Here is a 72,089-nt window from a genome sequence, read left to right as displayed (position 1 = left end):
TATCCCGTCTTTCAAAACAACATGACCTTGAACAATTTCTTTGGTAACTATAAAATGACACTTCTCCCAATTAAGTACCAGATTTTTCTCTTCACAACACGTTAACACTTTAGAAAAGTTGGATAGGTAGTCGTCAAAGGAGTTTCCATAAATGGAAAAATCGTCCATGAAGACTTCCATATAATGTTCCACCATATCACTGAAAATGTGAAGCATGCAGCGTTGGAAAGTACCTGGGGCTTTGCAAAGACCAAAAGGCATTCGTTTGCATGCAAAGGTTCCAAAAGGACATGTGAAAGTTGTCTTCTCTTGATCAGCTAGATCGATGACAATTTGGAAGTAGCTGGAATAGTCGTCAAGAAAAACAAGAGTAAGCATGATGATCGGCTAAACGTTCTAGCATCCGTCAACGAATGGAAGAGGGAAGTGATCTTTTCGTGTTCTCTTGCATTAAGTTTGCGATAGTCAATGCAAATTCTCCATTTCATCGGGGATGTGAGTGGGGATGCATTCATCATTTTCATTTTGCACAACTGTAATGCCGGACTTCTTTGGAACAACGTGGACAAGACTAACCCAAACACTATCAGAGATACGGTATATGATACCTGCATCAAGTAAGCGTAAAACTTCCTCCCTCACCACCTCCTTCATGGCGGGGTTAAGGAAACGTTGTGGTTCCCGCGATGTCTTTATTCCATCATCTAGATGTATGTCATGTGTGCATACACTAGGGTGTATTCCTTTGATATCATCTAAGGACCAACCGATAGCGGAGCAGTGTTCACGAACGACATGAATCAAATGTGCTTCTTCGTCGGTAGACAAATGGGAAGAAATTCTTATAGGGTGACTATAATCGGGATTGAGATGCACATACTTCAAATCATAGGGTAAAGGTTTTAAAACCAGAGTTGGAGGATTGGGGTTCAAGGATTCATGAGGGGCCGCCTATTCAATGTAAAAGAGTGACTCAGGTACTTCTAAATCGGTTGGTAACGTAGTAGTAGGGTCAAATAGTGGTACTGACTCTAATACTGTGTGGACATTCTTAATGTACGAGTCATCATCAAACTCGGGAGTATCAAAAGAAAGAAATTGGTGTACCTCATTTTGGGAAAAGAGTTTGCAAAATATTCACCCGCGGACTATCAACTATGCTAATCTCACCCCTCATGTCGGGATCGGAAGTTGTTTGATTAAGTTGAACACATTTACTTCTATAGTAATGGTGCGGTTAGTCGACACAGGTCCTTGTATTTAACCAAACCATTGGTAGCAATAATAGAGGGAAATTGCTTTCGATGAGGAACGCTTGTTGAGGAACATTCGTTCGTCGTTTGTTGGTGCACATGTCCTTCAAAAACTTGGCATGCTTGGGCAAATGCTTAAGTGCATCGAGAAAAGGTAGGTTTATGGTCAAATTTTTGAAGGTTTCTAGGATCTCATCGAAATGCTCGTTAGGTTTATTCTTTGCCAAACGGGTAGGGAATGGAGCTTTTGGGTGGAATCGCACATATGGATCACTGGCATCTTTCCCCAGGGATGTGGTTATAGATTTAGAAGGAACAACTTCTTCTGATATAGGTTGCGAGGTAGGAGTTGGATGGACATCAGTCGTGGCTTTTGTCGGTTGAATGTCTAGCATTCGTATGTGATTGTTGACGGTTCGGCCAGAATGAAGAGTGGTGATGGCATTCACCTCACCCTGGCTGGGATTACTAGATCCTGGTGCATTAGAGAGTTCAAAGGCAGTGTTTATGGGCTTTGAATTGGGAACTGCTTGGCCAGGAAATGATAAGAACCCTAAATAAGAGCTAATGCTGATTACGTGCTTTTATGTATTTCAGACATTGGAGTCAATTATGTGAAGAAATGTGTCACTTTGGTGAGATAAAGGAGCAAGAGTTGGTTGCTAATAAGTTCTGTGATTAAAAGCCAAGATTCAAAGAGAAAAAAAGCCTTTTTAAAGCCCGGTCAAAGTTGAAAAGTCAAAGTCAACGCGGGCAGAAACAACGCATAAAAGTCAGCAGAACTTCCAAAGACCGTATCTTTGGACTCAGACCTCAGAATTGGGCCTACCTTATGTCAAAACGACCAGCTCGGAAGGAGATTTCCAATGGTCTAAGCCTTGACCAAATCAGAGGAGCAGAAGTGGACGAAAAGTCTATGGAAGTCAAATCTAGCTGAAAATGCCTCTGTGGGCTGAAGGAATTGGGCTTTGGGCTTGATTTTCCGGCCCAAAATATGGCTCCTCAGCCCATGCACGAAAATTTGGATCTTGTCTCCTCCATTTCAAGGCACAAGACTTAACTCTTAAGCATTCTAGTTTGGAGGGAGCCATTAGCATAGAATTCTAGATCTAGTTTTACATTCCATAAATTAGTTTTCAATTATTGTCTTTAGATCTAGTTTTTACTTTGCAATAGATTAGTTAGAACAAGTAAATTATTAATTGAGAATCATATTTAGTTTTATAATAAAGTATTAGTTTTTAATTCCAATTTAGTTTAGTGATTAAATTCTTATTTAGTTTTAGTATTGTTAAACTCATATCTTAGTTGTTAATCATTTCTTAGTGTTAATTTAGTTTTGAATTATTGATTAGAAACTTTATATTAGTAAAGTTAGAATCTTTATATTATGTCTTGTTCAAATTCAAATGGAAATGATAGTTTGATGAATCAAAGCTAAACCTCCATTAGAAAGGTTTGATGAAGCCTTAATGAAAACTTGATTGTGTAGTGTAGAACTAGTTGTAAGAGTTTATTCCACTCTAGAAGGTAGTTGATTAAATCATGAGAATGGGTTGGGCTTCATCACATGTTAGTCATTATTTGGTAGAGATTGCCATGATTGATTAGGGATTAGAACGACCAATTATTATCGTAAGAACGTAAGAATTGGATTACAACAATCTATACTAGTTTATTAAGTTGGATTCAAATTCCCCTAATTCTTTATCTAGATTCAAACCTTAGTATTATTTGTTAAATTATCGTATCTTGTTAGTATAATTTGCATCGTAGTATAATTCCATCATTACTCTCATTAACTTTGGCTAGGACCGATAATCTTAGAAAACATTGAATACTAAAGAACTAGGAGTGGAACGAATCTTTTACTCCAACTCTATTTCGATAGAATCGAGAGTAAGAAAACTTTGATAAATTAGACACAAAAATAGTTTTAGTTTTACTTGCGTTTGAGTTTTATCGTTACTTATTCGTAGGTAAAACTATTTATTTTACTTATATCAAATGGCGTCGCTGCCATCTTAGTTCCCTTTAGTATTGTTTTCTTTAGTATTGTTACTCTTCCAAAGTCCCATAACCCATCCACCCTTGTTTGATTCTAACTGTGGTTGTTTGTTTCAGAATTGAATTTTCCTCGTAGAAATACACAAAGCGTGACCCGCGCCCTACCAAGGCAAAACTCGAGCGCCCCCCACGCCTAAGCTCCTGGAACTTGAATTTTACCTGAGCACGACCCGCGCCTTGCCAAGGCAAAGTTCGAAATTTCACGCTGAAGTGCGGAGGAGCTCGAAGTTGACCCGAAGGCCACCGCGTCTCTACCTAGGCTGATTCTGAGCGCGACCTGCGCCTTATACTTTGAACTGCCCAATTTCCACAGGTTAGTTCAAACTTCCATTACTTCAAGTTATTCAGTGTTTCTAACTCGTTATACACACTGAGCACGTGTATACAAGACGCTATTCATAAGCGAAGCAAGGAGGCATTCAGGTACTTCTTTCTTCCACACCTCACATCTCCTGTTAGAGGTTCATACTAGCATATCAGGATTGTTTAGAGTGTTGTCATGTTTAGTTAAGATTGGTCTTAGCCTTGCATGAGATTAAGGTCAGGCCGAAGAAAAATACCTAACGTAATCAACCGGTAACGTCAACAAATACGCCTTTCTAGTATACCACTCACTACACCTCTATCTAATATACCACACACCACACCTGAAATAATGGCTGAAGAAAGAGAGTCTCCTCTCTCTGATTTTTACAAAGCCTTGAACGATAACCCAAAATCTTGTATCGTTCTATCAAACCCATTGGGGGATTTCCGAATCCCCCCAAATATATTTAATTTGTTACCCATTTTTCATGGGTTAGACCATGAAAAGCCTTATCAGTACATGTGTTGGATTGACCAAGTCCTTACTACATTCCACCATTCTACGGTTGGTCTTGAACAAATTAAACCGAGGGTGTTTCCTTCACTTTAGCCGATAAGGCGCCTTGGTTAACTCGCCCAAGCGCTAATCCCTATGAACTTCGTGGGCCAAACTTGTTCAACTATTTATGGAACATTTTTACCCACCATCAAGACCCGATGAAATGCTTTCCAAGATTCATTTCTTTCGGCCGAATCCTCATGAATCATTTTCGAGGCTTGGAATTGTTTCACCGATCTTCTTATAGAGTGTTCACATCATAACCTCCACGAAAGACACGCTAGTTCGTGCCTTTTCAAGGGACTGTTACACCACTACAAAGAGGTGCTTGACATAATGAATAGGGCTAGTTTCCTCAATAAGGGAGCCTCAGAGGCTTATAAAATTTTAGAAGATCAAACAAAGCGTAATAATAACTGGGGGGGTAGTGACGATATCTCTCGCAACGCTAGTTCTTCTTCAACAGTTAAGGCTACTAGTATGTTTGAGATGAAACCCAATCTTGAACTAAAAAATTTAATCGAATCTCTCACTAAAAAGGTATAGGCAATTTCTGTTCAACAAAAGCCTATCCCCGTCATGAATGTCAACTCTAATCCATGTACTTTCTGTTTGAGTCCAGAGCATCCCGACTCCTATTGTCCTCTCGCCTATGAACAACAACAATCACAACAAGATAATGTTTGTTCCATTAATAGCAAACCTAACACAGCTTGGTGACAAAACCCAAACTTTGGTTGGAGAAATAATCAACAACCTCCAAGGTTTAATAACCAAAATGTTAGGCCAACAAACAATTACAACCAAGCTCCACCGAGGCAACGACAAGGACAAGGGAATTATAATTATTATGACAATAATAATTATAATGCTAATAGAGATACATTCCGGTAAATAATAACTATCAAAATCCACCCATTAATAATTAACGTGACATAGTTCCTGTCACACAACGTATAGCTAACACTCCTCCACAACAGGATCGTTTTGATGCCTTTATGCAAACCCAACAACAGATTTTACAAGCCATCCAACTTTCCTTACAGCAGTTAGCACAAGAGAAAGTAAAACCCAAAGGTGTGTTTCCAGGTCAAGCGATACATAATCCTAAAACAACAAACACAGCCTTTGACGTAAACGGTAATACTAGTACTGAAAATGCAAACGTAAGTGAGCTAAATGCCATCACCACTCTCCGTTTTGGCAGAGTGGTTGATAACGCCATAACTATGCCTATAGTTACCCCACCAGTAGTCCCTACACCAGATATCGAACTATATACCGAAATGATAACTGAAGATCCTACCCCTGTAGAGGTACCAATTAAACCACAACCTAAGAAACAAAAAGCCAAGGTTAAACATCATGTTGATCCATATGCTAAATATAGAGAGAAACCACAATTTCCTCAAAGATTAGCTATGTTAAACAGGGATACAAATTTTGACGAGATTAGGGAAGTTTTTAAAAATCTAACGATAAACTTACCTTTTCTTGAAGCAATTAAAAAGTTACCTCGCCATGCTAAGTTTCTGAAAGAGTTGTCTACTACTAGGCGTAAGACAAAGATTCCTAAAGACGCCTTTTTAACTGAACAGTTTCCAACTTTAACCGAACACAATGGAATCGTTAAGTACAAGGACCCCGGTTGTCCCATCATTGAATGCACCTTAGGGGATACTCACCGCGACCACTACTTTATTAGACTTCGGGAGAGTGTTAACTTACTCCCTTATTATTTATATAAACAAATAGGTCTACGAGGAGATGCAACCTACAACAAGAACGCGTTGCAATTAGGCGATAGGTCTATCAAGTATCCCAAGAGTGTAGTTGAAAACATACAGGGTTAAGGTTCGGGATTTCTACTATCCTGCTGGATTTTGTTATCCTCAATACAAAAGTCGCTAACGACTCATCCACCGATCATTTTAGGGCCCTTTCTTGGCAACTGCCAACGCGCTTATAAACTGCCGCGATGGTTCGATGTCCTTGTCCTTTGGCCATCTTTCTATTAAGGTCAATGTTTTTAAAATGAGGAAACAGTTTCCTGACACAAATATCGATGGAGAGGTTAGCATGATCGAGAGCTTAGCTCATGATTATTTCAAAACCACATTTCCGGATGATCAGATGCACAAATTCCTTTCCTTTGGAAGTTCCAACTTTGATGAGAACTCCCTGGAAGTCGAGGAAGATTTCCTTCATCTATTTTGCAACTCTTCCTTGCCACCTCGCGAGTCCCACCCTGCCAACACTCCTTCATCCCTTGACACTATAACGGAAGATGAATTTTTCACCCTCTATCCCAGTGATTCTTTTGACCCACCTATCGAGGAATGTCTTGCATATCTCAAGGCTTCTAATGATCTAGACCTGAGAGCTCTAGCTGACACTCATTCATCTTTTATCACAATTTTCCCCACTTTCCAACTTTTCAAAGGAACCTGGAGTTTGCGCTTGACCCTCTTTCTTCTTCTATGCTGAATGATTTTCTAAATCCTCTTAATACAAAAATAATTCCCAAGGGAAAGGCACTTGACACCTTCATTTTCAGAATTGAGACAGTTCCCACCTACACCATGAATGAGTTTTGTGCTAAACCCACATTCTCATTTTTTCTATTCCTTACTTCTAAAACTTATCCATATCCAACATATCTTCCACAAACATCCATTTTCTCATGATCACTCACTTGGACACCCTCTCGTTCAAAGATGAAGAAGAAGGTGCATGCTTGATTACGTTCTAGATCTATCAGACTTCACTTTCATTTCAATAAGTTGCGTCGTAGAAAATCTTGGTGCTTGATTCTGTTTGGGGGTGCATTCCATGTTATTTATTTATGAAAAGACCCACAACTCTTTAGGTTGTTCATATATGGAAAACTGCAGAGTATATATATATCCAGTTATTTGTTAAAGTCTCGAGTATCTGACTATAAACGTACTTCATTTTGTTGTTTGGTGTACTTTCTTACAATTCCATATATTGGTAAGTGCACCATTCAGGTAACCGGGCCCTCCCTATGGAATGTGTGGTTGTACCGGATCCTAAGTCCATGTTTAACATAATTCACGTTATCCACTCTTGCATGTTTTCTCGGTTTTTGAGTCATGTTCTTCTATGGTGTGAATTATGTCTTTATTGTTTTTCATTTTTCTTATATTAAATCTTATTCATAAAAAGTAAAAAAAATATCAAAACCATAAAAATAGTAATCTAGGAAGTCTCGGGAATCTGACTTTAAAAGACCCACATTATAACAAATTTTCAAACTTCGTTGCCAAAAATTTGTTTGGGGGTGGGGTGTTGGATTTCCATCCTTGTTTGTTCAACTTTCCATTTGTGTTGCTTGGGCCATTTAATCGTATTTCGATTCAGGTTGATATTATCTATGAATTTAGATTTCATTCGTTCAATTGGATTAGAGTGTCATGCACGCACTTTGAGGCATTTTCTATCTTATTATATGTCACCCACGATTGGATTAGAGTGTTTTATGGATCATGGGATTGGAAATTCTCTCCTGATTATTTCCATAGCTCATTTGCAAAAATCGGACCGGTAACGAAGCGACAATTGTAGTTTGAAGTTGCGCGAAAAATCGACAAATTTTGATAAATAGAATTGGGCTTAGGCCCAATCTACGATCTATATGTGCCACACACATCGTCTCTTTCATCCAAATCAAAAATAGAATCGAGAATTTTTTTCACTTCCGCCATTAACAAAGCTTTAAACCCTAACTAAAAAGAAAACCTAAATACACCCACGCCCAAAGTTCAAATCAACTTCAAATCTTCTCCAAAACATTCCCCCACCAATTCCGACCTTTTTCAATACCGAAAACATACAAAAATTCACAAATTTCGAACTGCCACCGCCACCTCTGCGCCTCCTCCCATTATTTTTAGTGAGTTTGATTTTAACTCCATCCCCACATTGCATTTAAACCTTCAAATAGTTTCAAAACTCCAATGGCACAAAGACGGAGAATTTTGCTGGAACAAGCTTTTACGGCTGACCACTTCGCGCCGTTTTACAGTGACGAGATGGTTAGGAGAGATTGGAGGCATTTGTGGTATTCAACGAATGATTTTTACCACGAAGATTTGGTCCGACTATTTTATAGGACGAGGGAGTTGGATGGGAATATAATTTTTGTTAAGGTGGCCTGGACGAGGAGAGAAGTATCTACGAGGTTGCTGGCTGAGATTTTAGGTATTCCGCCTAGACGCCATCTAAACGCCACATTGCAGGAATCCCAATTTGGTGGGATCGAGCCTTTCATGAACGCGGACGGTTTTAGAGGGAACTTCTATCATGCGAAGCTCGCGCATTGTGTTCGCCAAATCGTCTCTAACCAACCAACGGCCGGTTGTAGCTCGATGGATAGGTAGGAATGTCATCGGGAAGGAGAAGGTCAGTGACATCAGTCTGAACTGCCTTCATGTTCTATAGATACTTTAGGAGTAGAAGTATGAATTCTGTATTCTCGAGTTTTTGGTTAATATGGTTAGGAGAGTTGGGAAGAGTATTGCACCTCTCCACATTTTGATAACAAAGATCATGATGAGTTTGAGAGCAACTCCAAAAATTGAGCGTACTATGATTAAGTTGCATACGAATGTCATAAGCGTTATCTGGACTATGCTCAGATGGTTTGGAGGTTGCCTGGAGAGAGGGTAGGGGAAGAGACTGACTCGGATGACGATGAGGAGGACACAGCATGTTTTGATGCAGATGCCTTGGAGAGGTGTACGTCTGATGCAGAACACATGACGGTGCTTCATCGTGGCATGCGTTCTCTTAATACAATTTGTGAAGACCTCCGGACTCTCCGGTCATCATACATACATCGTAACTATGAGACTTCGTGCCCAACGCGAGGATGGCGTTAGGGGAAAAGAGATGAAGGCGAGATGGAAGCACAAAATAAGTTTCGAGAAGATATGCTTGAACGCTTCCCACCCCACAGGGGTTCTTCTTCTAAGGAGGCGTCTGTGAGGCACGATCGTAGTCGCCGAAGGATGGATGGCTTAGGCCCATTCTCATCTCATGCTCTATCCTCTACCAGCAGCGCGTGGTTTAGGGATATTATGAGTTGATGTTGTCTTTTATGTGTTTTTATTAGTTCGGATGATAATTTTTGAATTCCGTAGTTAAATTTGAATTCGGTAGTTAATTGTAATTGAATTTCAATTTTTATTTTAATCTGTTTCTTTTCAAATTGTGCGTTGATTTTATTGTTAATCCCACCTTCCTGAATTGTTTGGGGGTGGTATTATTTATTCTAGCATGATTTTTATATGATCCTTAATTTTAGTAGGTGTTTTGGAGTGATTGTTGGGAATATTGCCGATATTGACAGGCTATGAGTAGATATGGTGATAGGATGAAATCTAAAAGAGTTTAGAAGTTACTATTCTAAATTCAATCTAAAGTATTAGGTTTGTTTTAGAATCAAGAATATGAGTTGTTTCCGTTTTTGGTTTCGGAAATATTTTGTTTCCGGCAATTGCCTTAAAACTTTTTGGCAACTTGCTGATTCGTTTTGGAAACTCACAACCTATACAAACCTCCTTCATTCTACACTCACAACCCACATTATATCCCACTTTCATCTCTCACCTTTCACTCCCAAGTTTCCCTTTTTTCTTCTTCACTTTAGCACTTCCGCAGACGAGATGCCCATGCGCTTCATTTGAAGCCACACCGCTTTGCCCACCAGTAACTTCGGAAAATTCACCCGACCCGCGCCCATCTCAGGCAAAAAGTGAGCGCGCCCTACGCCTAAGTGCCAAGAACTCGAAATTCACCAAGGAGCATCCCACGTCCATCCCAGGCAAACAGTGAGTGCACCCTGCGCCTAAGTGTCTGTCACTCAACTTATACTAGACCACACCCCGTGCCCTACCCAGGCATAGTTTGAGCGCCCCCTGCACTCTGACATCCGTAGGCACGAAAAATTCCAATTTTTGGGGGTTGTTCCAGGATCGTTTGTAGCTGTTCTAGAGAGTAGTTTTTTTATGACATCTCCTATAGTGATACTGGAGCAGTCTTTCGAAGACTTGTTGGGAAGCTAGGCTTATGGAGGTTGGTTCCGCGGACGATCTTGCGCTTAGGATGGAGGCATCTACTGGTAAGTGATGACGACTCGTATTCACCTCAGCTTACTACATATTTTTACAATAATGTTAGTTTCCATTGTAACCAGGATGGAGAACAAGAATTCTCCGTCAGAGTTGTTGATGACACTACTAGGATTCAATAAGTATTTGGTAGCATTAGTTTTAGGGATTACCAATACCTGATCCTATTCACACGTGGGGATATATGACCGATAATGCATACCTCTATGACTATACATATTTCCATGAGTATTATGAGGGAGGGTCTTTCGTGTAATGGACCAAGGGCGATATAACATAGCCCTTAGTAGCCTGTCCCTAAATGTAGGCACCACCATGTTATTCATCCTAATGAATATTTTAGGGGAGTGGCGGTTTATACGCAAATAGTACCACTGGTGACGTTTTCCTTGCTTTAGCTGAGGGACGTCACCGATATAACATTCCTCGAGTATTAGTGGCTAGTCTTAAGAGAGCCCAATGCATAAGGCATAAGTATCTTCTTATGCCTGTTTTGGTTTGCCGCATCATGCGTGGTTGTTTACCTATATTATGTACCCAGTTCACGGATTGGAAAAGGGTTGAAGTCATGAGACCCACCAATTAGGTGGTTCATTCATTACGAGTTATGACTTGGCCGGGATGGCAGGTGCAGTCGCATTTGGTTGCCCCTTACATCCCATCAGACATAGTAACACTCGACAGGTTAGCACAAGTTAATGACACACGGCAACGTGCTTGGCAAGTTATCATGGCATGATAGGACGTGAAGGAACCTCATCTCTTTGAAGATGAGGAGGATGACGCTTAAACTGGAGTTAAGGTAAGTTTTTATTTCAGTTAGTGTCGGCTTATGTCCCAAGCAATTTGATTCTTGTTAACCCCATAATGGGTGGAACTCATATAGAGTTGCGTCTGTTTTTAGTTTTCTATATTAGTATGTTTTAACCTTGTTTTACAGATGTTTCAGAATTTCACGCGTTTCCATGGTATTTCTCTACCCTTTTTATTTAAATACTTTGAGGACAAAGCATGCTTCTTGTTTTGGGGGGGGGTATAGAAACACGGGTAATTAAGACATCTGTTAGGATATAAATATGTACAATATGCACTTGTTTTCTAGTAAAAATTCAAAAATTTCAAAAATATAAATAAAAAGTTATGTTATACACTTAGGAATATTGGTATTGTTTTCTTTCTCTATGCTCTAAATAATCTAGAAGTCTCACGTAGCTTTTGCATTAGAATAATTTTTAGAAACTTACGTTAACATGTAGGTAATAATCTATGCATCTATCTATAAATATATTACTTGAGTATCTATGATTGTTTGGCAGTAAGTTTCTAAAATCTAGGCTAGAGTACGTATTCTACAAATCCTGTGAGAATATAGCCTAAAACCTTATATGAGTGAAACATTTGAGAAATGACACAAGGGAGAAGTAAAATCCGGATAGAGAAATCACACGTCCACTTGCTTGATCATTATACCATATCCTAAGCGAGAATTTAGGCCCTCTTTGGATCGATATAGCCAGAAATTCAAACCTTATGAAATTATTTTTCGCTAGTCGCCCTTCTGAGCCTTTCTTTAGCCTTTCATAAACCACAAATCCTTTACCCTGTTACAAAAAAAAAAAAAAAAAAAAAAAAAAAAAAAAAAAAAAAAAAAAAAAAAAAAAAAATATATATATATATATATATATATATATATATATATATATATATATATATATATATATATATATATATATCACCTACCCATTCTTTGAATGAGTCTGAGAATAGAGATGAAGAATAGAAAAGAGAAAGACCTTTTAAATCAAGAATTTGTTAGTCGCTTCAGATAAAAAAAGAAATTTTCCATCCAAATAAAAAAATAATAATAATAAATAAATAAAAGAAAATAAAGAGTTATAACTCTAAAAAATAGAATCAAAGGAGTCAAAAGCCAAAGAAAAAGAAAAAAAATATGGCTAAGGATGGAAACAAAGTGTAGAAGCAAAAGTAAAGAACAAGGTTTTCTCTAGTTATATAATATGAATACTCTATTATCTCAGACTTGTCCATTTTGAATATCCATTTCCTTCATTCTTAAACCATCTCTTAATCCCCGCAACACCTAATAAAGACCTCTAGCTTAATTAGGAATAGGTTAATGTGATAGTAAGTGGCAGATGTGTTTGATCGACTCCGGCTTCCTTGTGTGTCATTGAGAGTGTAAGGTAAAGTGTTGTAGGAACCGTTATTTTCAAAATGAATATTTCTACAAACCGCGAGAACCCACGCGCAGCGGAATCAATGGGGTTCACGGTTTTGGATATAAAACATACATTTTCGATCCGGTTTAGATAACTCTGAGAATCCAAGTTTTTTCGAATCAATCAACAATCAACCCCTTGATCTTCCATTTGTATTCCTTTAGAATAAATTAGATGTTGTGTGGGCAATGATCTACCAATCCCCTTCTTTCTCACAAAGCTAGATCCTATTTTGGATCTATCTTTCCTTGCCTCTTTTTCTAATATAATGAATAGTAAATTTTGGCCAAGAGAAAGAGTATTCTATTTATAGGCTACAACAGGGACCATGAGGAGAAATTAGGGTTGGGCCTCCTAACGGGCTTGGGCTTCCCATGTTCGCCCAGAACACACGGCCCAAGTCCGTCAACAAATGGCTTATTCCACTAAAGGCCATTGTTGCACTACCGCCCTAATCCCAAATTATGTGTCAGCGTTTATGGGCTCCATATTATATGCTCGTTGATCTCCCCATGTTTAAGATATCGAATGTCCATTGATTAAGTCAAGTTACTGACAACTACATTAATCAACTTCTTATGTCCTTGAGTAGTACCACTCAACCTCATTGTCATGTCGGAATAAATCCACCTGCAGGGTTTACATGAAAATCTTTTTGAGCTCCTCAAGGGGACATCATTAACCTGACTTCTTGCGGGACACGGATTCCTTCTATAATCAACGGAAGACACTTACACATACAATGTCATTACCCAATCCATCGAGTTTGATGATTCACAAATGAATCTCACTCATTGATGATTTAAAGCAATGTACAATGCATGTAAGTGCCTGTTATTATATTCGGATTAGGAGGACAATCATCCATAATAACAGAGGCGTTTGTTCTCTTATATAGTCAGTATAAAGAGAAACAACCTCACTTGGTCCTGTTCAATACACACAAAGTGTACTAGTGTAATCCTATAGTCAAGATAGACTAATATCAGATTATACTACAATCGCATTACAATGGTTTGTCCAAATCCATCTTGGTTGTGAACGATTATTTATACTTTATGAGGTAATCGATGATATGATCTTATTTGTGTTCACACCATATCATCTACAACATAAAGTATTATACACATGCATATAACTAATAACATATATAATATACATAACATTTGCCCATATAATTCTCATTCAAAATATAAAAAATTAAAGTTAATACAAAAGTAATGCTTTTAGTATATAACCCTATCAAGTGTGCCCACTGCACACTGGAGTAGCGAAACTTGAGCAGAAAAATCAGAGTGGTTTTTGTCTTGACATTTATGTGAGGACCTACTTAAGGACTCTATTCCGAGTTTTCAGAAACGGACCTGCTAGTGCATTTCATAGTATTACTCATTGTATGTATGTTTATTCATAGATGATTGATTATTATGCATATATTAGCTTAGGTTTCTACTTGATTATTCTGTATTCATTTCTAGTGAGATGTAAAGATAATTGAGACATAAATAAGGAAACAATAGTTTTATTTCTTAGTCGTTGTAGTATAGATGAAGTTTGTGAGTACCTTCACTGGAAAACTCTCACGAGGCTATAACTCGTCCACTAGGGAATTCCTAATGGTTTAAGTCCTTGTTGCATATGGTCAATGCAATCGCACTCGGCAAAATGAGAGTAGTTAGAACTCTATTTTTGGTCACTTATTCTAATTTCTCATATTTGCTCGAGGACAAGCAAAATGCTGTTCGGGGGTGGTTTGATAAGAGCCCAAAACTGTAGTTTTAACCCCTTAAAAATATTACTTTTAAACCAATTATGTGAGTAATAATTAAGAGTTAATACTGATTACGTGTTTTTATGTATTTCAGGCATTGAAGTCAATTATGTGCAGAAATGTGTCACTTTGGCGATATAAAGGAGCAAGGGTTGGTAGCTAAGAAGTTCTATGATTAAAGGCCAAGATTCAAGGAGAAAAAAAGTCTTTTTAAATCCCGGTCAAAGCCGAAAAGTCAAAATCAACGCGGGTAGAAACAGTGCACAAAAGTCAGCAGAACTTCCAAAGACTGTATCTTTGGACTCAGATCTCAGAATTTTGCCTACCATATGTCAAAACGACCGGCTCGGAAGGAGCTTTCCAATAGTTCAAGCCTTGTCCCAATCAGAGGAGAAAAAATGGATGAAACATCTGTGGAAGTCAAATCAAGCTAAAAATTCCTCTGTGGACTGAAGGAATTGGGCTTTGGGCTCGATTTTTCGGCCCAAAACATGGCTCCTCAGCCCATGCATGAAAATGTGGATCTTGTCTCCTCCATTTCAAGGCACAAGACTTAACTCTTAAGCATTCTAGTTTAGAGGAAGCCATTAGCATAGAATTCTAGATCTTGTTTTATATTCCATAAATTAGTTTTCAATTATTGTTTTTAGATCTAGTTTTTACTTTGCAATAGATTAGTTAGAACAAGTAAATTATTAATTGAAAATCATATTTAGTTTTATAATAAAATATTAGTTTTTAATTCCAATTTAGTTTAGTGATTAAATTCTTATTTAGTTTTAGTATTGTTAAATTCATATCTTAGTTGTTAATCATTTCTTAGTGTTAATTTAGTTTTGAATTATTGATTAGAAACTTTATATTAGTAAAGTTATACTCTTTATATTATGTCTTGTTCAAATTCAAATGGAAATGATAGTTTGATAAATCAAGGCTAAACCTCCATTAGAGGGGTTTGATGAAACCTTGATGAAAACTTGATTGTGTAGTGTAGAACTAGTTGTAAGAGTCTATTCCACTCTAGAAGGTAGTTGATTCGCCATGAGAATGAGTTGGACTTCCTCACATGCTAGTCATTATTTGGTAGAGATTGCCATGATTGATTAGGGATTATAACGACCAATTCTTATCGTAAGAACATAAGAATTGGATTACAGCAATCTATACTAGTTTATTAAGTTGGATTCAAGGTGGAATCAAATTTCCCTAATTCTTTATCTAGATTCAAACCTTAGTATTATTTGTTAAATTATCGTATCTTGTTAGTATAATTTGCATCGTAGTATAATTCCATCATTACTCTCATTAACTTTGGCTAGGACCGATAATCTTAGAAAATATTGAATACTAAAGAACTAGGAGTGGAATGAATCTTTTACTCCAACTCTTTTTCAATAGAATCGAGTAAGAAAACTTTGATAAATTAGACACAAAAATAGTTTTAGTTTTACTTACGTTTGAGTTTCATCGTTACTTATTCATAGGTAAAACTATTCATTTTACTTATATCAAGAAACATGCTCTTTTGACTTTTATTCTGTGCTAACAGCTGAAGAGATTGTTGGATAGATGCTAGGATTTGAGATTGTTGATTCATATAAGCCAGAAACGTTTCAGCTATTTTATCGGCAGTGGATTGTTCCAGTGGAGCAGCAAGAACAAGTTCACGGTTATTGTTTACGGGTATATTTTGGTAGCCATAACCTGGATTAGCGAGAACAAGGCTGCGGTTGTTTTGGTACCCTATATTGGCGGTGTTGGGAAACTGACTTTGCCCTTGCTGAAATTACGGAGGATTCCCTTGATGGTAGGAATTGTAGTTCGTGGATGGCCGTACAGGAGGGTTGTTAAAACCCGGAGGAGCTGTTTGTTGGGCAGGGGTACGCCAAGCCAAATTCAGATGTTGTCGCCAAGATAGATTAGGAATGTTGAAAGCGCAAGCCTTTTCAGATGGTTGTGGAGGGCACTCGTATGCCAAAGGACAATAAGAATCATAGTGCTCAGGACTTAAGCAAAGAAGACATGGGGTAGCGTTGGCGGCCATGACTTGCTTGGGTTTTTGATCATTCACTTGAATAGAAAGAGCAACGACCTTTTTGGTTAGGGACTCGATCAAAGTTTTTAATTCTGGATCGGGTTTGACCTCGAACATAGACGTAACTTTGGTAGGAGTGTCTTTAGAAGATCTGGAAGAATCGGTGTTACCCCAATGGGTGTTTCGTGAAGCCTATTTCTCGAGAAAAGTGTATGCTTCAATAACGCCTTTGTCCATGAAACAGCCGCCGTTCATGATATCTAGTGTTTTATTTTGATGGTCAGAGAGACCATTAAAGAATGACTGGACTAAGATAGTGGTGTCAAGTTGATGATGGGGACATTCGAGAAGCGGATCAGTAAATCTGCTCCATGCTTCTGTAAAGGATTCCTGGGGATGTTGGCGAAAGAATTGAATCTTCTGAAACATCTAAGTAGTTTTCTTCTGAGTATAGAACTTTATCATGAATGCTTATACGAGCTTGGCTTATGTGTCAAGGGATTGCAGCTCTTCGCTCACGAGCCAAACTGAAGCTTTATCAGCTAAGGTGAAGGGAAACAACCTAAGCAAGATTTGTTCGTTAGTAACAGTCGGATGGTGGAAAGTGGTGGCCACTTGCTGGATCTTACGAAGGTGATTGTATGGTTTTTCATGGTCTAGACCATGATAGGCAGGTAACAATTCGAAAACATTGGGCGGAATGCGAAAATCACCTGCAATCTCATTGAGTTTAATGCAGGAAGCAGGTCATTCCTGTAAGGTAGTATAGAAGTCCGAAAGGGGATTTTCTACTATGGGATTTTCCTGGGCCATAACTATGGGAGATAATGGCAACGAAGATACTTGACAGGGTTGAGGTTGGTTTCCGGAGGAAGAACTATGTCTAGGGGATAACTTATGCAGTTGTTTATCCGATTTGCAACGATGATATGTATATTCTAATTCTTTATTAGTATCAGACCGTAGTCTCATGCAAACACAAATTTTAATTCTAGGCTCATAAGGAACGAATTATGACATGAGAATTAGTAATTACAGAAAGAGGGAGGTGAACCACGTCCTCCTGAGCTATTGTTAACGTGAGCAGGTAAGCTAGGATAACGTGTGAATATTCCAGCAACCAGGTAACATGAGAGAATTGAGGGAGGTTATCCGTACTAGCACGTTTCTTAATTAGAGAATCTTAATCTTTCAAGTTTCCTAGACACTGATGGAATATGATGATGGTGTATTATGCGATTATTATTAATTTGATTATGATGAAATTTTATTATTAGGATTTTTTTTTAAAAAATTTACATAATTAATGTATTATGGAGAAAGGGGGAAAACACATGCTATTACTAAACATGCAAATAAAGACGAGAAATGCCAAAATAGATGACTAATCATGTAATTAATATTCTAATCATGCAATAAACACATGCTAGTTATACACAGAAGAGGTACACATGCAACCCTATATTACTCAAACTTGAATAGTACATGTCCTATGCATGCAATAATATATAGCTACGCATACATAAAATAAAACCTACACGTGCAACTATATGTGAGCTAGGAGAATATCGAGAACGAACTCATGCAAGGTAATGTCGCGTACGTGAATGGATGTAACATACACATACAAAAATAATCCAAGCAGGTGGTTTGAAATCACACAGACATCCAAATATATTCGAATTATATTAATTTTGTTAACTTCAATATGTATTGACGAACCACACATACTCAGGAAACATTCTATATATGCAAAGAGTTCTCATGCAAATATGCGATGTAAAACAGGTTATAGCAATCAACCAAATAATTTCCTCAACAAAGATTGAGGAGAGCAAGAATGCGAAATCTGACAACCTGCAACTTCACCTATTAGAATTAAATGACCGAATTAACTCCTAAGCTAGCTTGTGAACGTACTTGAAGTTGGATAAACAAGTCTAGAGAGTCCAAAATAGCACTAAGAAGGAAAGTGACTTTGGCCTGAAAACAAGAGTGTTGTTACTCCAGGTAAGTCGCGCGCGCTACTCTTGAAAGTCTCGTCTGAGACTATTAGATCAATATAGTACTTCAACTTAATTCCTACATAATTCTTAGAATGTGTTAAATGATGATAATCCCGATCTGGTTCACAGATACTTGTAAGAAGAAAAATAAAAATTTGTACAAGCAGGTAAAGAAACATAAGTATCGCAAAACAAATGAAAATCGAAAAGATGATGGGGGTAGGAGAGAGGGGTGTCCTTCAATGATGTATTCTAGTTGTTATTTTAAATGTCTGAAGTCCTTAGGCGTGCAGCGGCGCCATTTGATAAATAGTCCTTTAGGGTTTTTGTCATTTAAGTCCGCAGTCCAAAGTCCAAAGTCTGTAAATATCCGATTAGTCAAGTTACCTTACTCACGTGGGTTGGTAGCATAGGTCGAGTAAAGGATCATCCATACCTTACGACTAGGCAAGGTTCACAACTGGATTTACAACCTTAAAGGATTAATGAGTAGGATTTTAGTTTGATGCTTAATTAAAACTTAGAATGCAAGTAACATAAAATTACGACGATTGATTTCTACATAAACTAAATAGAGAGATACAGGAAAAGGGTTAATAATAATCATGCAAGGTCAGTTTCAATAGTTAGAGTACCATAGCACTACAACTCTAATCCGTCTCGAGTTCATAGACAAACCCAAAATGGCGTCGAGTATCGATCCCTAGTGAGATGCACTCATCTTTGAGTTCACCTCACTAGCATGAGGAGTTGAATTAACATTCCATCTCTGAAATATCACTTCAGCTCCTGGTTTGATTATACACCAGCTGGACAAACCTGAGGCCTAACTGCTACCATAGGGTCTCGCGCGAGACTTGACTAGGTCTCTCACGAGATTGTCATGGAGTATCAACACTTCAAACTTGGTCAGACTCAGTCATTTTGGGACCGGATGTATAATCAAAACCTATTTCCTAAGTAGTGATTCTGGAACACTAAAATGCACCTTGATCCTCACATGAGCATCATTAACCCTCCCCTTGGGAGGATATTAGCTCATGGTCCTTGGATAAATTGATTGTTCTTGCTGTATGCAATGAATAAGTAACAAGAAATGAATGAAGAACATGAATTTAACTTGAAGAAAAATAGATTTTATTGAAGTGAATACTTATTGTACCAAATACACAAGCTTGAAAATAAAAGAAACTACTACTACTGTATGAAATGTAAGTACTGGAATGGAAAATGCAAGAATGAAAGACTCCCTTTTCTCTAGCCTCCCAGCAAATATATATCCCTCCTTTTGAATTGCACGTGAAGCCTTCCATTTTATATTTTGTCCTTTTCCAATTTCTAATAATCCAAACTTTGTATTAACAAAATTTGTCTTTTCTTCATTTGCAACATCAAATCAAGTGGCACAGAAGTGTCTTGCCACTTGTCTATGCATGATGACTCATCATTTCTTGTGGGCCTGCAGAGTGGGTCCACGTGTTATGTCCAGTGGCGACTCAGATTTTTGCAATTTTACAACTTTCTATCTTTACGTTTGGCTCATCACCCTGGTTGTTCTGACAATTCACTTGCCGAAATCGACGTCCAGGTTTGAAAGATGTGAGCTTTGGAAGTTTGCTGCTTCTTTACACGTGGACCAATTCTGCACTGGTTTTGTCCCTTTGGAATCTTTGGCTCTAGTCAGGCTCTGTTAGGCTTCACTGGGGCTGAGTGGGAAAACTTCAAGTATACACAGTATTCCCGTACTTTGATGCAAGTTTTATCATCATTTTCACGTTAACTACTGCAAAAGTACGAAAATATAATTATTTCATGATTATTAAACACATAAATAACCAAAATGCTATGTCTCTACGGGGTTTAGTATTACAGTTTTGGGGGTTTAAAGAACTCATCCATTGTATTAGGATCCAAACCATTTGGTTTGCTTTACTTTCTAGTCTTGTTTTTCAATTCAAGTTTTACTTTATTGTTCTTCATTTCTTACATTTTTAATCTTGTTATTTCAATCAATCAATATTTCCTTGTTGTTCTTGTTTCAATCTTTCATTCAATCCTTTGCTTTCAATGTTTTGAGTCATTTCAATCTTCAACAACTTCCTTTTCAATGTTTTTCATTCATAACTAAACTAGACAAGTCCTAAAGTAAGAGTCTACCTTCTTCCCTAAAACTCTCATCTCTAAACTCTAAACAATCTAGGATGAACCTCAATATTCAATACAACTTTGAAGACTTACTACAATAATACAACTTCATCGACTCTAGAGCAAATCCAATCCAGCCAGACTGTTGCTTAACATTTATGTTTTGGGGACCTAGGGTACAGGACAGTACCATCCTTGACCGTGCGCGCTATGGTCTAATAATATTACCCTTATTACATATGGTTAGCCTCAAACAGCTCCAAAGGGAACTCAAAGTAACCAACATCTAGGGGTTGGCCTGGTGGAATCAATTGCCCGTGTCCCAAGTAGACAACATCTAAGGTTGAACACGAATCTCTTTGTGCACAGCATTAATGCAAGGGGAATTTTAAAAGACATCAATATATACATATATACAAGGTGAGTCTTTTAATGTCAGATCTTCAAGACGAATCCCAACCTGTGGGAGGAACAACCTGGCGAAGTTTATCTCGAGCTACTGGTGTCAAACAAGTGTATACGTTATAATAAGCACCTTCACCAAGCAGCTGAAGACCAGGGCAGTTAGGGGTTTGGCAATGCATACACCACCCCATTCTGCGCACACGTTGTCGATGAGCACAAGTACTGCAACCTTGTCCAAATTGAGAGGGGTGAGACTTTGTCCAAATGATGATTTGAACGTGGGCAGGAAGAGAATAGAAAAGAGTGGAGAAAGAAGAGGGAGACATTTTTGGAACCCATCGTTTACCAGTAGGAATGTTTGCTCGCGTTTCAGAAGACATTTATACTCAGTTCTGAAATAGAATATTTGTGGACTACAGCTCCGGCACTTGCAACCACACACTTCAAAGTAATTTTGAGATCATAAAATAGAAGCTTGCTCGGCTACCAAAATGACATACCTTCTATAAAAAAAACAAGATTGAGTATGCCAAACGAAACATTTAGTCTATGTAGACCGGATCCTGAAGAAGAGTTAGTTCAACAATTGGGGAGCGTAACTCGTGGTAATGTTTGAGACGTTGGTCATTTGCTTGAAATTCGTTGTTATCTTGTGGATTAAGCAAAGAGATTGCTTTATAATGGGTCACAGCTTACACAATGAAAGGACCAAACCATCATGTTCTCAATTTAACAGGAAAAATATGTAATCTGGAGTTGTAAAGTAAAACGTTTTGGCCAATTTTGAAATCTTTACACAAAATGTGTTTGCCGTGCACTGTTTTCATATTAGCTTTGTAGGATTTCGAGAGATCATATGCATCATTCTGAATCACCTCAAGCTCATTTAATTGTAGTTTTCACTTCTCGCCTGCCGCGTTGATATTATAATTGAGGCTTTTGATGGCCCATAGAGCACGATGCTCAAGTTCAACCGGCAGATGACAAGGTTTTCCAAAAATGATGTGGTAAGGAGACATCCCTATAGGTGTCTTAAAGGCAGTTCGGTATGCCCACAAGGCATCCGATAAGCGGAGAAACCAATCTTTCCTTGAGGGATTGACAGTTTTCTTCAAAATGGACTTTATCTCTCTGTTGGAGATTTCCACTTGGCCACTCGTCTGTGGGTGATACGGAGTAGCAACTTTGTAAGTAACTCCATATTTTTTCATTAAAAACCCAAAAAATTTATTACAAAAATGTGTACCCCCATCACTGATGATAGCTTTGGGGACACCAAAATGAGAGAAAATATTTTCTTTTACAAATTTCACGACAGTCTTATGGTAATTTGAATGACATGCAAGTGCCTCAATCCATTTGGACACATAGTCCACAAAGACTAGAATATAAAGAAAACCTTGAGAAATAGGGAAGGGTCCCATAAAATCAATGCAATGGTCAATATATACGATGGCTGAAGATCCGACCAGGTAAGGGCGAAACTTATCCAAAGCATAGACAACGGCTAGGAACTCTTTCTTAGTTGTCATGTAATTACTTTGAGCGTCATTAAGAGTTTTACTAGTGTTATAAATGACAACGGGTTTGTCATCACATCGTTGGCCTAGTACAGTGCCAATAGCAAAGTCGCTAGCATCACACATTAGTTTAAATGGTTGAGACCAATCAAGGGGTTTAATGGTAGGAGCGTTTGTCAGGGCAATTTTTAGAGTTTCAAAAGCTTGTTTGCAATTGAAATTGAAGTTAAAGATTGAATCCTTAAGTAGGAGATTGGTTAAAGATTGAGTAACTTTAGAAAAATCCTGAATGAATTGCCTGTAAACCCGGCGTGGCCTAAACAAGCACGGATATTGCGAACTGTTCGGGGGATAGGTAGAGAAGCAATTTTAATAATTTTAGCCTTATCAACCTCTATCTTGTCTTTAAAAATAACATGACCTAGAACAATTCCTTTGGTAACCATGAAATGGCACTTCTCCCAATTAAGTGCCAGATTTTTTCTTCACAACGCATTAACACCTTAGAAAGATTGGATAGGTAGTCGTCAAAGTAGTTTCCATAAATGGAAAAGTCATCCATGAAGACTTCCTTATAAAGTTCTACCATATCACTGAAAATGTGAAGCATGTAGTGTTGGAAAGTACTAGGGAGATTTTATGTCATTAGGGGTATTTTCGTAACTTTACTCAAAGTTATGGAAAAACAGAAAATAACAAGTGAGAATGAGAGTGGGAATCCTAGAACAGCAAGTCGGGGGGGAACAGAGGATGATGAGGACTCGAAGTGGGTAGAAGCAGAGTTTGAAAGGCTATATGGGGAAGGGTCGCTAGAAAAACTGATTCAAAAAAGAATGATAAGGAATCACAATGATCTACTAGTCCAGCGAGAGGATGAAGAAGATGTCGACCTGACTACTGACACGACACATGAGGGAATAACCACTGGAACACGAGGTATAAACACTGGAACTGGTGCAATAATCCAAGGAAGCATGGTAATGCAAAACCTAAAAGTCAGATCCGAGATTTTAGGATCTGGAGAAAAGAGTGATACAGGCACTGAAACACCAAAGATCATGGATATGGAAACAGAGCAGCATGAAGCAACTCGAATCTTACGAATAGAGGTAGAGAAGAAAACCTCAACAGATGTGAACAAAACACAAGATGATACCATAAAAACCAAGCAAGTTGGTATGGCTGAGTCAGAGATGATCAGTATCGAAAGTGGAATTGTGGAACATGTAAATGGAAATGTGAAAATGAAAAGCACGTGGGCAGAAATGATAGGAAAGAGATCTGTTGGACGAGAAGAACTGAGTTATATACCACCAACAATGGTTGACGGCAAACCAGTTATCCATGTGCAGAGCTCAAACTTCACAGCTTTCAACAAAAAATTCGAGAATCTGGTGGTTGGTTCATTTGTTGGAAAAAGAATGAACTATGCTTATGTTAAGGAGATAGTGAGTAGGACATGGAGGATAAAGAATTTCAAAATGAAGTCGTATGCAGACACAATGTTTACTTTTCAGTTTGAGAAGGAGGATGATCGCAAGGCAGTTTTGGACATTGGATCCTTCCATATTGCGAGTAAGCTGTTTATGATTAGACCTTGGAAGCTATTCGTAGAGGCAGAAACGAGAGAACTAAAAACTATACCTATATGGGTAGTAGTAAAAGGGTTACCTATGGAGATGTGGAATAAGGCTGGATTTAGCTAGGTGGGAAGTGTTGTCGGAGTACCAATGTTTACAGATCGACTCACGGAGAATATTGCTAGAACGTCTTATACAAGAATGTGCATAGAGATCGATGCGAAATGCACTTACCCAGCAAACATTCCAGTGGTTTTAGACCAAAAAAGAGCATATAAAATAGAGTTCGAATACAACTGGAAACCTCCATGTTGCTTGGCATGTCAAGTATTTGGGCACACTAACCAGAGTTGTCCAAAAAAGTCGAAAACAGATGTGGCAATGAAAATAGTATGGCTCAAGAAGAACACTAAGAATGATGGAGAGGAGGAACAGAATAAGGCAAGGAGCAAGCCAACTGAGCCTTCAGTACAAGAAGTTCAGGAGATACAAGATGATGAAGGGTGGCAGACTCCGAGTAAGAAACACACGTGCAAACAAAGACAAGTTTTGAATGGAGAAACAAGTAACAGCACAGCTGAACCAAGGAAAGAGGGTAATGGGAATGGCAAGGAGAGTACAGAGAAAGGGGGACAGGGAGAAAGAAAGAAGGAAGAAGAGCTCAGGGAGGATGAAACGTGTCCAGAAAATAGTCATGAATCGCATCTTGGGAATAACCGAGAGAAATCCACAAATAATGAGAAGGTTGTAGCTGCAGCGAGAGGAAGGTTCAGTACTGTTACTAGGAAGAGTAGCAGGCAAGTTATACACCCCCATTTGTTTAAATGATAAATATAGGCTGTTGGAATATGAGGGGACTGAATAAGAAGTTTAAGCAGGTTGATGTAAGGGAACTGATAAGGAAAAATGATATTAATATGATGGGTTTAGTAGATACGAGAGTTAAGGAGAAGAAAAAGGATTATGTGTTGAGGAATTGCTGCCAAGGATGGAATACATAACAAAACTGTGAATTCAATGAGCTGGGAAGGGTTTAGGTATGCTGGAACCCAAACATGTGTAATGCTACAGTCATGCATAAAGAGGAACAAAGCATAACTATGGAAGTTACTACAGTCACTAATAAGAACTTCATAGTTACCCACTTTGTGTATCTTGCCAAGACCGATATGATAGCGAGAAGAACCTTTATGGAGGAGCATAGTGGACTTGGCAGCTAACATACACAAGCCCCGGATAATTCTAAGGGATTTTAACTTCGGTGTTGGATCCATTAGAAAAAGTGGGAGGAATGAATTGAGACACCCAAACGTTACTGAGTTTGTAAACTGTGTAACCATAGCAGGACTGACTGACATGAGATTCAAAGGTTATGTATTCACTTGGAATAACAGACAAGAGAATAGAATAATAAGCAACAAGTTGGATAGAGTTATGTGCAACTCGAGAGTGGATAGGGAACATTGTGATATGGAAGCAGAATTTTGAACCCGGAGTCACATCTGATCATAGCTCGATGGTGGTATACTCTACTACACAGAGAAATCAAAAGAAATGGTCTTTTAGATTCTTCAATTTCTGGGTAGGAGAAGGTAAATTCATGGAAGTGGTGCAAGAAGCATGGGCAAGTCGAGTGGTTGGGAATCCGATGTACAGGTTCATGAAGAGGCTGAAGCTTACAAAGGCAGCACTCATTGAATGGAATAAAAGCACAATAGGGAATGTAACAAAGAGAGCAGAAGAAACAAGGAAAGAAATGGAGAGGATTCAAATGGAGCTACAAAAGGAACCACTCAGTAGAGAGCTCATCAAAAAGGAAAGAACGATTGTGAGGTAACATGTACATGCAGCAAAGTCTGAGGAGGTATGTTATAGGCAGAAATCGAGAGACCAATCAGTTTGTCTGGGGGATAGCAATACTAAGTATTTCTTTAAATCACTGCAAGCTAGAAGGAATACCAATAAGATAACATGTCTGCTGAATGGAGATGGGTCTATAGTGGAGGATCTGAATGTGATAGGAGAGAGATGTATTGAGTATTACAATGACCTATACAGTCCAAAACAGATGGAGGAAATAGATTTCTCGATGTTTGATGGGTTACCGCTGAAGCAGCATATTAGCCTCGAACAATAAGAGAAGTTACAAGGGGAAGTTTCTAGAGATGAGATAATAGAGGCATTGTCTAAGATTGATAGTGATAAAGCCCCAGGGAAGGATGGATTCACATCGTTGTCTTTCAAAAGCACATGGAGGATCATTGGGGACGACTTTGTTAAAGCAGTGCAGAATTTTTTCAGATCAGGTATGATGCTAGGTGAGGTCAATGACACATGCATCACTTTAGTTCCAAAGATAACAAACCCTATTTCTCTAGGAGATTATAGGCCTATTGCATGTTGTGGAGTTATGTACAAATGTATCACTAAAGTACTAACTGCAAGGATGAAGTATATGATAACCAATGTGGTGGCATCAAATCAATCTTCTTTCATCCCAGGCAGAAGTATACAAGATAACATTCTGTTATCTCATGAGCTACTACACAACTATCATAGAGATGTAGCACCCCCTAGATGTGTTGCAAAAATCGATCTGAGGAAGGCATATGACTCAGTCAGATGGGAAGCGGTGGTGTTTGCGCTCCAAAGGATAGGGGTGCCAGAAAGGTTTATACAATGGGTTCAAATATGCATTCAGACACCAAATTACTTGATTATGATCAATGGGACTCCATATGGCTACTTCAGAGGGAAGAGAGGTACAAGGCAGGGTGACCCCATGTCACCTTACCTGTTTGTGCTAGTCATGGATTTGTTTACTGAACTTATGATGCATTCTGTGACCAGTGGACAGCTTAAACTCCATTATAAATGCAAGGATCGTATTATAACACATCTATCATTTGCGAATGATTTGATTGCTTTTATGTATGGGGATGTCAATACAGCTTCATGTTTGAAAGACAACTTATCATTATTCAAGAGATGCACAGGGCTCGAGGTGAATATGCAAAAGAGTCAAATGTACTATGCTGGTATGGACCCTAATATCATAATAGAAGTGTAGGACATTATCCAGTTCCAAGAAGGTAAGCTTCCAGTCAAGTATCTTGGGTTGCTGCTCATTACAACAAGGTTGAAATCAACTGATTGCACACCACTTATTACGAGGCTTACTAATAGAGTACAAAGTTGGAAAGGATGCTTCTTATCCTATGCAGGAAGGGTACAGCTTATCAAGTCAGTTCTGAACAGTTTGAGTGTATATTGGTTCTCATCATTCATTATACCACTCAAAACTATTGAGGAAGTTAACGAAATATCACGAGGAACTTCTTATGGAATGGTACGGACTGTTCATTATCTCACTCACTTATTGGATGGGAACATATATGCTATCCATATGATGAAGGAGGACTGGCAATCAGAGACTTGGCTAGGGTGAATCAAGCAGCTACAGTGAAGCATCTCTGGAATATTGTAAGTGACAAAGACAGTTTGTGGGTAAAATGGGTGAAGAAAAATCTTATCAGAGGGAGAAACTTCTGGCACATCAAGATTCCAAGTGACTGTTCCTGGGTTTGGTGAAACATTCTAAAGCTTCGGAAGGATGCATCATTCTTTGCTATGCACTTAATCGGAGAAGGACAAGATACAAGCTTCTTGATGGACCCATGGCATCCAGCTGGAATCCTTAGAGAATATTTTCCACAGGAGCTTCTCTACAGCTCAACTTGCAGCATGAACGCAAAGGTGTCAGAACTGATAGAGAATGGGGAGTGGAGGGTACCGAGTCATATCCATCTACCAGGTATCATAACAGAGATGCTAGAAGAAGTTAAAGTGGCAGATGGACATGACAAGATAGTGTGGACACCGACTTTGTCAGGAGACTACAAGATGAAGGAAACTTATGAAAGTGTACGAGACACAAAAGTTTCGGTGGGATGGCATAGTATTGTGTGGTTTACACACCGTATTCCAAAACATTCTTTTATAACATGGATGGCATTGAAGGAAGGAATGAAGACGAGACAAAAGCTAAAGGAATGGAAAACAGTGACAGACGATACATGTGTGCTATGCTGGCGAGAGATGGAGACTGAATGTCACCTATTTTTTTATTGTGTATATGCGCAATATGTATGGGCTGAGCTGCTAACACAAGGTGGCTATGCAAGAAGATGATCAGGTACATGGAGTGAGGAGGTAAAATGGGTTGTTAAAGCTACAGAAGGAAGAGGACTCAAACAAGATGCCATGAGGCTATCGTTTACAGGGTATCACTATTGGGTGTGGAGAGAGAGGAATAATAGAATCTTTAATAATGCGTACCTAATAGCAGCTCAAGTTGTTAAACTGGTTGTGCAGGATGTGAGAACAAAGCTGATATCGCTGAGCTTGCAGATGATGGGAGGACCAGAGAGAGAAAGGTTTGCGGACTTGTGGAATATGGAAGTAACAGAGAAAAGGATCAGATACATTCGATGCAAGTGGGAAAGAGCAATGACCGGAACTTATAACCCGAACTTCGGATAGCGCGCACGCCGAAACGATGAAGGTGGATGGGCAGCAGTGATTAGAAATGAGCAAGGTGAGGTGATAAGTGTTGCACATGGCAAATCAGAGTACAAAAACATAGCATTGATAGAGCTTCAAGGAGTACAGCAAGGCATAAGACTAGCGAGGGAGAAAAGATTATGCAGAGTGAGAGCGCAGACTGACTCACAAAACGTGGTATCTTTTTTTTAACAACAATGAATACCCGTGGGAAGCAACACATATGATGGGAAACATAAGGAAAATGATAGCGGCACTGGAACATTTTTCTATAATACATGTATTCAGGGAATGTAATAGGCTAGCAGATGCAATAGCTGCTAATATTCCAGCTGTTAGATATATTGTTTTAATCCCTAGTTCTTTTGCAGATGATGTAAAAAAAATAGTATATGAGGATGCTATAGGGAAAGAGTATGTGAGAGAATGTAATGGAAACTAAGCTTATGATTTCAGTTATAATAATATAGGGGTAAGGGACCTCTAAAAAAACCCTGCTTCCTGATCAAAAAAAAATACTGAAAGGCATTCGTTTGTATGCAAAGGTGCCAAAGGGACATGTGAAAGTTGTCTTTTCTTAATTAGAAGGATCGATGACAATTTGGAAGAAGCCGGAATAGCCGTCAAGAAAACAATAGTAAGCATGCCCAGCTAAACGTTCTAGTATCTAGTCGTCGAATGGAAGAGGAAAATGATATTTACGTGTTACGGCATTAATTTTGCAACAGTCAATGCAAATTCTTCATTTCACTAGGATGCGAGTGGAGATGCATTCATTTTTATCATTGCGCACAATTGTAATGCCAGACTTCTTGGGAACAACGTGGATAGGACTAACCCAAACACTATCAGAGATAGGGTATATGATACCCGCATCAAGTAAGTGTAAAATTTCTTCCCTTACCACCTACTTCATGGCGGGGTTAAGACGACGTTGGGGTTCCCGTGATGTCTTTCTTCCATCATCTAGATGTATGCGATGAGTGCACACTCTAGGGTATATTCCTTTGATATCATCTAAGGACCAACCGATGGCGAGCAGTGTTCACGAATGACATGAATCAAATGCACTTCTTCGTCAATAGTCAAGTGGGAAGAAATTATTATTGGGTGACTACCATCGAGATTGAGATGCATATATACTTCAAATCAAGGGGTAGAGATTTTAAATCCGGAGTTGGAAGAGTCGATATCAATGATTCGTGAGGGACCGCCTCTTCAATGGAAAAGAGCGAGTCAGGTCTTCTGAATCGATTGATGACGTAGCAGTAGGGTCAAATAGTGGTACTAACTCTAATAATGCATGGACATTCTTAATGTACGAGTCATCGTCAAACTCAGGTTTATCAAAAGAAAGAAATTAGTGTACCTCATGTGCAGGAAAAGAGTTTGTGAAATATTCCTATGCCAGACTATCAATCATGCTAATCTCACCCTCAATGTCAGGATTGGGAAGTTGTTTCATTAAGTTGAACACATTAACTTCTACAGAAAGGTTTCCAAAAGACATTGTCATTGAACTATCCCAACAATTGATGAGAGCATTAGCAGTTGCAAGATATAGACGTCCTAAAATGATAGGAATTGAGTCATAATAAACTTCGGTATATAGAATGACAAAATTAACTGGGTAGTAAAAATCTTGAACCTTAACTAGGACGTTTTCTATTATGCCCTTTGGGTACTTGATGGAGCGATCAGCAAGTTGCAGGGTCATGCTGGTAGGTTTTAATTTATGGAGACCTAACTGCTTGAATAAGTAGTAGGGAAATAAGTTAACACTCACGCCAAGGTCTAAAAGGGCAATAGCGGTATACTTGTCACCCAATGTGCATGGCACAGTTGGTTGACCTGGGTTTTTGTATTTAACCACATCATTGGTAGCAGTAATGGAGGGAAACTGCTCAGTTAGGAACGCTTGTTGAGGAACATCCATTCGTCATTTGGTGGTTCACATGTCCTTCAAAAACTTGGCATGCTTGGGCAAATGCTCAAGTGCATCGAGAAAAGGTAGGTTTATGGTCAAATTTTTGAAGGTTTCTTGGATCTCATCGAAATGCTCGTCAGGTTTGTTCTTTACCAAACGGGCAGGGAACGGAGCTTTTGGGTGGAATCACGCATATGGATTAGCGGCGTCTTTCCCCAGGGACGTGGGTGCAGATTTGGAAGGAACAACTTCTCCTGGTATAGGTTACGAGGCAGGAGTTGGAATGACATCAGCCGCGGCTTCCGTCAGTTGAATGTCTGGCGTACATATGTGATTGTCTATGGTTCGGCCAGAACGAAGGGTGGTGATGGCTGGGATTACTAGATCCTGGTGCATTGGTGAGTTCAAAACCAGTGTTTATGGGCTTAGGGTTGGGAACTGCTTGGCAAGAAACCCGCCCTTTTGACTTTTATCTTGTGCTAATAGCTGAAGAGACTGTTGGATAGATGCTAGGATTTGAAACTGTTGATTCATGTAAGTTAGTAAAGTTTTAGCTGTTTTATCGGTAGTAAATAGCACTAGTGGGGCAGCAGGAATGAGTTCACGGTTATTGTTTACGGGGTGATTTTGGCAGCCATAACTTGGAGTAGCGGGAACAAGGCTGCGGTTGTTTTGGTACCCTATATTAGCGGTGTTGGGAAACTAACTTTGCCCTTGTGGGAACTGCTGAGGATTCCCTTGATGGTAGGAATTGTAGTTCGTGGATGGCCATACAGGAGGGTTGTTGAAACTCAGAGGAGCTGGCTGTTGGGCAGGTGTACGCCAAGCGAAATTCGAATGTTGTCGCCAAGGTGTATTAGGGATGTTGAAAGCACAAGCCTCTTCAGATGGTTGGGGAGGGCACTCATATGCCAAAGGGAAATATGAATCGGAGTGCTCAGGACTTAAGCAAAGAAGACATGGGCAACCTTTGGCAGCCATGACTTGTTTGGGTTTTCATCATTCACTTGACAGAAAGAGCATCGACCTTTTTGGTTAGGGACTCGATTAGAGTTTTTAATTCCGAATCAGGTTTGACCTCGAACATAGACGTAACTTTGGTAGGAGTGTCTTTAGAAGATTTGGAAGAATCAGTGTTACCCCAATAGGTGTTTCCTGAAGCCTATTTCTTGAGAAAAGTGTATGCTTCAATAACGCCTTTGTCCATGACACAACCACCGTTCATGATATCTAGTGTTTTATTTTGATGGTCAGAGAGACCATTAAAGAATGACTGGACTAAGATAGCGGTGTCAAGTTGATGATAGGGACATTCGAGAAGCAAATTAGTAAATCTACTCCATGCTTCCATAAAGGATTCATGGGGATGCTGGCGAAAGAATTGAATCTTCTGAAACATCTAAGTAGTTTTCTTCTGAGTATAGAACTTTATCATGAATGCTTGTACGAGCTTGGCCTATGTGTCAAGGGATTGCAGCGCTTCACTCGCGAGCCAAACTAAAGCTTTATCAGCTAAGGTGAAGGGAAACAACCTAAGCAAGACTTGTTCATTGGTAACGGTCGGATGGTGGAAAGTGGTGGCCACTTGCTGAATCCGACGAAGGTGATTGTACGGTTTTTCATGGTCTAGACTATGGTAAACAGGTAACAATCCGAAAACGTTTGGCGGAATGTGAAAATCACCTGCAATCTCATTGAGTTTAATGCATGAAGCAGGTCCTTCCTGTAAGACAGTATAGAAGTCCGAAAGGGGTTTCGCTACTGTGGGATTTTCCTGGGCCATAACTATTGGAGGTAATGGCAACTGAGATACTTGACGAGGTTGGTTTCCGGAGGAAGAACTATGTCTACGGGATAACTTATGCAGTTGTTTATCGTATTTGCGACGACGATATGTATGTTCTAATTCTTTATTAGTACCAGACCGTAGTCTCATGCAAACACAAATTTTAATTCTAGGCTCATAAGGAACGAATTATGACATGAGGATTAGTAATTACGAAAGGAGGGAGGTGAACCACGTCCTCCTGAGCTATTACTAACGTGAGCAGGTAAGCTAGGATAACGTGTGAATATTCCAGCAACCAAGTCACATGAGATAATTGAGGGAGGTTATCCGTGCTAGCACGTTCCTTAATTAGGGAATCTTAATCTTTCAAGTTTCCTAGACACTGATGGAATATGATGTTGATTGATTATGGTATATTATGCGATTATTATTAATATGATTATGATGAAATTTTATTATTAGGATTTTTTTAAAAAAAGATTACATAATTAATGTATTATGGAGAAGGGGGGAAAACACAGGTAATATATTCGTGCAACCGTATATATAGCCTAAACATGTGATTAGATTATGAAATATACAAATAAATATGAGAAATGCCAAAATAGATGACTAATCATGCAATTAATATTCTAATCATGCAATAAGCACATGCTAGTTATACACAGGAAAGCTACACATGCAATAATATATAGCTACGAATACATAAAATACAACCTAAACCTACACGTGCAACTAGATGCGAGGTAGAGGAATATCAAGAACGAACTCATGCATAGTAATGCCACGTATGTGAATGGATGTAACATACATATACAAAAATAATCTAAGCAAGCAGGTTGAAATCACGCAGACATGTAAATATATTCGAATCATATTAACCGTATTAACCTCAATATGCAATGACGAACTACACATACTCTGGAAAAATTCTATACATGCAAAGAGTTCTTATTGAGCATGTCAGCATATAAATACGCGATGTAAAATAGGTTATAGCAATTAACCAAACAAACTCTTCGACAAAGTTTGACAAGGAGTGGAAAAATGTGAAACCTGGAGCGTCCCACAACTCCACCTATTAGAATTAAGTGACCGAATTAACTCTTGAAACGAGTTGAACTCATGAACGTACTAGAAGTTAGCTAAACAGGTCCAGAGAGTCCAAAACAACATTGAGAAGAGAAGTGATTTGGGCCTGAAAAATAGAGGGCAGATACTCTAGGGCATTCTCGCTCGCAACCCAAGACTTGGAGAAACTTGCAGTACTTCAATTTAATACAACATGCTTAGCAAGTTCTAAGAGTGATGATTCCAATCTGGATCACAGGTTCCTTTAAGCATAGAAACAAAAATCAGTACGAGTAGTAAGAAAAATGGTAGAATCGCAAAATAAATGAAAATTCAAAAAGAGGGAAGTGTAGGAGAGGGGGTTTCCCCGAGTGATGTATTCCAGTTGTTATATTAAGTGTCCGACGTCCTTAGGCGTGCAGCAGCGCCATTTGATAATCAGACTTTTTATAAGTTTGTTATTTTTGAGTCCAAAGTCCTTAAAACGTCCGACTAGTCAAGTTACTTTACTCACGTGGGTCGATATCATAGATCGAGTAAGGGATATTCCAAACCTTAGGACTAGGCTAAAGTTCACAACTGGAATTTACAGCTTCAAGGGAATTAGTGAGTAGGATTTTAGGTTATTTCTTATGTTGCTAAAGATATTCTCAATTAAAACTTGGAATGCAAGTTAACGTAGAACTACAAAAATTAATTTCTTAGTACAGAGAGAGAGATACAGGAAGAGGGTCAATCATAATCATGCAAGATCAATTACAAACTTTTAGAGCACCTTATCACAACATCTCTAATCCGTCTCGAGCTCATAGACTAACTTGAAACGGCATCGAGTATCGATCCTTAGTAAGATGTACTCATCTCTGAGTTCATCTTACTAGCATGAGGAGTTGAATTGACATTCCATCTCTAGAATATCACTTCAACTCCTAGTTTAATTATACACCAGCTGGGCAAACTAGAGGGCTAACGGCTACCATAGGATCTCTCACGAGACTTGACCTAGTGTTAAATGGGTCTCGCACGAGATTGATTTGGAGTATCAGCACTCCAAACTTGATTAGACTCAGTCATTTTGGGACCGGATGTATAACAAAACCTATTTTCCTAAGTAGTGATTCTGGACTACTAAAACGCAGCCTGATCCTCACATGAGCATCATTAACCCTCCCCTTGGGAGGGTTTTAGCTCATAGTCCTTGGATGGATTTGATGTCTTTGATGTATGAAATGAAAAAGTAAAGAAGAAGCAAAGCTAGAACTAGAAATTTACTTGAAGAAAATAAATCTTATTAGAAGTTAAATACTTCCTGTATCAACACTAGTATGAAAGCTTAAAAAAGAAAAATACAATGCATGAAATGTAAAACAGCAAAAATGGAATCCCCCTTTCTCCAACATCCCAAAAGATATATCAAGTCCTCTCATGTGAAGCATTCCCACCTTTACTACAAGCTTGTCTTTTTCTTCACAAATCATCCAAATTTTAGCACACATTTTATAATCTAAAGTATAGTCATGCATTTAATTTCTTGTCTTATCCTATTTTGCAAGGTGTCCAAGAGTGTCCATAACTTGCCACTAATGACTCATCACTTTTTGTGGGTCCACGTCTTTGTGTGTCCAATTGGCGGCCCGGATGTTGGCATTTTACAACTTTTACGTCTTTCGTAGAGCTCGTCGCCCTGGTTATTCTGGCAGTTCACTTTCCGAAACAGGGGTCCAGGTGTGAAAGATATGAGCTTTGAAAGTTTGCTGCTTCTTTGCACGTGATCCCGTTCTGCATTGGTTTTGTCCCGTTGGAATCTTTGGCTTTAGTCAGGCTTTGTTGGGCTTCACTGGGGCTGAGTGGTAAGACTTCAAGTATGCACAGTATTCCCATGCTTTGATGCAAGTTTTATCATCATATTCATGTTAACTACGAAAACCTACAAAAGTACGAAAATATAATTATTTCATGATTATTAAACACATAATTAACCAAAATGCTATGTCTCTACAAGGTTTAGTATTACAGTTTTGGGTGCTTATCAATTATTTGTTTCATTTGGCACTTGTATTCACAGCTTTAACTTATGTCGTCCTATGCTTTGTTTGGATGGAACTTTCGTGAAAACAAAATACAAGGGGTGTGTCTTGTCAACTACTGCCAAAAATGCAAATGGGCGGGTATGTCTTTTTGAGTTTGTGACTTTTCACATAGTAGTTCATAGTAGTTTGTAAAACTGAACAAGCGTGCGAACTAACATAAACTATGGAAATTTATGTTCACATAGTAGTTTAACCTATGCATTTTAGTATTTACATAATAATTTAGCCTATGAAAATTTATTTTTACATATAAGAGTTAAGTTTTCATAGGGAGTATGGTACGTAAAACTAATTCAGTAATTGATGTTTATTTGTGTTCCAGGTTTTTTTCCAATAGCTATGGCAGTTGTACTTTCTGAAACTGATGACAATTGGGATTGGTTCTTGAAGCAACTTAGGTTGGTGGTCTCCAAAGATCTATCATAGGTTAACTTTTATATATGACAGAAACCATGGTCTGCTCGTGGGTGTGTCTCTCGTGTTTTTCCTGATTCCCATCATGGTTATTATTTGTGGTACCTTAAAAATAACCTTAAATCATCTATGCCCAACAACCATATCTTCCGCTTGTATATCCTGAATCTCTTTTCAGACCTTGCCTATGCTGAGATGCACCATGAGTTTGAGAAAGTGATGGCTGATTTTCAAGATGTTTGCGGCAATCAAACGAACAGATTTTTGTCCACGTACCATAGGTTATGAGCATTGGTGTAATGTTTATTTTCAAGGAAATAGATATGACGATATGTGCTCCAATATTGCGGAAAGCTTCAACTCATGGATCCTGCTGGAACGCCACTTCCCTATCACTGCAATGGTGGACAAGATCTGTGGGAAAATTATGAAAATGATGTCTGATCGGCGAGAGTCATCTAGGAGCTGGACTACTATATATCTTATGTCCGTCTATGGAAACTTTATTGGCTGAGAGGATCGAGGTGGAGAGAAGTTGGGTGGTTCTCAAGTCAAGGGAGGGTGTTTTCGAGGTGCATGCTACCCATATTTACTTGGTTGACTTGAATAGAAGTCACTGCTCTAGTAATTGGTGGAGAATCAAAGGATTCCCTTGTGTACACGCACTGCGCTCCATTTTGGCTAATAGATTGAATGTATATACTTACTGTGATAACTGCTTCTATTCTCAGACATTCCGTAATGTGGAGAATAGTACATGTGGAGAATAGTAAAATGCTTGCTAAGATACCAAGTGTGCCTAATTTACTACCTCCGGATCTGAAAAAGAAGATGGGGAGACCAGACAAGAAATGGAAGCACAACACGAGCGCTACAAAAGGTAGGAAGAAGAACAAGGGCCCTTGTTATGGCCACCACAACCCAAGAGTGGGCTATACTCGTACAACATGCTCATCACCAATTCAATGATTCAGTAATCTATATTTTGTTCGTATATAAAAACAAGATGTCGATGAACTTGCATTCTTTTTTTGATGTTGGATTTTATATGGAAAACAATACTTCCATTTATTCTGGATTATATATTTTGATGTTAAGCTTAGTTTGCCTATGTTACATCTTTTAGTTGAAGATTTTTAAAACAACCAGTTAACACAAGTTCTGTATTACTGTGTAAAGATACTTTTACATAGTAACTTTTTTGAAAGAAAATTGCCTGACACCTGACATAATATATGTAAATGTACATAGTCATATATATGTAAATCTATATTTTCGTAGTAACCTTTGAGGAGGAAAATTGCCCGACACCTAACAGAATATATATAAATCTATATTTACATAGTAACTTGACAATATTTGTAAGTAGTGGTGCGAGTGGAATATTTTGGTCCTCGCATAACTATGTAAATATGACAAACTGACAATCATTTCTTGCATTACATATGTAATTTGCAAAGATAGATAAACCAACTGAAAATATAAAGGAGATTCCCATTACATCATTTACCGCCAGCACATTAACCCAAATTAGTTTTTTTACATCCAGAATTCTAACAAATATAATCCACTAACACATGATTAAACAAAAAACCAGCTCATCATTTCTTGCATTCTTCTTTTGGATCCCATTTTTCTTGTTGGCTTGATACAATCTCATATATCAGGTCAACCCTCAATTGTTTCGCGGCTTCTAGCGTAATATCTTGGATAGCTTTTCCACATATTATAGCCTTCACAAACAAAATGATGAAGAATCCACAATCTGAATTGAAAATGCAAAAAAAGAAGTTTCTAAACTTACACGTCAGGTGTTGGGCAGTCTTTTGGTAATTTAAATATGGGTCTTTTTGTAGTACGTCACACTATATTAGCGCGCTTTTGAGTTTAGTCACACAAAGTTCAAAATTTTGATTTTAGTCACACTCCGTCAACAAATATGTCTCAAGTTGTTAGTCAATGTATTTGACTAGGTTTGATCGTACATTGACCGTGTATATATATACGGTCCGGCTAGGTTGACAACCAGATACTTACAGCCATCTTACAGCCCTTTTTAACCGTTAGATCACGTCATTTAATCTTCAAGCAAACGGTTCAAATCAAACACCAAAATATCACAAATATAATCCTACGAAGACCGTGACTCTCTCTCCCTTCTCTCTCCTTCTCTCTCTCTTACCAATGACCGTGACTCTCTCTCCCTTAATTAGCGAGCAATATTAAACAAACAAATTCAACAAATTGGATTGTGTTTTCTCTTCTCAATTTGCTCCAAATCAAACCAAATTCAAACCGACGAATTGGAAGTTTTTGAGACGATGATTGAGAGGCGTTCATGCCTAATGAGGCAACATATACTATTATAGAGGAAGGAATTGCTTATAAAGAAGAATTGGAAATGGCAACAGATGTTCTAAAAGAGTTGTATGTGAGATATACTAACACCCATACAATGCGTAGCCATTCCTCTGATTCTGGTAAGCTTTTCAAGTTTAAACCAAAGATTTTACTTTTCATGTGGGAGTGTGTTTGATTTGTGATTTTAACTTTTTAGGAAGGTAAAGATGTTGTTGCACGAGCAAAGACTGGTTCTGGTAAAACCTATGCATGCCTCCTCTCTTTGCTTCAAAAGCTCTTTTCAGATTCCAGTTCAACCCTGAAGACTGGTGGCATGGAAACAATTCATATAGATTCAAGCTATCTTGAATATGTGTGGACTCAGAGAATTGGTGTCATCTTTTTGCTTTACCTTGTACCAGTATTTTCCATGTTGGATGATACAGTTTGAGTCTTAATACTAGTATTTTCGATTATAGGGTAAGTTTGTATGTGCTATTGGACGATTATAGTGATGATGGATTGGTTCATTTCTAAAATAAATATATATATATATATATATATATATATATATATATATATATATATCCGGTCATTGTACGGTCAAACCTAGTCAAATACGTTGACTAACAGCTTGAGACAGACTTGTTGACAGAGTATGACTAAAATCAAAATTTTGAACTTCGTGTGACTAAACTTAAAAGCGCACTAATATAATGTGACGTCCTACAAAAAGACCTTTTAAATATTGTTCATTTTTTGTGGATTCTAATTCAATTTAATGTAGCAAGAGAGGGTGGTGGATGCTATTAGATGTAGGCGTCAGGAGCAAAGGTTGCCATATGTGGATTTGATGAAATATATCAAAGCTGGAGCAAGCCCACAACAAGGAGCATCGTAAGAACTAAACTTTCCGAACATAAATGTCTTTTTAATCTCTTATCTCTTATCTGAAACTTCTTTTTTTTTTCATTTTCAGTTCAGATTGTGGATTCTTCGTCATTTTGTTTATGAATGCTATAATATATGGAAAAGATATCCAAAATATTACCCTAGAAGCGCAACTGCGAAACAATTGAGGGTTAACCTGATATATGAGATTGTATCAAGCCAACAAGAAAAATGGGATCCAAAAAAGGAATGCAATAAATGATGAGCTGGTTTTTTGTTTAATTATGTGTTAGTGGTTTATATTTGTTAGAATTCTGGATGTAAAAAGACTAATTTGGGTTAATATGCTGGCGGTAAATGATGTAATGGGAATCTCCTTTATATTTTCAGTTGGTTTATCTATCTTTGCAACTTACATATGTAATGCAAGAAATGATTGTCAATTTGTCATATTTACATAGTTATGCGAGGACCAAAATATTCCACTCGCACCACTACTTACAAATATTGTCAAGTTACTATGTAAATATAGATTTACATATATTATGTCTATGCAAATTCATATTCATATTTGTATGTGTAAATTGTATTTGCATATATCGATTTACTAATATTCTGTCAGGTGTCAGGCAATTTTACTTGTCAAAGGTTACTATGTAAATATAGATTTGCATATATATATATATATATGATTATGTAAAAATACATTTACATATATTATGTTAGGTGTTGGGCAATTTTCCTTCTCAAAGGTTACTATGTAAATATAGATTTACATATATATGGCTATGTAAACATATATTTATTTATATATATTCTTTCAGGTATCGAACAATTTTTCTTCAAAAAAATTACTATGTAAAAGTATCTTTACACAGTAATACAGAACCTGTGTTAACTAGCTGTTTTAAAAATCTTCAACTAAAAGATATAACATAGTCAAACTAAACTAAAAGATGTAACATGGTCAAACTAAGCTCAACATCAGAATATATAATCCAGAATAAATGGAAATATGGTTTTCCATTTAAATCTAACATCTCAAAAAGATTGCAAGTTTATCGACTTCTCATTTTTATATACGAGCAAAATATAGATTATTGAATCATTGAATTGGTGTAGAGCATGTTGTAGGAGTGGAGCCCACTCTTGGGTTGCGGTGGCCATACCTTGTTAGAACTGGATATCTTGTTAGAACTAGTAGATTTTACATCCTGTTGCAATACAAATTTACAATATGTAAATACAAATTCACTTGTGAAAATACGAATTCACATATGACACAACATTCTGCATCTTGTTTACCCTTATAAGACAACGACACAACGTTCTGCATCATGTTTACCCTTATAAGAATCCATCAAGTCCTCAGCAACAAGATGGAGGAGTCTAAACTAATCTAGTTTGCTCATATATTCAAATCTTCATATCAACTACACAGTGCCAACTAAACTCAATTTCAGATAACTTAGAATATGTTTAAATACGAATTCACATATATATATATAATTGTACTTTTATATATGAAAATGCAAATTTATATAATAAATTAAACATTTGCATATATAAAAATAGAAATTCTCATAAAAAAATCATATATACAAACAAATTTTAAAAAATATATGATTCTCACCTTAGATTTCACCACTCGCTTCATTCTCATTGGAGCATCTTCTTTTGAAACTTTTGATTTCTTTGTTTTGTTGATTGTTTTGTCATCTTATCTTCTATGTGAATTTAGTTTTGTAGGATATCTAAAGTTTGTAAGAAGAGTGGAGGCGGCGAAAAGAAAGAGAGAAGAGAGAAATTTGAGATCTAGGTTTCATGGGTCCATTATGTGTGGGGTATTTTAGTCAGTTCTGGTGTTTTAGAAAAATAGGGGGTTTTTATGGATTAGCACTAGTGAGAGGGTTTTTATGTAGGGCTGTTTATGAACCAGGGAGATTTGAAGGGGTTTTTATGTAGGCTGTTTATGAACCAGGAAGATTAAACCCAAAATCTCACGTGTGACAGAGGAGCAGCATCATGTTTGGATGAACGCAAGCATAAAACTAAACAGGTGTCTTTATGTGTTTTCCATGGGAGAAAAATATGACTTTCTACATAAGAAAGGGTGATTATTGGGTTGGGTGATCCCGACCATACAACATTCCGGCGTTTTAAAGTTTCTATTAGATCTTCTAACTTGTAATAGTTGTACGTTAAATAATTAGGATTAAGCGGCTCATTAATAAACACTTCAGTGAATTCACCAAGGAACAAGGTAATTGAAACTTCATGCTGTGTTGTGTCATGTTTCTCTGGTAATCTGATTTCTGGCTTTGAAACAAATACAAATGTAGTACGTAATATTTTTCTCCAAATTATAACTTATAGGACTCTTATACTAGCTTTAGCCTTATAACTATTTATATCGCGATAAGGATTCTACAATTTCAACTCTATTGAAACTTCTGTGACAAATTTTGTTTTTACAAAAAACAACGGGCTAAAGAACTTGATGATACATACCAAAAACAGCGTTCAGGGTAAGCGCCCCAAGTCTATACGATTATACTCCGTTTGACTACAAAAGGAGAAAAGCACAAAAAACTTTCAAATGCCTGTGTTTCATTAGATGAACTATGAATCCATGCTGATCAAGTATTCAGGTCTCTACAAGGTATTTGTCTCCTTTCATTGCAGAAGTATGCAGGTCTCTGGCACCTACAGTACTTTTTGAACATCTGAGTGGCTCTTTGGAAACATTTTCACTTGCTTTGATCCCAAATAGCGCAATTCCATTAGGAAAATGTAGAAGACAACTACTTCCTTATTTTACGAGCAAGAAAACGATTCCGAGCTGCCTCTATTATACTCTCACGATCATCATCCATTTAGGAGGCGGACTTCGAACTTGGCTTTGTTGTTACTGTTGTTGTCAGATCCCATCTTGAAATACTGTTAATACAGCTACTATCAGCACCATCTAACTTTTTGAACATCTGAGTGGCTCTTTGGAAACATTTTCACTTGCTTTGATCCCAAATAGCGCAATTCCATTAGGAAAATGTAGAAGACAACTACTTCCTTATTTTACGAGCAAGAAAACGATTCCGAGCTGCCTCTATTATACTCTCACGATCATCAGGAGCCTTCCCAACTGCAGGCTTCTTAGGCATGTCTGTGGTTTCACCGCCAATAGTTGCTTCAGGAATACTGGCCCCACCACTGCTTCATGCAAACAAGAGCCCAGCCGTAAGAATTTGGACATGTACTCAACAATGATTAGATAAGCGTTCTTGCCTTCAATGCATAAAAATTCAAGGTTACCAAAATTACCTGAGCTTGTTAATATCCAATTTTTCAAGCTTCTTTAAGATGGGCATGACCCATGACATCTCCATTACACATACATTGCGCAAGAATGGACGAGATGTAGCAATAAGCTCGTGGTACACGACGTAATTGGGTAGCATTCCTTCTTCATCTGTTTTGAGCACTGACAAAGGATGGACCTGAACTAGAAACAATCCGATATCAGTGCATGCTCAGCCAAATATTCTTTCTGGAGATTAAAGATGAATTTCAACATTCCCCCGGCGCTACCTGAGCAAGCTGTGGTTTGAAACCTAGTGTTCGATAGCCATTATGACGAATCATACGTTCAGCAAGCTGGCCAGCATAACCTACGCACAAAGATCTCCTCAAGTTCTTGTACTCTTTTTGGGTTTCTTTCCATCTCTGATTTGTTTGTACATCCAATGACCCTGGTATAATGATTCAATTAAAATAAAATAATATAAAAAGTTTACGAGAATTGCACATTATCGACCACTGAAGGATATATGTTAAATGAGTAACTATCTATCCAGCTTTCCCCTCCTTGGAAACATCTGAAACAGGAGAAACATACAAAGGGTTGAAGAGAAAGAAAGAGAGCTCCCCAAACCTTGTTTACCATCAAACCAGTGCAATTTTTGGTGAAGGGACTTTCTAGAGTCCAAGGGTTCCTAGTGAGGATTGGGTTTTGATTGAAAAGGTTTAGGAGGAATCGGGTTGAGTCATGACAGAAAATCACAGCATGATTGGCAGCAATAGAAAAAAAATACACTTGGCAAGTGAAAGGCACTATCTGCATATAGAGTTTGGAAAAGAAGAGGACAATCTCTGATACCTCTAACAACGATACATGTCAGCATCAGGGTACTTGATTGGAATAGTAAGCTCTTACAGAAACACAGACAGACTTTTACCTTTTGCTGTTTTCTGCATAATTTGGCACAGTTGTTTCCTGACGTCTTTGGTAAACTTCATTCCTCTTACCTACAACAAAGTAGTTGAAGATGATGTTTCTCTACCATCACATGTATATAACAGTAATGCAAGACAATACAGTGTGAAGCATATCAAATACAAAGCAAAGAGAAAAAAGATTTACAAGGTATAGATTCTGGTCTCAACAGGGGAGAGAGACAGATAAACCACATCAGTATATGCATTATGCATTAACAATAATGAATTGAAAAAAGAGAAAATGACATTAAAATTATACGAATCGATGCAATCATAATTGCAATTCGAAAGTTCCACGATTTTTCCAAACAAACAAGACCATTTAACTATAAATGTTTACAAGGGTCTTCTAGTGGACTAAAATAGAAGTTCTAATCCAGCCTGAATCAAATTCGTAATCCTTGTATAGCACTCAAGTTAAAACATTTAAGCGCTACGCGCCCTCCTGCCACCAGCCTTCTGCCTATGGCTTTTCAGAACACTGTATTTATTATTTAATAGTTTGAGCACACATACTATAATATGTGCAAAATCTACCAATTTAATGTCTTTCAATTGAAAGTTGATGATTATTTTAGTGCCAAATTAGTTGAGGTTATTTCCTAATTAACAATGACGGTTAACTTCATTTAAAACTAGCCTTCCAGCCTGAGCTCATTCCAAACAATAGGGTCGAACCACAGAAATGAGCATCAAAGCATGAGACCAATTCCAAGAACTGAAATCCAATCACAAAGAGCCATTGCAGCACTAGAAACTTAAAAAAGATTCTAGAATAAATCACTCCGAGTCCAAATTAGAGTCCTGCTATTATTAGAATAGTTTACAATGTAGATGTCCCGCTTCTTCTTTATAAAGTTGGCTTATCCATGTGAGGGGGACAATGCAGGTTGCATTCAGTAAATCAATCCAATTATCGAACTTATTAAAACCTTACATAGTCTATGATAGTCTACATTTCATGAAAAATACTTCAATGAATTTTCATTTGAACCCAACGAAGTAAAAATAGCTTTTACTTCCACTTCCACACAAGAATCTACTCATGTTCTCAAGGCTATCTATCTCGCTTTTAGTATAAAATGAAACCAGAAAATTGGCAACTCAAACAAAAATTCAGAACAGTGAAGTATAATTATGCACCCAGAAGAAAAATTACCAAAAAGTAGGAACAGATCCATCAGCATCACTTCCAAAAACACATGCCTAGAGTGAAAGTCAATAATAAGGTCTGACGAAGTCCTTATTATTATTTGCTCACCCCAGTAAGCCTAGCAGATTACTTTCTTTCTTTTTTTTATGGTAAGAGTCGATGTTATTTATGAGATTCATTCATGTTATTAAGTAATGAACCTATGTAGCAACATGGATAGCAGATTACTACAGTAGAAGTTAACATAAACTTTTGAATAGTCTGCCACCAAATTTGCTGTAATGAAATTAGGTCATCTTAGGCTTGTCCATCAAACAAATTCCAAAAGGGTACCTGCAACTCATGATCTATGCACCAACGTGGGTCGTAATTGGCAACATCCCACTTTTCATATATTTGAAGCAACTGGATGTGATCCCCCAAGCCAGAACCATCTGGTAAGTCTAAAGCAGCATGTTTTCTCTTCTTTTCAGTACCCTTACTGCAAATAAAGATAACGATATTAGGTACATATTATTCAGGATATCAAAGCACTGGAAGGAAACAGAGCTGTCCAGTAATTGTATATGCTCTGATAGAATCCACTAAATTATTCACACATTTAAAGATAATCAATTTTCACTTCAACCAGAAGAGATATCATGTTAATATAGGGTCCAAATTCATGATTAATTAGTCAAATGGTCTCTTGGTATCCAGCCACATTGGACTGTTGGAGACCAAAGACTAGTTCAGCAAGGTGCAAGGCTGAGGATTCAATTGGAGTCAATCACGTAAACCTCAAGAGAGCAGAGAGAGGAAGGGAAAGGATTCCTACAAATGGAAGAATGAAAATTCTGACGATCTAAATGAAGGCAATTGGTTATCCCTCCTAAGAGCATTTGCAATGCAGGTGATAGAGGGGGGTTTGTGAAAACTATCACCTAGTTGGGTCCAAAAGTGCTGTGCAATGCAGGGTGATAAACTCGGTGATAGTTTTCCCCAGTTCAAAACAAGGTGAAACCTTCCACCGAGTTTTTCACTGACTTGTTAACTTCGGACGGGATGTTGGATTCCGTCTCGTGTGTTTTTTTTAAAAATGGGTTTTTTTTTCGGACAGGATGTTAGATTCCGTCTCGCATGATTTTTCGACTTTTTTTCGGTTTTTTTAAAATTTCAAACGGGATGTTTCATTCCGTCCGGAGTGTTTTTTCAATTTTTACGTCCAGACGGAATCCAACATCCCATCCGAGATATTTTTTATCACCTTTGCATTGGACAGCTTCACCTTGTTTTTCACTGGGTTAGTGAAAAGAGGGTGAATAAGTGATGAGGTGGCGGTGATAGAGGGGGGGAAAATTATCACCTGCATTGCAAATGCTCTAAGTGTGTTAAATAATTCAACAAGTTTCAATAAGCCACCATCCTGTGTTGCATGGGTACGGGATGAGTGTCTAGTTTGGACACGGGTACGACGATTTGGACATGGCGAGATTTGAGAATTAGGGTACTGTTTTGCTTGTGTCCGGGTGTCCGTGTCCGCACGACACGGGTACGCGATACAGAGGAAATTAGGGTGTACCCATGCAACAGAGCCACCATCACTAACTAACCCATAGACCAAGGTCCCACGTAATAGTTTGTGAAGTGGAACTTGTTAAACTAGCAGAAAGGTACATCCACTGTACAATATTAGTGTATATTTCATGAATGTAGTGAAAGATTGAATGCTATTTATTGGCACTGCTAAATCATGATAGTAACAATGACGAATGCTAGCGTGACCATGCACTGCTCATGGGCATGGTTACACTCAGCTAAAAGACAACCATGGCCATGAGCTAGTGATTTATAACATGTTGTAACCAAAATTAAGCCAAAGGAGACCTACCTGATTGACTTGCTATGTGGCCCCAGTATATGCCACATCACAATTTTTCCATTTTTGCTGGAATAAGACTTTGGATATCTACATTAGGCCATTAGGACTTGTCTTCTTGTTCTACAGTCTTTCTGGACGTTTGGCCCATAGAGGAGTTGTGATCTGCTCGGTATTTGAATGGATTCCGAGACACCCATTCTTAAGAGTCTGGCTATTTTCCTAGCTAGGTAATAGCTTCACATTCTCATGCACTTAACAGATTCCGAGAGATAAGGCAATGCAGATACCCCTTCTTGCCTAATTAAGTCAAGTGCTGGACTTAATTTTTTTTTATAAAGCACACCACTCTGTTAACCCAAACAGAACGAGCCACGTATCGGGCTGTGTTTTCCACAGCAAGCACTAGGAGAGTCTTGTTACACTACATTCACGTCGCACTGCAAATCACAGTGCAACATGCATGCCATTTGCTGAACCACCAGACAAAAGGACACTTCCACATGCCGGCTTGAGTTTCAGAGTTGCATAACACAATGTAAAAGGTGCAAAATACCCCAAACGCCCCCATATGGTTAAACATTTCTAACAACTATTGTTGAATGAAGTGAAAAGTACCTCCCACATCCTCCTAGCAAAAGAACACCGGATGAAGATATGATCCACATCCTCTCCAATCCCTCCACAAAAAGAACATTTATTATTGATATCCTTTGCTTTAGCGATTGGCTTGTCTACGGTTTGAACCCTCCTTAGAAACGCCATCCAAATGAATAATGCCTCCTTGAAAGGAATAGAAGACATCCAAATCTTGCTATATGAAAAATCCGCTATAATCTAATGAGGTTTCAACACTCTTTTCGCATGTGGCTTATAAAATCTTTTCCTTGTGTCTCTTTTGAGTAAACATGGAAAAAAAATAGAATTTTAGCCCAATTTTGTTTAACAAAATCTGATCATTATAATCTACAACTAGTTCTCCATGCCATTTTGTGCGCTGATACTCTCAATGTCACAGAACCTTGACTATTTGCCATATTATGGATGAAATCATGAACCTGTGTTTTGGTAAGATCTCTCAGATGGTAAGCCAACAATTAAAGACAATGAGAATCATGGTACAAAATAAGTCATATAGTCTCATATATTATCCAACCTTGCAACTCAATCTAGAGAAATATATAGTTATACCTCCATAGCTCCATTGCCTCACCCACAAGTTATTCCTGAGAGAGGCCGAGGAAAGAAAGGTGAGGAAGTTGTGAGAAGTACTAGGGCTTGAAAAGTGAGTGGGAGGATAAGGTGGACAAGTAGACTGAGGTTTTAAACAAATATGCGGAAGAAGGTAAACTGGATTTTGAGTACTCAGACGACCACTATGAAGAGGAGGAGGACGGGGAGTTTCTTGGTTGAATGGTTGAGGTAGTGATGAGAAAAGGGACTGCAGGGTGGAATGGCCTTGGTACTGTCGAAGATAGTGCTGGCATGGTGGACGTTCATGAAGTGTTTGTGTTTTTCCTCTTTCCTTTTTATGCCTTTTCAGACATTATTTTCATACATTTTTTCACTTTCCTCTTTTTTCGTTGTAAGAGGGGCACCGGGTTATGGTCTAGCTTCTAGCTGATATCCCGAGTAGTGATGAGACTCAATATTATATCAATACATTGTGTTTTACTGAGAAAAAAAAAAGAATAAATCACATGTGACATGTATCAGCACCTGTTTGTCTCGCAAAATGTTATAATATAATCCACTATAGATCCCATTGGTTAAAACACAATTTTCAATTTTCAATTTCATCTTGAATTTCTAATACTTTCTCCTAACTTTGGTTTCTAAGTTCCCAAGTGAATTGACAGGGGCACGTGTATCCGCATGCGACAAAGGGGCAATGTTTGGGCCCCACCTTCAGTGTGCTCCCAGACTTGGGACTTAGGTTCAGATTTATTAATCTCATGTAATCTTAGTTTGGTTTAATGTTGGCACAGTTAGTTGAGTCCAGCTCCGGTCCAACACCTTAATGGTCGAGTGATGTAGTATAGGATAGGCGGGCGCCTATAGGCTATTCTTGTTTCGTGTCATTTTATTTTAGTAAGTTGTGGACCGTATGATCTACGCAAAAGGGTAGTTTGGTCCTTATTTGAGTTGTGCTTAGGGTTTAGGTCGCCTATATAAGGTGATAATAGGGTTTGTAAAAGAGGGCATTTTTGTTTATTAATATTCTTGATCAATTCTTGGTTAAAGATTGATTCTTTATAATCGATTCTTTGTTAAAGATCGATTTTATCATCGTTTCTCGGTTAGAGAACGATTCTTTGGATTGTTTGAGAGCTAACGCTTCGCTATTTTACATTATCGAGGAAGCTCAATAGGTTCGCAAAAAGGTGAGATGTTTATTCAAACTAACAAGGTGAAAGGGGCATAGTAGGATAATGGTTTCAATGGTAGAGAAAGGAAACCCTAATGGTTTCAATGCTTCAGGTAGTAATTTACTTTTGCAATTTGTTGCATACTATGCTTTTCACTAGTGCCAAGGTATAAAACATTGAGAGGTGCCAAAGGGCTTGATAGGTGTAGCACAGGTTATTGCTAGTTTGCTTCATGTAATCGTATACATGGGATGTCATACGGTATAATTAATAATCATAACCACAGAAAACCAAGTGTGCAACAGATTCACGATAACACTATCTAAAGTTGTAGAATAAGGAGTAACTACTGAAATATATTTGCACAAACTAGGACACAAACACATATATCAACATTATTTTATTCCATGTATTTCCAGCAAGCTCACGATAAACATCTATGGGATGCAATTGACTATTAATTTATTAAAACTTACAATAAAAGAAACAACGCAAGCAAATAATAACCAACCTTCGGCTAGGAAGTAGTGAAGTTTCTGCTGATAACATGGCTGCAACAGTCAATGCCTGTGACAGACAACCATACTCGTTTGCCTCAAGTAAGGTCCTTGAAAGTGAGGGTTCTAATGGAAGGTCTGTTCAATCCACAACAGACATCAAGGTTATAATGAACTAAAAACAACCAGAAATACATCTTAAAAAGTTACATACAGCTATTGCAGCTAAAACCATTCTCAGTTTAAATTATCACAATGTAATCTAAATGTACACTTTCACAATCATCTCAGAAGGTAAATTACGTTGAGCACCAGAACAGAAAAAATAAAAACAAAAATAAAAACAAAAATTTAAATTTAAATTTAAAAAAAAAAAAAAAAAATACCAAAGAAGCAATGCTTTCACAAGTAAAATATAGCACCATTGTACTGTTCTTGTTCCTCTTGAACATTGTTGCTTAAAAAAGAGTTTGGAAAATCATTAGACAAAAGGCGTAAGATCCAATATTAATTTACTGCAACTTGATGTGTACTGGGACAATATTAAAAAAAAAAAAAAAAAAAAAAAAAAGTTAGTTATTCCGGTTGGTCCTTGATCACTCAATCCCATGCATATCTGCATCTGTCATGGCTAAAGCAAACGTGAAATATTTTTTGGTCTTACCCATATGGTTGGAGAAAAACAAGAGGCTTTTTGGGGACAGATCTTAATCCTTGGAGGAGACTATTACTCCCATTATACTGATCAAGGAGCTGGTACATCATTGGGAGATGACATGGGGGGATTGGAGAGAAAGTTCATTTGCGAGCATCGTTTTCAGATGGGAGTATGGGACGAATGGGACTCCTTGGGATCTTACAAAGAGGATATGTGAATTTTGTCTTTGTTTTAGTATTTCCTTTGACCTTTATCTTTTATCTCCCCTGTTATATGTATGATAACTCATCTTACAAATCAGAGGCAAATCCACGTGATCCCCGTTGTATACTACCATAGTTTCCATGTTCTCTCTTTCCCCATTCTTTTGACTTTTAGGCTTCCAACAATATCCCCATCAAACATATGGAATTACTAGTGGGATTTACAAAGAGTGTAAGAGACCATCAGTGGACCAGTGAAACCATCTCGTGAGTAAGGGTACTTATGCAATAAATTTTGGTTTTTCTGTATTTTGCGCTAAATTCTGAAAGTTAGTCTTCTACTCTACATTTCCTAAACACACTCAAGTACCCAATTGACCATTATAATTGAAGAAGTAAAAAAGTTACTTTGCATGTCAATGATCAGTCTCTTTATTTATTATTTAGTTTTAATTTTTTTTGTTGATCAATACAAATTTACTTATCATTTAAAATTAAAATAGACCGAGATAGCCTACAATACAAAAGAAAAGTAGTAAAACCAAGCAGCTAAAGACCAATCACATGTCCAGACCTAGCAATTGGTCCCATCTAAACACAAATTGCTGAAAACGACAATTTATAAACTCCATAAACACCTTAGACCACTGATTTAAGAGGGATTTGATAGACATGATGGTCTCCTCCATAGCAGCTACGCTTCCTTCAAAATGTCTTCTATTCCACTTAAGCCATATACCCCACATAATCGCAAAAGGTAGAAGACTCCACAGCCGATTACTAGACGAAGTAAAAGGTCCAGTATTAGTGTCAAATTGCCAATTTCTCGATAAACTCTAACTTGTGAAGGGGGCAAATTCTTTGATTATCTAGAGGAGGCTTGGGAGAGAATATAAGTGGGACACACCTGGACATGGGGTGGAATAATCTCAACACTCCTCCTCAGTGAGCTGGAAATAAACACAAATGAGCACTTTTCTATTTTTTGTGCAATTACACCTAGCAAGATTTCAAACTCAGACCTCTTATAACTTGAGCTCTGATACCATGTCAAATTGGCACTTTCTTGTGGAGGGGGCAAATTCTTTGATTATCTAGAGGAGACCCGGGGAGAAAATATAGACAGGGCACACCTATACATGGGGTGGAAGAATCTCAACAATTATATTATTTATCACGTTATGACGGTTATGTAGAGAAAATTTAGGCATTGTGGAGTAATGCTATCCAGCTATTATCATACGATGTTGCAAACATGTACTAACATCTTGTGAAAAGTAGACATTTACATTTCAGTTTCCTGAGTACATATATAGAGGTGTTCTGGCATTTTGTATGACCTAAGCACATCCCACCCTAAGATATATATATACCTACACGTTCAACAATCAACAAAAAAATCAAAGAAAATAGATATCACAATAATAATAAAAGGGAACTTGATATGGGTCTCATACCAGCCATTGCTCTTCCAACAAGTGTAATTGATCCATTTTCATCAATTGCATCAATTAGATATAACTGCCTTAAAGCATCTTCTAATGATTCTCCTACAGGACAAAATAAGGATCCATTGGTAATTTTGACATATGATTACCCAATTGATTACATGAATTGAATTCTACCGTTTACAAAATGTTATTCTTACGTGAAGGTGCATCGAGAAAATCGAATGTTAAAATATCAATATCAGGAACGTCTAGCGACTTCAAATAAAGAACACTTCCCGCAAGAGAAGAACGCTGTATTTCTTGGACTGTCACCTCGGGCAATTCCTCACGGTAAACAATTGAGGGGTATAGCCTGTAGCACTTTCCAGGGCATGTTCTACCAGCTCGTCCTGCACGCTGATCAGCTTGCACTCTACATTTAGAGAAGGCATTAAGGTTGCAGCATTATACTTAACGGAACTGGAACTTAAACTATTTTTCTATTCACTTCATAATTTGTAGAAAAAGTGAAAAACAAAATCATAAATTCAAACAGAAAATATTTTTTCTTTTTGGCGAACTTGCAACTGAAAACTTCCACAGAAGAACAGTTTTATGTTTTGTGTGTATGTGTACATCAAAATCAACATCATAATCACCACTTCAGATCACTGACTACAGTGTAGGATGTAAGGTACTTGTCATTACACCATACTTCTCGTCTTTATGCGAGAGTAAATCCAAATGAAACATACTGCAAACTGTAAACAAGCACCAACCTTGATGAAAAACTATTAAAGTACCAATGATCATCTTAAACGAGAACTAGAAAGAGATAAAGTAAACCCATCAAGAAAAATAACATAAATTTATAAACAAAAACGAAGTACAGAGGAAGAAAAGTTGTATTACTTATTTTTACTGATAAGAATGATGTGTACAATTGGGAGAACACACAGTAGAAGTTGCCTACCTGCTAATCTGAACAATGTCGAGGGAGTACATGCCTGTTGCTGGGTTGTACTGTCTTTGTTTCACATAACCAGAATCAATAACATACCTGATATAAGTTCGAATATCAAATTAGAAAAGCAATTGTCACTATTTTGAAAAGATGCATTCTTTAACAAATTTCGGGGAAACAAAATACATAATGAGCCAAGGATAGCAAACACTAAAGAGTCTTTTAGAACAAAATTTTTGTTTTTAGCTATGTAATATGGGCACGCCATATTTCAAAAAAAATCCGTGTCGGATACGTATTCATGTGTCTGTGTCGGACACATATTGTATGTGATATACCTCAATCTTTGATATTTCGCCGTGTCAGACACTTCATATCAGTGTCGGATACAGACACACCTATCCGTGTCAATGTAACTCAGGTTTTTAGAAAGTTATATAGTTTATCAATCACGATTTACCATTGACAAGAAGATCAGCTATTTCATACAGTACATTACTCTACTTTCCATGGATTCATTTAGAATGATTTATACAAGCGCTGCTCATTTCTAACTGTGGAAGAAACTCTGTCGCCTTGGTCTATCCCAACAAAAAGGTCAAGGCATCTTGATTGCCAAAGAGCATGGAAAAATCATCAGTAGCAAGGTTGAAGGAAAGAAGGCTTCATTGGGTGCCAGCTTTAAATAAGGTCTCAGGGAGACAGGGAAAGAGAAAGTTACATGAATGAATGCACAAGTCGTTGAAAGCTCTTATCTTGGCAGAATCGCCTCATATTGCCTCTTGAAAATGGGAGAGGTACCAGTGATCGTTTTTGCTACATTTACAGCTACTTAGTAGGTTGTTATGCAACTTAATATATTTTCGCTATAAGGCCCTCTCTCTGTTTTGGTAGATTAACAACTAGCTTATAGCTTGCTATGTAACTTAATATATTTTCTCAGATTTTTTAATTGAGATTTTTACTTCATTCAATTTCCTTATTGGTCACTTCTATCATGATATTTTGCATAATTGGCACTGAATATGGACAATTTTATCTTATGAATATGTTGATCAAAATAAGGATGTGTTTCATGCATTTATTTAATTGTACGTAACACACAATCAATAAGTTACAAGTTTCAAATAATCGAAGATGACCAATTCATTGCACTTATTGGAGAATAAGCACTACCAAATGGCCCCTATTTCTAACCAAATATAAATGAATTTTTTTTGCCCATCACCAATTCTTCCGAATTTTAATTGGATAATCTACAATATGAGATATGATGTTGCCTTAGTAGGATTCAATGAACTATGGACTGTGATGGACAAATTTTTATAGCCAGCCCTGTAATGCAAATTTCCCATTCACCACAATCCAGTTCTAGACACTCAGCCTTTTGAGACTCAACTCTGACTCAATTTCCTGAATCAGGTTGGACCCATCTTGGTTCAAATTTAACCCATAAAAAGTTGAAAACCATATGAAAACTCACTTAGGGTGACGTAATGGGGAAAAAATGGAAAAGAAAATAAAGTGTGTCAGACTGTCAGTCCTCATTGCTGGTTAGAAAGATGGGTCCAATTGCTGGTTAGAAAATTGAGTCAAAGTCGAGTCTCAAAAGCTTGAGTCCCGGGAAGGGGTCCCGTTTTACAAACCCAATAATGTAGAATAAGGCATTAATAACATAACTACGTGTTATGAGTTATGACGCGTGAAAATAACTATAAGACTAAAACAATTGACTTTTCTAAGCAATAGACACGTAAAGCAGAAGTTGAATTGTGAACTTGTAAAAGGTTTGAGGTAGCCTTACACAACACCATCAACCGTTAAAGAAGTTTCAGCAATATTTGTAGCAACAATAAACCTCCTACAATTTTGAGGGGCTGGGTGGAAGACGCGTACCTGCAAAATGGGATACCCTGTTAAATATTTAATCATTTAATCCTCAACCATAGAACTTTAGCAAGCTGGCCTTTCTTGTCATCAGGACATTATATTGAATTCAATCAATTCTGTCTTCATTTAAGCTTCTTATCACTAAAAACGAAAAATCGATTTGGAGGGAAATCCGTGCTTTGAAATTTTCACAGCCTCAGGAAACTATTCCTGCACATAGAAAACTAGTAAACCTATTTGAATGTATGACGTATATGTGTTTAAACTTAAATTAGTCTGACGTGAGAATGACAACAATGTTACTAAGGATACAAAAGCACACATAATTACATATGGAGGGAAAGGCTCACACATTCCAACTACAGAATAAGTCCTCTCGTTAATCATGTGTCATGTTGAAACAAAAGTACATTATACAATTTAAACAAGTGGCGTTTAATTAGCACATGGGTAGCCAGATCACTATATCAAAACAGAGAGAACGGACGCAACGTCTCCCTCTCTTGCATGCACAACTCATCTAACTTCAAAAAGCACAAATAAAATGAGTTAACATTTGTAAAAGAGTTGCATGCTCTCTCATTAGAAAATTCTATTAATAAAGCAGGAGCGCATACACGAGTCTTTCAAAAACAAACTCAATAGATTGTAGTGAACATCGTGTAAAACCAACTCAATCAAACTTCCAAATATCAGCTACGAGCCCATATTTTTTTTGTAACAACCCGAATTTTAAACAATGTAAATCATATTAATTCAATTGGAATTGATTATTATTGAGTTCATGTTGGAAAATTTGATTTTCTTAATTTCAAATATTGATATTCTAATTGTTGTTCATTTTATGAAGTGGTCTGTTGGTTTGTGTTGTAGAGTCTTTGTGGGTCCGTAAAAATCTGTTTTAGCTTGAAAAAAGTCTTAAAGAGTGGCCATACTACCATGAATCGTTTTGACCCCATACCCATCGGTTTATAAGTTAAATGGGCTAAACCTTACTATAAAAAACACATGCAAATTTGCACAATACAATTCACTTTGACATAAAAAAAAAAAAACACTAAAGAAATTAGAACTTGCATGTAAAGAACATGAAAGAAAGAAGAGGAATTAGAAAAGGAAAACAAGAACTAGAAATTCCAAGGTAAATAGGTGTATAAACACATTATTCTTTTTGTTTTTTTATTTTGAATGTGAATACATATAGGCTTAATCACTAAAAATGCAAAGTACATTACAATATTTTACATATGATGTAACGTACTTCGAATTTATTCTAAAAATGAATGAACTTTCAATTTTTTAAAATTAGTGTAACATGTCTAATTTCCGTCAAATAAAATTTTAAATTGGTGTTACCATTATAATCACCTCCCGTGCACGTGACTTCTTGAGGGACAAAAGTGATTTTGTAGTGACAAACACTTAGTTGGACCAAGAAGTTGACTTGGACTCGACATAATTCATCTTCTTCAAAGTTACACAAAATGACACAACCACCATCTACCTCACTTTACCACACCACCTACCTCACTTCACCACCATTAGCACCATCGCCACCACCACCTACTTCATTTTCATCTTCACTTCTTATCTCACCAGCACCACCACTTGGTCTCAAGAATAAATAAACTAATCTGGATCAACAAGTTGCATACACCTTACAAAAAAGTACCTCATGTCAAAAACTAAATAATTATTGGACCTGCATCTTCAATGAAATTTGTAGTAACTCACACCTATTTGATACCTTCATATCAAACTCAAGTTTACATTCAGCGGTACATCACAGTTAGGGCTTGTGACCAATGAAATTTTGAAGCTCCATTGGCAAATAGCAACAAAGAGAATTGAATTGTTGGGTTGGCATTGTTTTTTTTTTTCTAATAACCAACCCTTGCCCTTAGAGCATTCCTAATCACAGTCACTATGGAGGGAAATTGACAATTTTCACCGTTTTTTGGGAAAAAACCCTTGCCCAATGCAAGGGTGACAAAGTCGCTCAGTTGTGACTAAGTGAAACGAGAGTAGCAGTTGCTACTGAGAAAGTAGCTGAGTTGTGAACTTCGGACGGGATGTTTTATTCCGTCTCGTGTGTGTGTTTTTTTTTAATTTTTTCGGTTTTTTTTTCCGGACGGAATGTTTCATTCCGTCTCACGATTTTTTCGAATTTTTTCGGTTTTTTTTTTAAACTTAAGAGGGGATGTTTCATTCCGTCTGACGCATTTTTTCGATTTTTACATTCAAACGGAATCAAACATTCCGTCCGAGATTCAAACTCATCTTTGCATTGGACAGCCTCACCTTGCTTTTCACCAAAACGGTAGGAAACAAGGGAAATTGAGCCTACGTGGAGGTGAAAAACTATCGCTTGCATTGGGAATGCTCTTATAGTAATATCATAATATCATATTCGTAATGCCTTATGTCGTCAATATTGCAATTATTGGACAAAAACTAAACATGTCACATTAATTGTAAAAGATTGAAAGCTCATTCATTTGTAAAATGAATTCAAAGTACATTACATCATATGTAAAATACCATAAAATACGTTGCATTTTTTGGTAATTAAGCCTATATATGTATATGGCTGATTTAAAGCAAATTGTTACCTTTTATTTTGTTCTCAATGCGAGTTTATAATGTAAGCACAATGATTGTTGTTTGATTTGTCGCATACACTAATAAAATCAATAGATCTCATTTTCCACAAATAGTAGTTTCAAATTTATGTTTCTCATTGTTTTACTTGTTTTTTTATTTTTTTATTTTTTTCCTTTTTTTTTTAGAGGTTTAAGGCAGACAGACACACACTGGTTACGTTGAAGGACCCTAGCCCGAAAGCTCATCAAGAAATCAAGCCAACAAAAGAAAACCACTTTAAATAGAATCAAATCCGCCCATATCTTTTTGTAAAGAAAGTCACGAATTATCTCTTCGTCTTCTAGGTTGTGCAAAATATACTCTTTAGCCAACACATGATAGAACGACCGCACCGAGAACCCCTTTTTGTTGTCCCACAAGCAATTCCTTCTATCCACCTCGCCAAACTTTTCCCCCTCCTTGTAAATACTAGCCAAAAATGATTCATAGGATTCAAATTCCCAATCATTTAAATCTTTTCTTAAAGTCACATTCCACTCAACTTTTTGTTCCCTTTGTTCCATATAATCCGACACCAATATCTTCCCAAAATGAAATAGATTCTCCGGTGCCAGGTGTATAGGTGATACCTTTGACAAACTTGTTTTATCCATCCACAATGCCCCTCCAAAATAGAATGGAAACTTAATAATAAATGAGAACACGCGATTTGATATACGTTATATGTATGTTGGGGTGGTAAACGTATCACTCAAAATCTTTAGTACTACCACACGAAATATGGAAATATGATGTGTAAAAAGGTCACCCTAGTGAGGAAATAAGGTAATCACCTTGTAGGTTGGTGTTAGTGAAAGTGGGTATTCCTTAAATGTATTAGTATAACCATGTTTTGTATATTGTATTATAATTTCTAATAATGAGTTTATCTGAATGTAAGGGGGTAGCACCAATTATTTTTATGCTGGGGATGATGCCCTACCCTTATATACCTCTGATTAAAGATAAAGTATATATATATTACTAATCAATGGCAATTATAATTGTGAGGCTACTTTGATGAAACTACATGTTGTCAAAACTGAATTACTTCGTCTTCCATGCCGAAATGGTTATTTATGGAACTGTTGTATTTATTTATGGTTGGTTTAATATTATAATATTTGATGTTTTGTCCTACTCATACTAGCAAATCCAACTTGCTAACCCATGTTTGCTTTTGTTTTGCAACGGGAGTGCATAGTTGTTAGAGGAGAGATGCAGATTGGAGGAGATGACAGAGTTGAATTTGCTGGAGCCTGAGTAATCACTCAAAAAAATCCAACTCAGACAATGCCTCAAGTCCACATCGATTAACCAACTATACTCTCACGTTTAAAAGCAAAAGCAAACATGGGTCAGCAAATTGAATTTGTTGGAACGAGTATGACAAACCACAAAATCTTACTACATTAGACCAACCAAAGTTAAATATGATATATTCTTAAAAACCATTTCGGCTTGGAAGACAAAGTAGTTCCGTTTCTCCAAAATGATGTGTAGTTTCTTCCAAGCAGTCTCACAACTCTAATTGCTACTAACAAGTAAAATCTATATTTCACCTTTTTAATCTGAGGTACATATGGGTAGGACAACATCTCTGATTGGTTCTACGCTCCTACAAAACAAACAGAGTAGTGAAATTGTATCTATGTTAATGGAGAAGAAGTTTGGATAGAAGGAGGATACGGCCTTATTAGATTTGGCCTTGTATCACTTTGGCCCTAGTAGCCACTCGAGAGATATCCTCCTAGAACTCTAGCAAGAGTTAAGACATCACTACTAACACATTCACATATAGCAAAAGCATACCCATCGCGCATAAATAAACACAATATTAGACATTATAATTCAGTACAAAAAACATAACTCGTACATTAAGGAATACCCGCCTACACTAACACCAAACCCCATGATTACCTTAATTCCTCTCCATAATGGCCTTCCACATGATTAGGTGTGAGTGACACTAAAAATTGGAGAATAGGGATCATCAAAATGAGCCATAGTTCTGTCAAAGAGTCCGACTCCTCTAAAATAAGGGCTAGGTTCTCTCTCCAAATTATATCCTAGTCAAACCGTAGGTTTGTAACAAATATTTATCTCTTGTAAGTGTAATTGTGAAATATAAGGTTAGAAACAAATTGCATCGCCTAGCAAAAATTTACTACTTGGGCATTATTTCAATGTACATCAGCCAAGTGTTCTCATTTATTGATATAATTCCACATAAATAATCACGTTCTCAAATTGTAAATATTTATTATTAATTGCACCATAAAATAATCATTTATAAACATACAATAAAACCACCATGCGTAAAGACACGCTAATAATATAAATATATAAATTCCATTTTCATATGACTTTTATTTCATTGATGATGCATAATCAAACGATGATACTTCTGAAATGAAAAACAAATCCAACAAAAATCATTGGTTAGACTTGTACAATTAACTGTACTTAATAAATTCAAATCTTTTCAAATAGAGATGCATGTAAGTAAATATTTATGTAGATGTAGGTGTAATTTAGAGGACTCAAATACCTAATATCAACACCTCTAAATATCTGATTAGGTCTTGGAGTATTAGACTCCCACTTCTGTTTTCTAAACCTTTTAGCCTTAGTGAAATGCCCTGTGGGTGGCCAGCATATCATGCTTGCACGTGTAAAACCCTCCCCTCCTGCAATCTTTGCCGACTCATCTACTTATAATCCGGAAAAAAAAATCTATATATATGTGGGTAAGTATGAGAGACAGTCGGGATTTTAGTGTCAAAATAGTTGTTTTGGGTATTTGACGTGGTGGCCTTTATTTCTTTTGGATGAACCTTCTTTGATTGTTCCACACTTATAGCATTATTATCTTATCTAAAATAGTTGACAAATTTATGGGCCCCACATATGCGATGTCGTGTCACATGGCACATTCACGCCCTCTCTAATGAAACAGAATTATACAACTTTTTAATTGTTCAAAAATAAAGAAATTGATTCAATGTATACTACATAATTAGAGGAAACTACCCTAAAATATCATGATTTTATGGCTTCAAACAAATCGTATATATATCATGCCATTAGAAAAACTTCATAAAATTATATAAGAATTGAAATTCTAGTTCTAGTTTTTAATTTCTAATTCCTTTTCTTTCTCTCATTTTCTTTCCATGCAAGTTCTGATTTCTTTAGTGGGGCTAAAGTTTCATTTCTATAAAAATGAATCTTACGGTGTAAATTCACAGGTGGTTTCTATACCAAGGTTTCAACCCATTTAACTTATGCTATGGGTCACATATGGGTCCAGATGGTCGATACCTATCACTATGGGCACTATGTAATACTACAGTATTTTTAAGCCCAAACAAATTCTTACAAACCCACAAAAACTCCAACAACACAACCAAATAAACCACTTCATAAAATTAGCAATAAAAATAATATCAAAATTTTCAAATTAAGACAGTAAATTTTTCCAAAATATTGAACTCAGTAGTGATCACTTTCAATTGAAATAAGGATAGAGCCACATTGTAAACAAATCCAAGAAAAATTGTGGACTTAAAAATTGAATTAAGGGCTAAAATTTTTGACGATATGATCTCCCCACCATAAAGAACATGCTCACAAAAATTCAGCTCATTCAAAGAAGTCTAAGCTTGGAGCATGCTCACAAAAATTTTGAACCGTTAGATGAAAAGTTAAAAAATGAACACTAATTTTTACATGGTTAGACATATCCAAATATGATGATTGTTTGTGACAATGATCTTCACGGTGGGGAGATCATCTCCACCAAAAACCATACCTTAATTCATTTGTATGTTGAAAATGTTGGCACAATGTGCGCATAAAGAATGTGGCTCTATCCCTCCCCTTGAAATAATCTAATTGACATTGTTTAGAAATTCGGGTTATTACACTTTTCAATTTGTAAGGGTCTTATGTTTTTAGAACATTTATTAATTTTCTCCATGTATTGTTACATGTTAAGCAAGTCTGATCATGCATGCCAAAAATACAGATTACACCCAGCTACACCTTTACTTAAAATCAGCAAAGAATTTGGAACCTGATTTAAGTGTAATGGAAGTTAGTTGAATTCTTTTGAAATTTGAAAGTGGAAACATTTACTTGCACTTTGTCAGTATAAAATGTATTGCTATAAATTTGGAGAGAAATGACTTGCCTGCATTTCAGGTGGTAAAGAACCATGAAGTGGAAGAATAATAGCATCCATACATGACCCTTCTGCCAGACTTTGGACTTTCTCCTCCAACTTAGATACCATTTTCTCTATATCATCCTGCAAGATTTGGCCCATAAAAACTGTTACAGAAAAAGGTAAATTAACTCCTTCAATTTAAGATTTCAATATGAAGATGTACGGTTTCTAAAAGTTACATGTAAGATACACATCATCAAGAAATTTTTTTCTGATAATAATTGTAAAGAAATTATAGTAGTAATATCTTGAGAAGTCATTCAGTCTTGATGGTTAACATAGCATTTATATTCTTATTACTTTAAGGCTATTGAGTAAACATTTGAGTTTTGAAATTCATGTATGGAGGATAAGTACCCACCGACCTTAGTATAGGTTATGGGAACCCACCAAACTATAAGTAACTCAACTTCACAAATTTTGAAAAGTAGTAACTAGTAGTTAGGCTTGATTGAAACTATAAACTGAAATAGATTAAAGAGTTCAATATAAAGTCCAACTCTTAGGCCGCCCAATGGTTTTGAGGATTTCATCCTCAAATCCTCAAATAATAGTGTACAAGGATGAGGGAAACCAATTTGACGTCCAATGGTAGAGAAATAAACTGAGCCACTTGATTATAAAAGCAAATAAAAAATGCCAAAAAAGTAAGAGAGAACTTTTCTACGCCACTCCAATTGGCTTCGTTTGAAAATTCAAAAAATTAAAAGCCTAGAGGTAAGAGAATACTTTTCTACGCCGCTTCAATTGGCACAGTTGAGTAAACCAGCTTTTTTTCCACGCCACTTCAACTGACGTGGTTTTGTTTTTACTACTCTTCAAACCTTCAAATCACTTCTCATAAATGAGAAGTGATATGAGGATGAGGATGATGAAATAGAGGTTTGGTGAACTATTGGAGACCAATATATGAAGAATTTAAGGGTTTAGGGAATCATTGAACTCAGCCATATAAAAAGGTTTCAAACTCTTAGAGCAGAATCCTAACTAACGATCCATAAGATAACCCAGCCTTCTTTCTTGCTTTGCACATAATCACTTAAACGGCTTTTATGTTTCTTCTTTCCAATTAGAATTTAACAGGTTGGAGGTTTGTGAGATGGAGACTGAAATTGTGAAATGGAGCATACAAAGGAAATTTTGTTCCTGTTTTAAACAGGAAGGAACAGGTCCATCATAGCATAATCATTCCATCGGTAAAATTCAGTGCAACCATCAGGGGAATGCCATTCCAGACTTCCAGATTATTCACAGATTTTTACAGATTGAGGCCGGTTAAATTTCAAGGATGAAAGTACTCTAAATGAGGGAAAAATAATACCTCACCTCACATTTTTCTACAATGTTCCAATGCGAAGATTTATTTATTTTTTATTTACATAAAATAAACACTTGACTTGGACCTTGGGCTTGTGTTTTGACCCAGCGTCAGATTTTAACTTACTTCTGCGAGTGGCTCGTCCATGGATGGATGTTTGGTCATTGGGTTGACCTGATGGGTGAGCTCTACATTACTAGGATAAACTTGGATATGTAGATCTAAATAAAGTCCCTTATTTTTGTATCAAAACCTAATTATAGAGAGATCAGATAGGTTAAGGGTGAGACTCAAATTGAGTGACGCTTAGGTGTCTCCCTCTCTTTTTCATTGCTAAAACCAAAGCAAGTAAACCTGCGAATCTACTCCCTCGCTTCCTTATGTAAAGTTACGCATCCCATAGTTCATTTGATATTTATGAATTTTAATGTTTTCCAATAAGAGCACTATATGTGGCAATGATTACCTGTCTATGAGTTATTCACATCCATAAGTGGCACGAGAGATTATTCTACTAATTTGATTCCTTTTCTTGACTTAGGTGATATCACGTCATACGCAGACCACAGCCTTTTATGGGCACAATGTAGAATATGATTTTGAAAATTCGTAGGTTTATATCTATTACTACGGTTTAAAAAAAGTACAATTATTGATGCTTGATGTGAGATGATAACAAATCAATACATATGTCATAGTGCCGTTTTGGTATATGAGAATATGAGATGATAACTACGCAAATATTTGATGTATCATAACTATGGTACGGGTTATAAGTTATAACAATCACCATGACATGTTGATGCTTCTTTAAAAGGTTAGTGCTCTCTAGTTTGTATAGGGTTTTAGTCCCACACCGAGTAGAAATCTATCTTAGACACCTCATTTTAGAAAAAAATTATAGCATTAAGGTAATCCCCATCCCAAAAACTTTTGTAAGGCCTGGAGACGAAGTTACCATTTTTCCTGCCAAAAGCTAGTTGCTCTACATATACTGATACAATTCTAAAGTATATTGCTGCTTAGTGTGTTTGAGCCCACATGGTAAGAATGGTTGAAGGCATTCTAAACTTTACAAGTAACCTAGAGGAGATTTTAAAAAAAAATCTCTTTTTTTTTTTTTTTTTTTTACTTGGTAAAAGTTAAATTGTATTAATCAAAGAAAACGTAGGTCGAGATAACCTACCATTACAACAAAAATATAAAAACAACCCAAAAATAAACCAACAACCCTCCTCAAGACTCTCTATACATAATATCTTCCCATCTAGCTACAAATTGTTCAAAATGAATGTTTCTTAGGTCCACAAAATTTTTACTCCAATAACAAAGGAGCCCTTTGATATCTAGTACGACTTTCTGGATCACCATAGCTTTGCCCCAAAAATACGTCTATTCCGTTCCAACCAAATACCCCACATAATTGCAAAAGATAGCATGTTCCATATTCTTTGCCCTCTCGATGAAAAGGGCCCTGTGTACCACTGAATAAGGAGATCCACCACTCGACTAGGACTGACCCAAACCATACTAGACTCCCAATAAAAGCAAGACCAAATTGTCCAGGAAAAAGGACAATGCAAAAGCACATGATTAACCGATTCCTCAACTATCGAGCATAAAGGACAAAAATCTAGAGTTTGACCCCTAAAATTTTTATTCTTGAGATTGTCAACAGTAAGAATACGCTCTAAAGTTGTAGACCAAATGAAGAAAGCAATTCTCGTAAGGACTTTGGAACCCCAAATTCTTGAACCTGGAAAATGGGGAATGGAAACAACCCCATTATTTTGGGGATACCAAGAACGAAGAACAAGATAGAACGACTTGGTAGAGTAGATCCCTTTCTTGTTGAGGCACCAAGCCATCGAATCAGAGTCCCGTTGGTTGAGATTTACCTCTCCAAGCCAAGCCATAAGAGAGGCTAACTCATCGATAACCCAATCATTGAAAGCCCTACGAAAACTAAGGTTCCAAGAAATGTCTCCATCAGATCTAACCATGCATTCGCTAATTGCGTGCCCTTTATGCTCAGACATGTTGAACAAAGTATTAAACACCTCTTTTAAAGGTCTATCTCCCAGACATGTGTCTTCCCAAAACAATATTTTATCTCCTGAACCAAAACTATACCTAATACCTCTTTTAAACATGGGCAACACTTTCATAATACCCCTCCAAACGCCACACCCATAAGGAATGCAAACGGGACCACTCTCCCAACCAAAATGAGCTTCACCAAACCTAAGCACAATAACTCTTCTTCATAGGCTATTCCTCTCTATACCAAACCTCCAAGGCCACTTCCCTAAAAGCGCTAAATTGAAAGTATGTATACTCCGAACACCCAAGTCCCCTGAGTAAAACAAATTTTTGTGCATGTGATAGATTAGGAATTAGAATCAACTAAAGGACCTACACAATATCAACTACGCGATAGTTCATAAAATTGAGCTATGAAACCAAACAAAAATAAGTTCCCCCACAACCTAAACTAGGCCCATGGACAATTCTCCATATTCTGACATAAATAGCAAGTATTTACACTGAAATCTCAAACTAATCAGAATAAGAAAATAGTCTTGGAATAAAAAAAGAGATCTTTGGGTGTTAGAGTAGTTTACCTGTCCTGTCATGAAAATCAAAACATCTCCTTCCGGTTCTCGAGTGTGAATATCTATTGAGCAATGAAGAAAACAAAATCCGCATATTAATGCATATTATCCATTGAAAATAGCAATAAGATATAAAATCGTAAAATCAATGAACCTCATCTACGCACAACAGTAGAGTATGTATTTACCCTCTACATGACAAAAACTTAAGGAATACATAATATACGATGCTACTATATAGGGTGGAGGAATGCTCACATTTCATGTAACTACATAAATGAAGTGCAAATCAATATATACTACTCTGTATATAATTATATAGAGAAAAATTGAACCAAAACTTAAACCATAAATATATAGATAAATTTGTGAAAATAAAAGTTATTTTTTTCACACTAAAAAAGTATTTATACTAAACATGATGAGAGTAAGATTTCTTTTGGATAAAATAGAAAGTTTATTTACAACTGAAGAATCCACAGTGCATCAAAGATCATTAGACAAGAAATTTAAAAGGGGGCAAAATAGCATATGCATGAGCCTAAGACATCAGAAATAGAACTAGGTTGGCACCCCTTACGCCACACTCATCCCTCGCCAGCCACCATAACCGACGTAGACAAGTGAACTAGAGTGTCACTCGAGATACAACCAGCCACAAAAGCACTAATACAGAAAATTGTACATGGCAAGGACCCAGCATGAAGGCCGTCCAATTGGTCATAAGGTCATCAAACCCTGTGCCATTTCTACTTTTGGCAAGAAAAAGGACCAATAGTAGGGATATGCTTTGGTCTCAGTCATGACTCTCAACTAATAGAGGCACGGTCCGAAAATCTCTTGCTATTCCTTTTCTTTACATGCCACAAATAAACCTCCGTAAGGAAGGAGTCTCCGGAGAAACATAACAAATCTGCTAGAAGCATAGAAGTGATTCCGAGGAAACAAACTTTGAACAGCATATGGCGAAGGGCTCAAAAGAACCTCCTAGACCTTTTGAATAAATGGAAAAGAAACATACAAACAGAAGATAGACCACTTTCTTTGTGAATTGTCAGCTTCCAAGCCACACTCCAGAAGAGGAGCCAGACCCATAATATTTTACATGAACGCTGAAGGTTTGATATTAGAGATAATCCATCTGTGAATAAATTAATCTGAAAAGAATCCAAGCTGAGGGGGTATGCCAAGCTTTCCCTTTTTATTTTCTTTCTTATTTTCCCTTCTTTTTGCAAAGTGATAGGCGGAAGCAACACTCAGACTGAACACCAATTGAAATTATATAAACTCTATAACACCAGCAGAGAAAATTGGGAAGAACCTAAAAGCGACAACTTTTACCCTCAAAACGTATTCATTGACAATTAAATAATTTGATTACAAGTCCTTTTATTTTTAGACTCTAGATTTCTTGTCTAACAAGAATCCTAGACAAAATATGAATATAGACTCCTACTAAACTAATTTACTTGGATAACATTAATTGTTACCTCATACAACAACAACAACAACAAACAGACAAACAAAAAGGATTCATTTGGAAAGGGATTAAAGTTTTAACTATACCAAGAGCTGTTTTCAAAGAAGACTCGAGATAGCTTGTTGGACGCTCACTGCTATAAAATATTTCTACAGGGAACAACTTCCCAGGAATATTCAGCACCGGACAATTGGAGAAGAATCTTGATACCTTCCCACCATCAAGAGTTGCAGAAGTAACCAGCACCTTCAAATTAATGTCGCGAATCTTAACCAACCTTTTCATCAATCCCAGTAGTATGTCACTGACAAGAAGAATACAAGAAATCAGTTGAACTTCATAAGAAGAGTACAAAAAGCAGAAATAAAATGGAAAACACGTCGGGCACTATTATTACCAAAGAAAACCACATAGATATTAAAAATGATATGAAGCCAAAAAAATCATACGTGTTTAAACTTCTCTCGTGAGCTTCGTCAAGTATAACGACTGAATACTGATTCAACTCTGGGTCAGTAAGACTTTCACGTAGGAGAACTCCATCCGTAAGGTATCTACATATTAAAAAATAAATAAATAAATAACCCATCACCTCATTTACTAAAAACAATGCAACATATAGTAAAATATTGACAGTATACATACTTAATGCAAGTTCTTTCTGATGTCCTGTCCTCAAAACGAATAGCGTAACCCACTTCCGCACCAAGTTGAACTCCAAGCTCTTGTGCTACCCGTCTACGTAACATAAAAATAAATATTTCCACATTTGTCCCTATTAAATAAACTAATATTATATATTTATCGACAAGTGAGTGGAAATAAAAAAAAAGGTTACCTAGCTACGGAGACAGCAGCGACACGACGAGGCTGAGTGACAGCAATGATACGACGACGATTGTTTTGACAAGTGTAACCTTTACGATGCAAGATTTGAGAGAGTTGTGTACTCTTTCCTGAACCGGTTTCACCGATGACTACAACTACTGAGTTTTGTTCTATTGTTTCTATGATCTTCTCTTCGAATTGTAGAATTGGTAGAACTACTTTCGCCTCCATTTATTGATTCACAATAAAAATGGAGGGAGAATTATTTTTCGTGGTTTGGGGTTTGGTTTATATAGGGTTTTTTTTTTGGCTAAATCTACCCTGCGCGAGAGATGTACTGAAACTAATGGTGCGCGCGTTTTCTAGCCACACATTTGCGAGGGTAGAACCGGGTGAACAAGTCAATGCAACAAAAAAGTCACATAAACTACTATTCCGGGTCAACAAGTTAATCCAACCAAAAAGTAACAAAAAGTACATAACATTCGAGTATGATATATATAGAGATTCGAGTGCTAATATGACATATATAGTGTCATATATGAGATAACATTATCAGTCATATAAAAAGTGAGATAACATTCGAAAAAGACATATATAGTGTCATATCTATCTCGTGATTGTTGGTACCAAACGATAAAACTCTAATTGACATATATTATAAAAAGTGACATAACATTCGAAGTATGACAAATATAGTGTCATATCTATCGATTGAGTATCTAAAATTATATGACATAACTCCTAGGAGGTCTAAAGATCTAAAATTATTGTGAATATACTGCCGGTTCCTCCTCGTTATGATGAGGACTTGCACGATTAGTACTAATTACGATAATGAGATTAAGAAACCAATTCTTGATTGTAATGCGTGGGAGAAAGGGACTATGAACATCTCATTATTCATAGCTACCGAACTATGAACAATTCTACTTTCCCAGATGTTTTAGAGATCTTTGATGCGCATCTCACTTAACAATCAATGTTCATAGTCATGAAGTTATGAATATTCTTTGTTCATACCACAATTCGACTATGAACGGTGATTGTTCATAGTTCTATCAACATTCACATAACATTTGAGTATGACATATAGTATCATATATATCGATTGATTGTAGAACTTATGACATACTACCAATATAAAACTCATACTAGCATATATTATAAAAAAGTAACATAATATTCGAGTATGACATATATCTAATTGTGATTGCTACGCTTAATGAGACCCAACGTATAAAACTCTTATTGACATAGCTTATAAAAAGTGACATAACATTTGAGTATGACATATAGTCATATATATCAGTGATTGTAGTGCTTATGACATACTACTACCAAACGTATAAAATTCTTATTGACATACTATCCTCTTAAACAATTGTTTTATTGTACCATCCATAAAGTATGATATACTTTCTGTTTATAGAACATGAGTACGATATACCATAAAGTATGATATACTACATCCTATATGACATTTTTTATAACATATATCCATGCTTTTTACAATGCAATACCGGGTAGTAGGTCACGCATCTGTACTCTATGAAATATTAACTTATGAGTAATACTTTCGTCACACCCGATTGTCTCTACACACGGCAAATTTATTCCAAAAAAACTAGTCTTTGCTCTCTCCACACCCCATTTTTGTTAATATGACCATTATAACCTTAAATAACTCTCAACTCTCTCCACCCCCATTTTTTTGTTAATATGACCATTATAACCTTAAATAACTCTCTCCACACCCCATTGTAATTCAAACGAGCTCTTCACCGTACTTATTACTCCACGAACACTCCTACCACTCATGCTCTCTCGAAATTTCTCCCCTCCCTCCCCTCTGTTCTCTTAGGTTAGTCTTGAGTCACCCACAAAAAAAATTGTTGTTATGTCCCATCAAATTTTCACTTTAAGAATGGACTCATGTCTTTGGAAGCAACGTTCAAGATAAATTCTCCGCCAAAATCAAAATGATAACTTTGATTAGTGTTAAAAGTGACATGGAGTCGGCTTTAACACTACTGCAATCAAATTATTATTCCGATGATGAACTTTACAACAATGTTGAAATTAGCTATCCCGATATGACCGAATCATTTACAACAATTGAGGTAATAATGTAATTTGAAAGCTTGTATTTTTTATTTATTTTATCAATAACTTAGCAAAAACAATTTTTAAATCAATAGTATCTAAGATCAAGGGTTTACGCTTGGTCTTCAAAGATCGTCACTCGTTGATCCGATGGTGTTCGGCCAAATTGGTATGACCATTGGAGTTGTGGTTGTGATATCAAGGTCGATAATTCGGGACTTGAAGACCTAGAGTTTTCTTGAGTTGCAAAAGGAGTGGAAAATTTAGACCATCCGTAAAAAGCCGAAAATATTGAACAAAAAATCAAAGAATATAGGCAATCCAGTCAAGAAATGTGGTCATCCATTTGTGTTGAAAGGGGAATTACTTAAAACGAAGGTGGATGGATCTTGAGTGTTATGTGTGGAACTCATAATCATACTATTGGGGAGCATCTTATAGGTCGTGCATTAAATTGAAGGTTAAAAGTCAAGAAAAATTGATTGTTCGAGTTTGTCTTTGAGTGGTGTTAAACCCGCGTGAAATTTTACCCTCTTGAAACGAGAGAGATGACAATAATTTGTCAAACAAAAGCACTTTATACAATTATCGTCCACAAGAATCAGTTGGTTCGGTTGAGTGAAAGAAACCAAATGCAAGAATTTCTAAGAAATTTAGAAGAATTTGGGTACACAGTTTCATAGGGATAATCCAAAGAATGGTGAATGTAGAGATTTGTTGTTTGCACATCCCCAATCAATTCATTTGGCAAAGTGTTTTCCCGAGGTCATTGTCATGGATTGCATCGTCTGAGCGAATGTCTTCAAGATGCCATTGTTTGAAGTTGTTGGGTTCACATCCACGATGAAGACATTCGTATTGCTTTTGGGTATTTGGAGATTGAGAAAGAAGGTTCTTACCTATGGGTTTTGAAGAGGTTGCGTGATATTACGGACTACAAAGCTACTTACGTAAAAGATAATTACGACCGATTGTGAGTTGGCACTTATGAATCACGATAGCTATAGTGTTTCTCTGGTCGCACACTTCTTGTGTCGAGTTCACATCGGGGAGGAACATCGAGACAAAGGCCAAAAAATATTTGAGAAATTTGTTGAGTATGAACAATTTATGTTTATGTTCAAACAGTGATAACAAAACCGTCTTTGAAGTTGAGTACTTGGAACACCTACGTTGTTTTAAACTTGAGTACGGAGATCATTATGGTGTTGTGGAATACATAGAAGACCGGTGGCTTTGAAGTACAAAAAGAAAGGTTTGTCTCGGCTTGGATAGATCTCCATATGTATTTTGGTACTTGAAAGCAAAGAAACGAATTGAAAGTATGCATTCCTCTTTGAAGAGGCATTTCGTTCTAGCAATAATGGTAACTTCTGCGAAAACTTTAATTTGATTAATAATCTCGACAAACCAAGTGACGAAATTGAAAGTTCTTTTAATAGGAGCTTGAATCTCTTGGGATCATCGTTACAAACAAAACACATATGTGCAACTTAGAGGGTACATTTCTAGAGATGCATTGGATTTGATAGCAAAAGAGCTAATAAGGTCCGTTAGAGTTGGGACAGATGAAATTCGTTGTCGTTGTGTTTACAAAAGAGTATGTATGGGCTTCCTTGTGCGCATGAGTTATGTGAAATTGTTCTAATTGGTAGGGGAAGCATCCCTTATCTTTGATACACCCTAGGTGGAGACAGCTTAGTAGCACTCGATTGATCTTCCTAATGGGTCCTTTGATATTCAGCCCGAGCTTGCTTGCAGTTGAGAAAAGAAGTTTGATTAAATTCTCGGATGAACAAAAGGTTTTGATGCTTTGAAAAAGTGTGTAGAACTAGGTGATCCAAAGGCAACTTTTCGGTGCGAGCCTCGGTCAACACCAATGTGAGGGGTAGGCCACCTAGAATAAAAATTGGTGTGAAGACTTGACAAAGGGAACAAAGAGAGCCTTCACTTTTCGAGTATGCACAAACAGGTTGAGGAACAAATTGTAACTCAAGAAAGCAAGAATAGTAAAGCCAAGAAGTTGGTACCATGTAAAAGAAAACCAAAAGAACTCATATTCAAGTGTTTGTAGATTTACCTGAAATTGGGTCTAAATGGGATGATGGGCTCACGTGACTTAAATCCATTGATCTGAGACTTCATTGTGGATTGGCAAGATGTTGAACCGAATGGACATTGTGGATTTAAGCGATTACCGCGATGCTTAGGGTCTAATGGAGGTGATGCATGGATTACTTGTGAGGGCTCTTATGTTGACAGAGTTGATTTCCCATGAGGCAGATTATACTTCAATGATGGGTGGAGAAGAACGAAAAGAAGCGATCAAGACAAATCTACGATGTCTGAGTTCCATATCGATGAACCCCAAAGAATGGTTTGAACTTCCTTCAATGGGATTTTTAGCCGCTAATACTTTTCGGTGTGTCCTTGTCGTCATTGGA

At 37.1% G+C, this 72,089-nt stretch overlaps 1 protein-coding gene and 1 long non-coding RNA gene across 3 annotated transcripts; both read right to left on the bottom strand.

Moving 5' to 3' along the window:
- Window positions 1-35,063: 35,063 nt before the first annotated feature.
- Window positions 35,064-41,269, bottom strand: LOC147493635 (uncharacterized). 2 transcript variants are annotated; one of them, XR_015198782.1, is made up of 3 exons: window positions 40,761-41,269; window positions 40,297-40,341; window positions 35,064-35,319 (listed from the first exon to the last, which is right to left on the bottom strand). It is a non-coding gene; the product is annotated as an uncharacterized LOC147493635 (long non-coding RNA). The 2 variants fall into 2 exon arrangements; XR_015198781.1 differs by lacking the exon at window positions 35,064-35,319 and adding an exon at window positions 36,662-37,629.
- Window positions 41,270-41,552: 283 nt separating this feature from the next.
- On the bottom strand, window positions 41,553-67,858 carry LOC147493634 (RNA helicase family protein). The gene is made up of 16 exons (XM_086564193.1): window positions 67,550-67,858; window positions 67,357-67,449; window positions 67,161-67,265; window positions 66,798-67,015; window positions 65,241-65,293; window positions 61,263-61,379; window positions 54,339-54,430; window positions 52,544-52,630; window positions 51,789-52,003; window positions 51,598-51,690; window positions 49,294-49,417; window positions 44,889-45,036; window positions 43,363-43,432; window positions 42,716-42,876; window positions 42,449-42,624; window positions 41,553-42,337 (listed from the first exon to the last, which is right to left on the bottom strand). The coding sequence occupies exons 1-16, from the start codon at window positions 67,768-67,770 to the stop codon at window positions 42,190-42,192; spliced, it is 2,121 nt and encodes a 706-aa protein (XP_086420319.1). The 5' UTR covers window positions 67,771-67,858; the 3' UTR covers window positions 41,553-42,189.
- Between the last annotated feature and the right edge of the window lie 4,231 nt (window positions 67,859-72,089).

This window comes from Coptis chinensis, chromosome 6, assembly GCF_015680905.1.
Source record: "Coptis chinensis isolate HL-2020 chromosome 6, ASM1568090v1, whole genome shotgun sequence".
Classification (NCBI taxonomy): Eukaryota; Viridiplantae; Streptophyta; class Magnoliopsida; order Ranunculales; family Ranunculaceae; genus Coptis; species Coptis chinensis.
Note: the sequence above shows the minus strand (reverse complement) of the source record. Positions and strands in the feature narration are given on the sequence as shown.

Coding starts and splice junctions, on each gene's coding strand:
- LOC147493634 (XM_086564193.1), bottom strand. CDS start 67,770: ATGGAGGCGAAAGTAGTTCTACCAATTCTACAATTCGAAGAGAAGATC. Junction 67,266..67,356: donor TCAGAAAGAACTTGCATTAA/GTATGTATACTG, acceptor TTTAATATGTAG/ATACCTTACGGATGGAGTTC. Junction 52,004..52,543: donor GACATTGTTCAGATTAGCAG/GTAGGCAACTTC, acceptor CTCTAAATGTAG/AGTGCAAGCTGATCAGCGTG.